Source organism: Gastrolobium bilobum, unplaced genomic scaffold (assembly GCF_033153095.1).
Source record: "Gastrolobium bilobum isolate Gb01-03AN ecotype WA unplaced genomic scaffold, APGP_CSIRO_Gbil_v1 utg14319, whole genome shotgun sequence".
Classification (NCBI taxonomy): Eukaryota; Viridiplantae; Streptophyta; class Magnoliopsida; order Fabales; family Fabaceae; genus Gastrolobium; species Gastrolobium bilobum.
Window position 1 is genome coordinate 1 of NW_026898237.1, and position 72,089 is coordinate 72,089.

At 32.8% G+C, this 72,089-nt stretch overlaps 2 protein-coding genes and 1 long non-coding RNA gene across 3 annotated transcripts; 1 reads left to right on the plus strand and 2 right to left on the minus strand.

Moving 5' to 3' along the window:
* Positions 1-9,273: 9,273 nt before the first annotated feature.
* On the minus strand, positions 9,274-18,908 carry LOC133314174 (branched-chain amino acid aminotransferase 2, chloroplastic-like). Its single transcript, XM_061515618.1, has 10 exons — positions 18,578-18,908; positions 18,415-18,503; positions 18,134-18,308; positions 17,651-17,827; positions 17,436-17,567; positions 16,799-16,897; positions 16,195-16,311; positions 15,145-15,240; positions 10,337-10,449; positions 9,274-10,072 (listed from the first exon to the last, which is right to left on the minus strand). The coding sequence occupies exons 1-10, from the start codon at positions 18,686-18,688 to the stop codon at positions 9,958-9,960; spliced, it is 1,224 nt and encodes a 407-aa protein (XP_061371602.1). The 5' UTR covers positions 18,689-18,908; the 3' UTR covers positions 9,274-9,957.
* Positions 18,909-21,119: 2,211 nt separating this feature from the next.
* On the minus strand, positions 21,120-22,540 carry LOC133314175 (uncharacterized). Its single transcript, XR_009751904.1, has 4 exons — positions 22,329-22,540; positions 22,141-22,219; positions 21,688-21,765; positions 21,120-21,552 (listed from the first exon to the last, which is right to left on the minus strand). It is a non-coding gene; the product is annotated as an uncharacterized LOC133314175 (long non-coding RNA).
* A 36,469-nt stretch (positions 22,541-59,009) lies between these two features.
* On the plus strand, positions 59,010-60,620 carry LOC133314172 (homeobox-leucine zipper protein HAT22-like). The gene is made up of 3 exons (XM_061515617.1): positions 59,010-59,783; positions 59,874-59,953; positions 60,089-60,620. The coding sequence occupies exons 1-3, from the start codon at positions 59,256-59,258 to the stop codon at positions 60,375-60,377; spliced, it is 897 nt and encodes a 298-aa protein (XP_061371601.1). The 5' UTR covers positions 59,010-59,255; the 3' UTR covers positions 60,378-60,620.
* Positions 60,621-72,089: the final 11,469 nt, after the last annotated feature.

Genomic DNA, 72,089 nt, shown 5'->3' on the forward strand with positions numbered 1-72,089 from the left:
ACTGGAGCAAATGTTTCTTCATAATCAATGCCATAGGTTTGAGAGTAACCTTTGGCAACTAATCAAGCTTTGTATCTCTCAAGAGTTCCATCAGAATTATATTTCAGGGCATAAACCCATCTGCACCCTACTGCTTTCTTTCCAGTAGGTATATCAATAATCTCCCATGTTTTATTTTTCTCCAATGCATTCATCTCCTCTTGCATGGATTGAGCCCAATTCCCATCTTTCAAGGCTTCATGTACTGATTTTGGGATTGCAATAGAGTCTAGTGCTGAAACAAAGATTTTGTGCTGCACAGACAGATTAGCAGAGGAAACAAAATGGGAGATAGGGTATTGAGTACAAGAGGGACAGGAGGGACAAGATTTCTTGGGACAAGCTCTTTTTCCTTTTCTAAGAGCAATGGGTAAATCATCAGAATCAGTAGTAATGGGTAAGTCATCAGAAGTATTAACATCATCAGAATCAGTAGTAATGGGTAAGTCATCAGAAGAGTCATCAGAAGTATTAACATCATGATCAGAAATATGAGATTCAGGACTTACCAGTAGTTCAGACGATTGAGGTTGCTGCTGAGACAATGTGGGTTGTTTCCTTCTTTCAGGTGTCATAACCTTCCGTATCTCTGGTGTACTTGATGTATCAATCACAGGAGAATCAGTCACAGGAGGATTACTCACAAGAGGATCAGACACAGGAGGAACAGACACAAGAGGAGGATACACTGACACAGGTGAAAGAGTAGACACCGAAGTTTCAAAGAAGGAAGGTGATGAGTCTTCTGGTGAATTATTCTCCCCCTGAAGATGAGGACCTTGGAAAAAGGACTTAGATTCCTGAAATGTAACATCCATAGAAACAAAAAATTTCCGACTTCCAGGGTGATAGCACTTATAGCCCTTCTTATCAGAAGCATATCCAAGGAAGACACATTTAAGAGCCCTAGGATCCAACTTACTGCGATGTTGTTTATGAATATGAACAAAGACAACACACCCAAACACTCGAGGAGGAAGACTTTGCAAAGTTGGAACAGAAGGAAAAAAAGAAGTCATGGAGTGAATAGGACTTACATGATCGAGAACCCGAGTGGGTAGACGATTGATCAAGAACGCTGCAGTAAGAATGGCATCTCCCCAATAGCATTTGGGTACATGTGTTTGAAACAGTAAGGCACAAGCAACTTCAAGAAGGTGACGATTTTTCCTTTCAGCAACCCCATTTTGTTGAGGGGTGTCTACACAAGTAAGTTCATGAATCATACCTTGATTTTGTATAAATTGGGAAAAAGAGTGATTGACATATTCAGTACCATTATCTGTCCTTAGTCTTTTGATTTTTTTACAAAATTGAGTCTCAATCATTTTATAAAATTGAAAGAACAGTTGTGGTACCTCAGACTTTTCACGCATTAAGTAAACCCAAGTTACACGAGTGCAATCATCAATAAAAGAAACAAACCATTTATTTCCAGAAGAATGATGGACCTTAGAAGAACCCCAAACATCAGAATGAATAAGATCAAAAGGTTCAACACTCTTAGTAATACTAGAAGGAAAAGACACACGATGATGCTCAGCAAATTCACAAACATCACAATGAAAAGACTCAACAGACTTAGACAAAAACAATGACGGAAATAAAGATTTGAGTAAACTAAATGGAGGATGACCCAAACGCTTATGATGCAGCCAAATTAAAGAATCAGCAGTTGATTGACCATGAGACATGAAGGTGTGATCTGTTACTTTATTTGTGGGAGATTGTGACACCAGATAGTACAGCCCACCTTGCTCTTTAGCACTACCAATCGTCTTCCCAGTGGCGAGATCCTAAAAAACACAATGGGTAGGGAAGAAGGTTACAGTACAATTCAAATCTTTTGTAATTTTGTGAATAGAAAGAAGATTCGTGGAGAGTTTAGGAACATGAAGAACATCCTTAAGATGTAAGGACTGTTGTAAGTTTATGTCACCAGAACCCGCAACTGATGTATGTGAGCCATCAGCTATGGATATTGTATGAGTTCCAATGGTAGGATGATAAGAAATAAAGGAGTCAGCACAACAAGCCATATGATCAGTAGCACCAGAATCAACAACCCAAGAATGTTTAAAATCATTACATGAAGAAATGAAAGAATGAGTTTTGGAGCTCATACCAGTCATAGCCAAAGCACTAGTATCAGATGGCTTACTCAGATAATCAAGAATGGTTCGGAGTCGTTCCAACTCATCTGGACGAAATGCAGATTGGGTCTCATTAGGTGCAGGGGTTATTTCAGAAGAAGTAAAATGCGCTTGACCACGCATCCTTGCCATCTTTTCTAAGACAGTTTGCTTTCCATAAAGGCGAAAGCATAAATTCTTGATATGACCTATTCTTTTACAATAAGAACACCATCGGTCATCTCTCTTAGGTCTAGAAGAGGTACCATCATAAAATTTTAAAAAAGAACTCCTTTTAGAAGAGACCATACTGCACATAAAATGGTTAAAGAAAAGCTCCAAGAAGCCAAAAAATCACAAATAAATACCAAACGATGTCCGATCAAAGAGAGGAGCACAGATCCAGAAAGAGGATGAGGAGAAGATCAGAAAACTTTTTGGCCGGAGCTGGAAAAAATGTCCCACGCTAGCGGCCTTGTGTTGTTTTGGGAAGATCCGGTCGTCAAACGATTATAACACGTCCGTAAGCTGATAGATCAGAGAAAAATGATTTGAAAACTGGTCCTCTTGGTCCAAAAGGTCCACCGGAAAAAAATTTCGGTGGCTCTAATGGCGGAAAGAGGCTAAGAAAGAAGGTTTCTGTTTTAACGGAGGTAATTGCGGAAGCAGAGCCCTCTGGATCGAGAGCTCTGATACCAACTTGAAAGAAAAGGGTATTTGAAATATTATTGAATTGTATTTGAATCTGTACATAGGGGTCTCTATTTATAGAGACTTCTTGACCTAATTTTGACCTAATGGGCTTGGCCCAATATACAAGTAACGGACTAAATAAATACAAATAAATAACTACATAAGTACTAATAAATGACTACATAATTACTAATAAATGACTACATAATTACTATTTACAACAGATTACATGTCAGATCTTCCTCTCTATCACCTATTTCGATAAAGGCAGCCTCAATGATAGGAGCATGATGGCTTATGGAGTTTAACTCTAATATAAATAGGCTAGAGAGAGAGGACCTAGTTAATAACTCAGAAAAGAGTATGGGTCCACACATCATGAAAAACCAGAGTCACACTAAAGTCTACACTGCTGCCCAACTAGGCCCAATAACAACATATGCCAGAAAACCAATTCAATATGATCACATTGGACTAGTTACAATAATAATATTGGAATATTCATTAACCCGATTAATTTTAAAATACAAAATTAATTAATTAATATTACCCGCATATAAATAAAAATTCTAAAATATATAAAAAATAAAATTATTTCCTATAATATAAGAAATACTAATCCCATAATTATCACTGTACAAGTAAATAGTGTGCAAAGAATCAACGTGTAAGTAATGTTACTTGTAACTTGAACGGTATAGAGACAGGCCCTCGCGCGTGCGCTTGTATAATTAACATAAGAAAATAAGGATATAGAAGTTGTTTTTTCTTTGTTAATTTGTTCCATGGATCATAGCATAATCATATATTGGCTAATTACAATTGTATGGACACGTACTCACAGTCATTAATTATACGTCATTTTCCTATACTGTAGATGACTTTTGGCTTGTTAATTAATATTGTGAAATGCATTTGTCATGCTACATGACAAATGAAGAGTTGTTATGTTAAGAAAAAGACAAAATAAATTCATTGAATCATGTGTCCTCTCACTTTTTTAATATTATATGATTTGTCTTTTTCTTAACATAACAATTATTCATCATGTAACATGATAAATATATTTCTCATTAATATTATACGCACGTCGTCGAATCCTTCAGGGAGGTGTTTGTTGTGTTTAATTATGTGACCAGATCATGATAGTGAATACTTACAAAACGTAAGTAGACCGTACGTGTCGCTCTTAATTTTTACTATTCAACTAGCACGTTAACTCGGGAGACAACCTTTTCAACAATAAGACCAAGCGTGAAGCTGAAAAATCCAATTAAATGTATGGAAGGGCTAAGCTGACCAAGTTTTGAAGGTAAGTCACAGTGAAGAGAGAGACCCAGTGAAGGATTGCGACGACAAGCGGAGAAGGTTCTATTGATGAACATTTCTAGTGAATTAATATGCTTGTAAAGCTTTGAGGCTAATTGACCAATTTGATACACTTTTTAAGGAATTATTAAAATTATTTACCAAAATGGTATAATTAATTAATTTTAATCATGCCGACCCCACAAACACGACACATGTCATCACCGCGTGTCACAATTTGAGACGCCGTATAGTAAAATTTATCACACTATATCCCATGGAAAATAATTTAAATTATATTATTTATATATATATATATGTATATATATATATATATTAAAATAATATATATTTAAATGTATCATTTTGATCAATCAGCCAAAGCTTTGAATACCCGGTCGAACTTAGTATGCAACTTGAAAAAGCAATTCAAAAAGACCATTTATTATGTTAACCAAAATACAAATGGTTATTCTTGACGTCTGACATTGTATTGTTTGTACAGATAAATTCTGATAGGAATAAACGGTGTTTGGTATAAGTTTTTTTAGAATAACATCTATCCTTTTAAAAGATATAAATTTATATCCTTTTAGATCCTAACCGTTGATTTTTGTCCATCAACGGTTATAATTTATTGGATTAAAATTATTAATTAATTAATAATAAATTTGGTCTATTAAGTTTGGCCTAATAGATTATAACTGTTGATGGACGGAAATCAACAGTTAAGATCTAAAAGAATATAAACTTATATCCTTTAAAAGAATAGATGTTTTTCCCAAGTTTTTTTTTGTTGAAATGCAGATAAAATGGGGTGGAATTTTTTTTTATCATATTTGGTACAAATAAAAGTAAAAAAATCTTAGGATACTTTTTTCCTACCATTCCCGTTTTTAATGACACATGGGAAAAAATAATCTTATCCCACCCATAATATTATTTTTTTCCACCAATTAGGAAATGCATTTTCACATTTTGGCACAAAAATACCTTTATACAACATATCAGTATATGTGTAAATGAGTAATTTTATTATTTCGGTTCAGATTCCTATCAATATATATTTTTTTTTTTGGATTACATCCGGTATCCCCACAGCCGATAGCCATGAGACTAATCCTTCGTCCCGGGTCAGCGGACAAAGCGGTAAAGAGCTGACCACAGAATGCTTTCCATTCATAAGAGTTGGGGTTCGAACCCCCAACCAATTGTTTAAGGGACGACGTGCTGAATCATTACGTCCACCCACGTGATTCTTATCAATATTTTACAATCAACCAAACATAGCATAAAGTAGAATTAATCCAACCTTCCTGCAAAAAAAAATTGGAAAAAAATTGGCCTATGGAACATCTTTTTGTAATTTATCGGAGAAAAAAAAAATTCACGATATTCTCACAAATCTTTTTTTTCAATAATAAAAATTTTTCTCTCTACCAAACCTCTCGGAGTAGCAAAGTGAAGTTTTAGGAGTAAGTCGCAAAATACGCATGTTATATTGTTATGTGTATTTGCCTCCATTTTCAAGTAAAATTGAGAACATTAAATGCTTTTTATGAAATGACATGCACGAGCAATCGAAGAGATTAAGTTTTGCTTTCGCTTCAGATTTCAGGAACATGTTAAATCCTAAAATTTCTAATTAGAACTCGGTGATTTTTCACGCCAATCGTTGATTATGGATTTGGGTCAAGTCATGTAAGCATGACAACAGCTGATTGCAGCAATCCGATAGTATTGTGTGTGGGAAGTGCCTTTGCTTCAATTGACTGCTGAGACACTTTCCAATAAGAAAAGCACTGAATCTCTTCTGTCCTATCAAGATCCACTTCTTTTCCCCAAGAAAAAAGTTGTCAAGAGTCAGCGACGCGGTTTCTTTTACATGGTTGCTTTTGTGAGTTAGAAAAGTTTAAAAATGAAAAAGGAGGAGCAGAGGTCAAAAAGACAGGGGCATATGAGACAAGGCATCAGATATCAGATTTTGGAGTAAAATGAAAAAAGCATGCTTTGTGAGTTGATGAAAAGTTTTAATGAAAATCTATCCACATTGTCAGTGTCATACCCTGCCGGAGATACCGCTGTAGAACATATAGATGGGAAAAAGGAAAATGATTATTGTTCTTCAATGTTTGGCTTATTTGAATTAAAGAATATTTGAGCTTCAACATAAGCTCGACTGGAATAGGTGCAGAGAATGACTCTTCAATTCAAGAAGGAAGACGGTTCGCTTCAATACGGATTAGAGGAGTTTAAGGAGTCACATAGTACTGTGTGGGAAAATTCAAAAGAATGGAATACAATCGCATTAAAACAAGAGTAAAGCCCTTCGTCCTTGGGGTCTCCATTTTTGTCCCTCGTAACAAAAAAGTCAATTTTTTTTTTTCAGTTTTTTTAAAATATAATCTTTCGTAAATTCAATAAAGATCCAATTTAATTTTAAAAAAAAAATTAATATGAATATTTTTTTATAAAAGACGAAACTGTATTTTTTTATTAGAGACTCAAAAAAACTTTACTCTTAAAAGAATTGTAGTTTTCTAACGGGTTTAAAAAACGAATTATTTTATGTATAACCGGTTTAAGAATTAAATCATTTTATCCGATTTGCTTTGAGAACCAAAAAGAGCTTAACCGATTTTTTTTCTTAATGATTAATATTTGATCACAACAGGTTTAACTGGGCCGATCATGTGATCTTCCTTCTGCACAGCCTGGAACCGTGTCTTGGATCTGAGCATCTTGCAGTTGGGCCGCTTTATTTCATGGGTCTTCTATGGAACGAGATAGGGGGTGTACCTGCAAGACACTCTACGCTCAAGTCAGTTATGGTTCAAACAGGTTTTATTATGCAGGAGAAGATATGTACCATTGTGTTAATAGATATGTATTTATAGTACAGTGATGAGCAGCTTGGAGATGTCTTAATGCTGAAGTATACTTGAAGATGAAGTATCTTGAAGTTGTTTGCTATCATGCTGCCTTTAATGTTGAGAAGCTTTGCTAAGGTAGGCTTTAATATTGTGGTACTTGATGGCTGTCATGAGCTTGGGGATGAAGATGAGATAACAGCCTTTTGGACTAAAGCTTTGCTTCATTGTGAAGGCTTTGGATTTGAGCCTTGTATTTTGGGCCTTGTATTTGTATAATATTTATGCAGATCAATATTTTTATTTATTTTTTAGTTTAAAACAGATTTCAAATCAAAACTAATTCTAATTTAATTTAAAAAGAATTCGTAAAAAGATCAAATCAGTTCAGTTCGCTAAACCGAACCACTAAAATCGATTCGACTTCTGAACCAAATCACTATAATCGGTTCGGCATAAAAAGATTGAATCAAACTGTGGCTGGCCTTAGTTGGGCAAGCTCAAAGCATCATGATTGATTGATGGTAGAGCAAATGGGTTGGTGTGAGCTAAGGGCTTGGTTCCTACTTATACGAAGGTTGTAATATCTCTTCAATGTGCTGATCCCCTGATGAGAAAAGTGTGGTGCCAGAATTTAGATTTGGTAAAATGGGTTGAATTTGATGTGTCAACTCGTCAAAACAAGATCGGTTGAGTTATATATTTCAATCCACCGACATAAATAATCTTTTCATATATGGGATGAGTTAAAACGAATTAGAGACGGGACGTGGCGAGTCAACTCACATATAATTTAAAATATATATATACTTACCAAAATATATATATACATATATATATATAGGGGAATGTTATATTTATAAACTTTTTGTTTACAAACTACACTATGTCTGACCGGTCATATTTCAATTAAGAGTGTGTGACCGGTCAGACTTAGTGTAATTTGTAAAAAAAGTTTGTAAACGGATCCTTCCCTATATATATATATATATTAAATGTAAATTATGGCTTGATTGGTCTATGTAAATAGATATTATGAGACAAAATCTTTTCTTTTTGGGAATAACATCTGTCATTTTAAAGGATATAAATTTATATCATTTTAGATCCTAACCGTTGATTTCCGTCCATCAACGGTTATAATTTATTGGATCAAAATTATTAATTAATTAATAATAATTTTGGCCCATTAAGTTTGACCCAATACATTATAACCGTTGATGGACAGTAATCAACGGTTAAGATCTAAAAGGATATAAGCTTATATCATTTAAAATGATAGATGTTTTTCCCTTTCTTTTAATGCCACAATGCTATTATTTTATGGTAAAGGTAATTTTTATTCACTTTTGATTAGGTAGAAAAAAAATAAAAGAAACTTAAGTTTGTTTTTAGATTTAAATGCTAGTATTTATACAAATCAAACTAATACTTATGAAATTCTAATTTCAGGACGCGATGAAGTGTTCATTTATAAATATTCACATATTTGATATCACTATTTTATTATATAATAACACTTAATCATTAATTAATCTTAAGATATGATTTGTATAGTTATGTAAAATAAAATTATTAGCTTAAATTATTTTTGTCTTTATTGCTTGATTTTTTTTAACTTCAGAAATATTTGGATGTTAGAGATTGGAAATAAAAGATTAACATTAATATGTTTATTTCTTTTTTATAATATTTTAATTTTTAGACGGGTTGCCGAGATAAGATGATTTGGTATTTTCAACCCACACATCAACAGCGAATCAACTTGCCCTACCCCATTATTTGTGAGTTAAAGGGGAAGCAGGATGAGTCGAAATGGATTGACCCATTTTGCCATGGAAGGAATTAACTAGGATGGCGTATTCCTCTGGAGAGGATATAGTGTGGGAACAAGAAAGGAGAAGAGAATATTAGGCAATAGAAACATTTATCCTATATTAAGATATAGAAATGGGCCTTATTGTCTGACAAATGCTATCCAGAACATAAACTGAGTGAGATCAAATATTTCATTTTTATGTCTTTCACTATTTGAACAAGTTTTAAAGTTATGCAAATAGTTTCATACTTCTAACAGCTGCATAATATAACTATAAATTCATGAAAATTATGTTAGTAAGCAATATATCCCACCAGGCCACCATGAACCCTGCTTTAAACTCTTACACCTTTTTGAATGATAGTCATGTAAAGCTCTCATAACACCGGGGCTAAACAAGAGGAGAATAAACAGGGATCCTTCCGGAAAATTTTGTCATCTCTATTACAAGAAGCTTTGAATTTCCCTACACCTTTCAATTGAAAGGCCTAATAGAGCTCTTGTAAATAGGTTTGTAATCAATAGGGTGGAATTTGAATATAAGAGGCCTAATAGGTTTGTCACTCCAAATTGCATACATGGTTGGTTTATTTAGTCAACAAATAGAAGAGACCAATATATGATGGTCTCGATTCTAACAAGATATATGCCGGTACCACTAACCAACGGTCTTAATTTCGTCGACAACGTTACGGTTATAACGAAAGGGAAAATGAACCTTTTCCACGCATGAGAGCCATTTTTCAGATTAGTGTCCTGAAGAGGGAAGGCATTAAAGGTGAACCAGTTAAAACTCCAGCACACACCCCAATTGAGCATGTTTGGGGCCTCAATATATTCTGCTGCATCTACGCCCACTTTTCAACCAAAATAAAAGCTACTAATCCACTGATAACGACTTCTCCAGCTGGCAAGAAAATAAACAAATGTACAAGTGTTTTTTATGTTCTTGCTACAGTCATTCAATAGCCCACGAGAGTAACTATCTTACAGCAGCTCATCAAATGTGAAAGCAAAATTTTAAAAACAACTTCCAGAGCTCGGAGATTCAATGAGTTTTCCACAAAAGATGCACTGCAAGCTATTCTTCATGTGCTTATCTCAGCTCAACAGTCCAATCCATCTCATCCTCTGTAAGACCCATCTGTAATCTCGTAAGGACAGTATAAAGTTGCTGTGAAACCACTCCAATACCGTCTCCATATGATACCCTACAAAAAATTTTAAAAACTGTCAATCAATAATTCAAGATAGCTTTGCAGCCAATCATTGGAATGAAAAGAGAGCCAGGAAAAATTCAGTTGGCTGGATACCTTGTTTAAAGCAAGGTGGAGGGAAAAGGGCATGAATGATAAACATCTGGCAATTTTTGTTTTCTCATTGCCAAAATATTATTAGTCTTGCTTTGCTCTCTCAGTTAACCTATTTATTAATGTACCAAATGCAAATTGTCTTCTGTAATTACTACAACGCACCTCTTGCCGAGATAAGTAACACTGCCAACAGGTGATACAACCACAGCTGTTCCCGTGCAGAAGACTTCATCAGCGTCTAGCAATTCATCCACTGACACTAATCGCTCCTCAACCTTGCACATATAAGATGAAAATTGAAAAATGAAGAATAAATTTGAGCACATTGGGCTAATGCCAATAGTTACAAGAAGCAAAGTGCAATGTAGTCTAAATGTAAAAATGTAAACCTCTAAGCTGTTTATCCTTTTCTGAGAGAATTCATACCAAGATTGTCGTTATCCAAGAATGGAATTGAAGGAATGATTGGCAAGAATCATTGATTAAGAAACAATAGAGAAAGACATAAAGGTGGTCAATACCTAAACAAAAGGCATTCTAGAATCACTCCAGAAATGTAAAGATTTGAGAAGTCTGAGAAGGTATTTTACATGACAAAATTATTCATCTCATAAATGAATTTGCAAAGTTTTGAATTATTTACAGAGATCATGCCAATCAAATCAATATTCTCATCACGGGACTGAGCAGGAAAAAAGCAAGATGAAATGAAGATTGGGATTCATCATTATAAATTTCATTTTAGTTAAGTGTTCCTCATTGCCTCATTGGCAGCTTCCTAAGGTGCAAGTCTGGTATCAGAGGCCAGTGTAGAACTTCAGACCAAGTCTAAATCAACAAGCTGATCTAGATTTGCCAACCACACCTGCCATTTATTACTATTGTCTATTAAGCACATACCCGTCGTTGTACTTTTTCAAATTTAATATGACAAGCATAGTGATGGAACCTATTCTCAATTCAACAGAAAAAAAAAACGACTTGCACAACTCCAAAAGAGATTTCACAGAAAAACAATTATCAGCATTTCATTCATGGACATCAATGGCTACACTAAAAACATAAGACTAACATAAAATGACCGTACAAAGGACAACAGGTTCCCTCTCCTCTGTTGCACCCACCTACTGAGAAACCTTGCCTCAATGGCCTCCCAATTCCCAAAATAACAGAATACATGCATAACCCCCCCACTCCACAAATCCCCCCACCCCTTTCTTTTTATCCCATCCAAGAATATTCTAAAAGAACCCCCCCCAACTAACTAACTCACTCACTCACATTTAGGCCCATCAATACTCCCCCTCCAAAACTCACCTTTTCCTCAAGGTGAAGAAAGAGGATAGGTGAGAGACATTCCACCTGGGGCCCATTGCTTAAAGCATAGTGACCCCGTTATGCTTGAAACTGAAAAATCGCCATTGGATCCCATTGCACTGTTGAGATATATAATCTCACATTGATTGTATGTGCAATTAATGTGGAGTTTATAAGACCTTGGGCACTCACACCCTTTGAGCTAGCTTTTGGAGTGGTGTATCCCAAGGTTCTTTACATGGTATCAGAGCTTGAGCTCTCACCGCCTCCCACTTTCAAGTGGAATTAAAAATTAAAAACAAAAGCACAAGTAAACCAAAAATTGGGCCTGTGCAATTCCACGCTTCTAGCCTAAAGGGCTCTTGCGTGAGGGGGCGTGTTGAGATATATAGTCCCACATTGGTTGTATGTGCAATTAATGTGCAGTTTATAAGACCTTGGGCACTCACACCCTTTGAGCTAGCTTTTGGAGTGGTGTATCCCAAGGTTCTTTACATGCACCATTGAAAACTGTTGTTCCTGTTAGCGCTCTGTTTGTTGTGGCATTTTTGGCCGAAAAACAGAGGGTAATTTCAGCTTCATGAACATTTACATGGTTTAGTCGTGGAAGGAAGTTCCACACAAAATGTCTCTCAGATTCCTTGTTCTTTTGATTTGGGTTCATGCAGCTGGCCTTTCCTTTGGCCCAATATTATTTTCAGAACCCATTTCTTAGATTTAACCATGGTAACCTGTGTCAATGGGTTGGGTAGAGCCCATTTTATTTCCTTCCAGCCACCCTTTCTTTTGGGCCTGGCCCATAATGTTAAAATTGAAACCCATCTGACAGAATTCCAATTCTGCCCTTCCTCTCTTTCCATCTCCTTCAACCCACTCAATTCCCCTAAAATGAGTGGTGTTGTCCTCCGATTCGATTCCTCCATGATCCAACAGCCACTTCTGTTGCAACTTCACAAGAATCAAACTGCTGTCCGTCACTTGTGGGCTTGCTGCCATCAATTGCAGTGGAGGTGGAGACACTTGCGAATCTTGTGAAGCGTGCCTCACCCAGTCTTCTGTGATCAGAACCTCCTCCTTTACGCCCTTCCTACGCTGATGATCTGTTTCTTCTGCACCTTCTTCTCCTTCTTCTATTTCTTCTTCTTCAACCTCTTTTTCATCTTCTTTTTCTGCAACCGCTGCATCTTCTTCTTCTTTGCTGATTTCTTTTTCTTCATTTCCTCCTTCCTCTTCTCCTTTATCTTCTGCGTGTTCTTCTATTTTCTTTTCTTTTTTTCTTTTTTCCTCTTTTGTTTTCTTTGGATGCTTCCATTTCTGCCTCTTGATTCTTCTTGGACTGAAACCCACCATCACCATCATGTTGTTTTATGACTTCCACAATTAGAGCATCTTGCTTCTCTTCCCATGCATCTATGATTTTTACCAATTTCTGCAGCAACTCCTTCACCTCTGATGTGCTGGCCTTCTCCCAAGCCCTAAGATTCACTCTCATGGTTGTCATTATCATAGTTTTAAATAGCGGGTAGTGGCCGACCCCAAAAACGCTGTAGCGGGTAGCGGTAAAGCCACTAGTGTGAAGTTCATATAAATACTTACAATAAATTATACAACATATCTAAATTCTATAAGATAAGGAATCACCCAAAATAGGAGGAAATGAGGAATGGAAAGTATAATACTACACATTCAAAACAAGGATTCAAGGAACATAAAGGAAGCAAAATACTATTTTATTGAAAGTAACTAAATAACATTCTAGGAACATAAAGCATCCAAGTAGAGTCAAATACAAATTTTCAATGGCTCTTTCAAAGTCAAGAAGGAAAAGAACTAATCAGAAAACAACAGGGGCTGCTCTGCTTATGACAATTGAAATAGCGGGGCTGCTTCAGATATACAAAACCAAAAAGATAACATTCCCTCCTTTTCTTCTGTGAAAAAAAAAACACTGGCTTTTTGTATAATAAACTAGGAGAGGAGAAAAGTATCTTAGTAGAGAGTGCAACCAAGCAAATTTGCCAGGACAGCCAAACTGTGTGGGACTATGAGGAAGCTAAAGACTGAGAATGAGAATGAATCAAGGCCGTCCATACAGAATCATGAATCAAGCTAAAGAAAACGCATCATAAGATTGGAGAGAGACGACTAAACAACAGAGCTGATACCTGAAGAGCTTCATATTTGCAGAGAAACGAGAAGGAGAAGATGAAACCACCGTCGCAGAGGAGTTTCCCTAACAGCACATAATTCACCAGGTTGTGGTTTTGGGCTCCAAACGACAATAGCGTTTAGTAAATAGAAAATTAAATCAAGAAGAAAAATCAACGCATTTATATTAAAAAAAAAATTTTGTACATGCATTTATATTAATTTAAACTGGAAAATATCTTTGCTGCATAATTTATTAAATTTAGTAAAAAGTAATATAATTAATTTTTTCATTTTATTCTCCTGGTTATTGACACTTACATTCTAACATTTTTAATAAAAGAATATCTACTCCTTATATAAAAAAATATACTCTTTAAACTGATACTCTATCATGTGATTACATGTGATTATAATTTAAATAGGTGAACTATGTGAAAATTTTATATCTTTTCTACACTTTTTTTAAAAAAAATTGTATTTATTTCATATATCCTTATTTAAATTATATATTTAGACATTTTCAATATCCATAAAACATATAAAAAATTTAAATTACGTAAAAATAATTATTGAAATGGAGGGTAAGGCTATGTCAGTAATAAAAATTGTGAAAATATATGGTCAATGACAAAGAAAAAGAAGAAGTTAAACTAGCAATAAGAATGGATCAAGGCCGTCCATATAGAATCATGATTGTCCAGTGGTCCCACCATAGCAGGGTAGCCAATGTGCATGTGACAGCTGCAAGGAGTAATAACTGATTTTTATTTTTAAAACGCTGGCTTTTTAGATAAAATATCTATTTTACCCCTCACTTATCATGGCTTTTTCCCATTATACACTTAAATGAGACTCAAGTTTTCAAAACCCTGCCACCCGCTTTCCACATTTCGTTTTCTTTTCTAGATGTTTGTAACTCATCTTCCTTTCCTTGTAGCAGCGCGATAGTGCCGCAAGAGCTGCCATCCGCCACCGCCGCAACCGGCCGCTACAGGAAATCGTCGCGTTGCAGTGCGGAAGTAGCAGCTGGGTGCCGCAACACGCAACTGAAGCGCAATAGCGCACTAAAGCGGCACTGTTTTAATCATAGGTCATTACTTCAGAAATTTGGACCAGAAAGCACCTCCGGATCGAAGATGCTCTAATACCAAAATGATGGAACCTATTCTCAATTCAACAGAAGAAAACGACTTACACAACTCCAAAAGAGATTTCACAGAAAAAAAATTATCAGCCCTGTTGCACCCACCTACTGAGACCCCTTGCCTCAATGGCCTCCCAATTCCCAAAATAATAGAATACATGCATACCCCCACTCCACAAACCCCCCCTATTTTTTATCCCATCCTCGAAGAATATTCTAGAAGAATCCCCCCAACTAACTAACTAACTAACTCACATTTAGGCACATCACATAGCTTAATAATAAATAAAATATCACAAATGTTAGATATCAAACAGATGATATTCAACAATCATTTCCGTGACTAAAAATCTAGTACCTGGAACCCTTGGCTTCGAGCAACGTCAATTATACTTTTTCGAGTAATGCCAGGTAGGATAGTCCCTTTAATAGCTGGAGTTGAAATAATGTTACCCTGAAAGAAAATGGAAATTATGGCAGCATAACGCAGTAAGCTCTAATGAAATAGTGTTCTAGAGCAATATAAATAAACTTGAACATGGGGGGAAAAGGAAGTCAAGAATATAAACACAATAGCACCAATAAAAGTTACATCAGAATACAGGCTAAACAGACAAGATTGAAAAACTTCATAATCATCAAGATAAGAATTACATGAGATTAACAAATCTATTCAGATTAGTAGAAAAGAGCCAAAGATCAAAGCTACCAGGCCGGTGGTGAGTTATTTTTGCAGGATTCTATGGACAGTTTACACAAAATAATCCTCTTGGCATCATGGCCAATATGATAGATACAACTCAGATACAATTCGTTTGCAAGTCTCATTTCAGAAAAGTGATAAGCAAAAAAGGCACATCTAGAGGAGAGGATTTAAGCTGTTGAAAGCTTGCAATCTGATGAGGCACCAGCTAGTTGAAGTGAGCACCAAGGACAAAAAGGCTTATGAAGCACCGACTCCGACACGGCGTTTTCGATACGTTCCAAATACGTTCTCGATACTACCATTAATTCGTCGATACGATACAATACGTTTCCGATACGTTTGCGATACGCGTATCCGATACGTTGGAAAAAAAATTCGGAGTATCGGTGCTTCATACCATTACTGACTGATTTTGCAAGGATAGCTAAAAGAGTACCACAAATTAGGGGATAGGGCTCATTCAGGAAATTGATAGAAAAATTGCAGGAACACTAAAATGCATGGTGATTCTGATTACTACGTTATTGATTTTATAATCCCAGCAGTTATATGTTGAGGTAAATTGCTTATTGTATTGTGAGCAAAAAGAAAAGGTGGCAAATAATACCATGCATGTAAATATAACAGCCATCCATTTTAACAATGACCAAGAAACAATATAAACATAATCTTAAATTCAAACTAATTCCTTGAGTATAATACCTTGACAACAAAAATGTTGCAGGAAGAAACCTCCTCCAAATATCTTTTGTTTACACAGTCAAGGTATAAAACATCAGAGTAGCCTTTGGCTTTTGCTACAGACTGTGCCTTCAGAACCTATGAAGAATAATTGCACACATGCACAAAGAGAAAGAAAGTTGGGAATTTTTTTAAAAAGAAAAAAAGAAAAAAGAAAAGAAAGACAAGAAAAGACAAGACGGTAAAGTATGCCACTAGCAAGAAATGAGAATTAAGATAAAGAAACCAAACAGATGACTTAAGCCAACCCTGTGAAATGGTTATTATAAAAGTCAGTTCTATCAATAAAAAATAGTTGTGAGAGGAAGAAAAGTGAAGGAAGCACAAGAAAATCCTCAGTTTTCACCTATCAACCCATTTAGGAAGTACAAGAAAGAAATTTATTTGTATGTAGTTACAATTACAAGTATAAAATGCTTAATAGAAATTTAAAAAAAATGAGAAAAATCCTCAGTTTGAAATCGCTGATGATTTAAATTTAAGGCAAGCCAAGAGAAGAACATCTGCAATCAAATGACAGTGGACAAATAAACAAGAAAATAGAAGGGCATGCAGTCTGGCTTACTGCAGCATAGTTTCCAATGGTCTTCACACCTCCAGTGCCACCAGGAGTTGCACGATGCAATTCATTCTCAACAATCAAATTGATCGGGGCCAAACCTTCCTGTGGTGATATTGATACTCCATAAATTTTTGAAGGGACATAATTATGTAAAAAATTGCAACTATAATATATATAGAAAGAGATGAGTGTGATTTGTTATGTTGGAAATAATAAAAATTATTATGATACTATCATATCAATAATAGTAAGTGGGAGAAGTACAAAATAAATCATGCAACACAAGACAACTTCATTCAGGCCTTGCTAATAATTCCTACAAAGAAGAAAAAGAAGGTAACATTCTGGACCTCTACAATACTCCAACAAGTTTTCATATTTTCAAACTACAAATTCAACCCATTCAGTCACATAAACAAAAACCACATAAAAAATAAATTTATATTAATGTTGCATCCCAAATCTCATTATATCCAGCAAGTCCCTAACTCTAAGCTATTTTCGAGTAAATCTTTCGAAGTTCTCCAGCTTATGGGATTTGGATCATAATTTGTTATTTACATCTTAAAGAAGATATGAAAAGCACATATAAACAAAAGTATAGATTTCATATTTCAATGTAGCAATAAAGGTACCTTACCTTGAAGTAGTTTCCAACCGGTGAAACATATATTAGGAAGGTGTACTCTGGAGCAGGTGCAAGACCAAGTACAGCTCCACTTCCCATTAGCAAAGGTCTAATATACAAGGAACCTTTACCTGAAGGAGGAACCTGAAACCAAATTTCACCTAATCAATCTGATGAGTACTACAAACTATAAAATGTTTATGGCAATGATAGTGTTTCTATAGTACCCAACGTTTGTTTGCTAATACAGTATCTTTTACGGCTTCCACAAACTGCTCTACAGTAGGTGATGGCATGCACATCCTCTCCGCGCCCATCTTCATCCGCAAAGCATTTTCTTCAGGACGGAAGAGGAGAATATTCCCATCTTGTTTACGGTAGGCTTTCAAACCCTCAAATAATCCCTACAGTTGCGAACCAGAGAAATACATTCTTTAACAAATAAATATACCATGCAAATTCAATTCAAAAGTAAAAGATACTAATTAGATTTCAATTGTAGACCAACCATAACAATGAATACATTAAAGAACAAGTAAAAGATAGACAGGATTAGGACTCTTCAAATTGTTAGAGCCGACCCAGATTTAAAAGAAAAGATCTAAGACACTTTAATACATACTATCAGCCAAAGTATGATATACTCAGTAACTTAACATCTTAAAGGATGAAATATGCTTTAATGCAAACATGTAATCGACTAATCTAACCTGGCCGTAGTTTAAAATTCCAGCGGAGGGGTTCAATTCAATGTTCCCAAAACGCTTTAGTTCACCTTTAGAGAAAGTACCACCTTGAGGGCATTTCATGATATACATATAATCAGTAGGTTGAATGCCAAATCCAAGGTTGTCCCAATCTATGTCAGCTAATTCAATCGTTTCACTGCACCATTCGATGCCATTACAATCAAACAACGGGAGCAAGAATAAGACGATTAAAACTAAAAATAAAAAATAAAAATAACAAAAAGAATGAAAGAAAGAAGGACCTATAGGAATTAGAGAGAGTGGCAGAAGGCCTGAGAGGAGAAGCGGCTTCCAGAACATTCTGGGAGGTGAGAGGAAACTGCTTCTGGAGCTACAAATTGAAAATCGAAAAAATGTAAGGAGTTTGCGAGAGAAGAGGGAGAAGGAGAGGGAAATGGAAATTACCTTGAGAGAAAGAGAAGGCCTCGACGGGTGAGAGAGAAGAGGGGAAGAGTGGCGGGAAGGGTAGATCGGGTAACTTAGTCGAATGCTTGCAAGAACGGCGCTGCTCTCCATTTTCTAATAACAACAAGGTCTGCAGTTTCGGCGAGCTATGTAATTATGAATCTGAGAATCTCTCTTCTTGTCCGAACACAGATTAATAACTTTGGCTTATATACATACAATGAAACAGATAAAACAGCAAAGATGCAATAATAGGGTTGTTCTTCGTGTTGACTAGTATTTGTGATGGCGGCCATTTTTTAATGCTTTGCATCTCCTTCTTATCAACTCATCGAAGCCCAAAGTTTTATCATTTCTGATAATTTATTTTAGGGGATTAATATTTTTCTTGAATGAGATAATTTTATCTTGAGAAAATTTTATTTTCTTTCATTATAATTTTGTGATTTATTATTTGACTTCCGTGGTTTTAAATTTATCACTTAGATTTACTGTGCTGAAATAATTTATCATTTAATCTCCTATGATTTCAAATTCTAACTTAGACCCTCGTGGTTACAAAAAATTTCACTTAAACCCTTTTTGGTTTAAAAAATAAATATTTTAAAAACATATTTAAAATAAATTTTCTCTTTTTTTATTTTATATCCTTATGTAATGCAATTAGGGTTTGAATAATATTTTAAGTTATTTATTCTGAAATTAATTTATAAATTATCCTAATTTTTTATTTTAAAAATATTATCTAAGATGAAATTAAAAAAATATTATTTATGATAAAATAAATATGTATTATCAAAATAAGATATTTACTTTATTTAAATAGATAAAATAAACATATTTGATTTGAATTTATTTTCTTGATAAAAATAAGTGAATTTTTTGTCAATTTTGTTTTATTTTTTAAACCTTAAACACATTGGGTGAGGATATACAATAAAAAAGAGGGAAAATTTATTTTCGTCTTATTTATTTCTTAAAATTTTTATTTTTGTAACAAGGGGTCTAAGTGAAAATATTTTAAACCACAAGGAGTTTAAGCAAAATTTGAAAATCACTGGGAGTTAAATGATAAATTATTTAAGTACAATGGATTTAAGTGATAAGTTTAAAATCACGGAGGGTCAAATGATAAATCACAAAATCACAATGGGTGAAAAAGAAACTTTTTCCTTTTTATCTTATATGTATATCTAAAAATATGTAAAAAATAAAATTATTTTTTAATGAAAAATATTAATCTCTTTACTTTATATGAGAAAAAGAAGGAAATATTATTATGATGTTATATGAAATAATTTATATCATTTAATATACCAAAAAATGGGTACAATCCATTTGTTTCTTTTATTTTCCTTAGCAGGTATAATCTACATTTTTATAGGTTTGTGAGATAACTTGTCTTCTAAAATATAAGAAATAATGCCAAAAAAAAATTTATACGCAAAAGCAGACAAAATCAGCTCAAAGTTAAAATAATAAAACAAAATATACTATAAAAAATTATAAGTCGTTGGTTGAAATATGCGAGCCCGTTTAACATGCTCCGAGAGCTTCTATGCCCATTCTAAAAATAGAAAAGAAAATGAATTGAAATGAAATTTAGAAAGAAAAAAAATATAAATAAAAGAAATTTTTTCTTTTTTAGTAAAGGAACATGAGATAATGTTGTGGTCCATGAGCACATTAGAAAAATCCGAAATATGCACCATTCTGTCTGTACTTGATTGGGTCGGGCTAAACTAGTCTAAAACCTAGCTCAAAGTAGAACGCATTTTGAGTCTCCTCAGTCCTCACTCCACTCTCTTTTCTATTGTGAACTACGCTTATGCTCGCGATGCCTTGATTTTATTCAATTGAAAAATTGAGCATTCAAAGAGTGGAACTGTATGCTTTGCAACTTCAAAACAGTCAATTTCCTGTACTTATATAAACACATTATTGTAAATGTCGAAACCACGAAAATTTCTTAAGTACAGCGGAGGTACCATTTGGGTATATTTTTTTTTAAAGTGAAAAATTTTCTTCGCATTAAATTCAACTTTTAATTTATATTTTTATTTAAGTCTCAAAACTTTTTCATTTTTAGGCAGAACGTACTTATATCACCCAAAATTTGTTCCAAAACCACAATAACATTCTTTGTAAAATGTACTTGACATCAGTTTTGATGCCTTCTCATTTTAAGAGAGCTCCGACCTGGGTACTTAATGAAGCATATCAGAATGGCTATGAGGACATCCCAATAAAATGATGAACCACGGCATTAACTTACAATAACCACCCAGACATTATCAAGATCTTCATTCTTCAGATAATTGTAGTACTGACCACAATCATATACAACAACACAACACAATTCTACCTTTAGAAACTCAAATCTGGAGGGTAATGTGCTTTAGTTTCACCTCCTTTAACTTACCTTTTAGTTTCACCTCCTTCAAATGTCAAAACCATACTAGAAAAACTCACTAACCAAAACCAATATCCTCACATTTAGGGGTAATGTGCTTTAGTTTCACCTCCTTTACCTTTTAGGCTATTCCTTTCCTTTATTTTCTAATATAGTTTTTTTTTTTTTTATAAACTTCTAATATAGATTTTACTATCTACTCTTTTTTCTTTTCCCTGTTTCTTTGGGGGAGCCCAAAACTCTTTGGGAAGGATATTTTTATCAATGGGCAAGCGATAAAACACAATAAGTAAACCGACACTTCGTATATAGGTCTTTTACACTTATATGATTCTCAATTAATCTAATTCTAACCTATCTGAAACTTAAGTCACCACTACTCACCTACACTAGATTATTTCCAACATCAACAGTCTACAACCTAATTGCAAGTTGCAACTGTATCCATATAATTATGTGCATATAGCAGACATCCCCAAGTTATCATCATCTCTCCATGGATGTCCTATACTCCAAGCCACCGCTCAATAAAGCGAGTCCCTCTCCAAACTCCACTGATGTCCTGCATTCAAAGAGAGGAACGAATTCAATCAACATGATATTTTTCAAAATGCATCACTATCTGTAAAGAAAGTGAAACACAACACAGTCAAGACTCGAGGAATGTACATCTAGAAACGCTTTAGCATTGACTCACCCTATACACCTCTGATACATGCATGTTTTAACAGCGTTAATTATCATTACGAAACTGCATATCCATCCCCTATAGTCCCTGTTCACGGTCAAACAACACATGCATGAATCGGAGCGGAACTTGCGCGAAAAAAAAAGCAGTATAAATTGGAAAGACAGCCTGAAACAGACAAAAGTTTCCAGGCCTAGATGGCAGCTCGACTGCTTGGTTAACCATTGTTTCATCAGTTAAAATCAGCACTACATAATTAGATTGTTACTCAGTTTCAAACAATATCAGGCACATATAATGTAATTTATAGATAAAACACAAAGGAATATATACATATTTGGACCTAAAATATGTCAAACAGCACATACAAGAGTGTCAACCACAAGAGTTGAAAGTCCAAATTCTAATGCCAAAATTTGTAGAATAGACTGCAGACTAAAGTCAAAGCAGGATAAATCAGACCTTTAGACACTCGCCATCGATTTTCATTGTTCAACTCTTCGACAACATGAAAAAACCAAAAGTTCTTCCCCCTCTCGATCTATCCAAGGGATTTGAAAACAATTTACAATCAACGAATGTAAGATATGTGTACAAAATAATATATCCACACAGAAAAGGAAAATAGAAGCAAACTGAGTGTAACTCACTAAAAGTGCTGCGAAACTTGTCCCCTGATTCCTCTGCATATTCCTGCCGATTTCGCCAAAACACTGGATCCACAAGGTAAAATATCCATCTCTATAATTTGAGAGTTTGATTGATCAAAGTAGTTCCCATAAGGTCACACTGATCCACTCCAATTGTAGGATTACGCAGATGATCTATTGGTTCTGGATAAGGGACAATGATAGCATCAACCTTCTCATAAGTCATACATGTATGACCTTATCTACAATTAATTTATGAGTAAATATAATATAAAATTATTATTATGACTTTTATCTAATAATTTAAACTTTTGGATTGAATTAGTTTTTTTATATGGTATCAAAGTCTCCATATCTAAGTGGTTACACCACCTCTAATCTATTAATAAATAATTAAATATTATGGAGATAGAACTTGTGTCTTATCCACCTTTCAAATCTAATGAGTTCTTAAATGAGAAAGCGAGTTCTTAAAATATAATATAAAACTATTAATATAATTTTCGGTTAAATAGACTCTTCAGTAGTAACTTCAGTGTTCCCTTGTGTTTGATTTGATAATATTAACAACAGCTGGACGTTTAGATTCATATTATTGGGCTGGAATCGCACTGAAAATAAAAATCAATAGATAACTACCGCAATTCTACATATAACAATCTATGTTATCATAAAAGAAAAAAAAAATATATATATATATATGGAAAAGTGTTTATCATTTTAAATGACATAAAGGTATGTCATTTTAAGAGAGAGATGGACACAAAATAATTTAATTTTTTTAAATTTAAATTAAAAAAACCACTCACTTTCTCATTCATGATTTCCATTTCTTGTGTTTATCTCTCTCCTAAAATGACATAACTTATGTCATTTAAAATGACAAACACCAAACCCTATATATATATATATATATATATATATATATATATATATATATATATATATGGTAAAATCATTTCTGCAGCCGCTTTACGTACAACAATGATAGGTGTATGGTTATGATTCCCCACATTTAAGGATTTCATCCTTTGTATGATTATGATTCCCCGCATTTAATGTTTTCAAGTATGTATATGACAAGTATTTGATTGCTGCATGTACAACAGCTGCAGAAATGTAAACCCCTATATATATAATAAGGGTTATACTTACAAACATTATTTTTTTTACAAACTACATTATGAACTAGGGATAATACGGTGTATGCTGGATTGTACTACTCTAGTACATAGTGTAATTTATAAGAATTCGTAATATAAATTTTCCATATATAAGAATTCGTAATATAACTTTTTCACATATATATATATATATATATATATATATATATATATGAGGTAGGATATTCTTATTAACAAATGTTCCTGCCACCAATCTACTACCATTTTTCAGCCGTTGGATCTCACTTTTTAGCTGACAATCTCTGAAAAGTTTTCAAAGAGAGAAAAAAAATAGTTTTTAATATACTTCGGGGAATACATAATTGTATTCGAGTGGTAGTAGATTGATAGTAAAAATGTTTGGTAGTAAGAATATCCTATATATATATATATATAGGTTTTATTAATCTTATATTAAAAAAGATAAGTTATCTCATGTCATAGAGACAAATTTGTGGGCTCCACCACCTGAAAAAATAAAAAATGAAAAAAATGGCACAGTTAGGATGTATAGGAGGAAAAACTTATCTCGTGTGGCATGTGAATAACTTTTTTCATATATATATATATATATATATATATATGGTAAAATTATTTCTGCAGCCGCTTTACGTACAGTAACGATAGGTGTATGATTATGATTCCCCACTTTTAATGCTTTCATCTTTTGTATGGTTATGATCAAGCAAGCACGGACAAGCAAATTTTGAAAAATTTGTGTGTCGGACACGTGTCCGTGTTACGTACAGTAACGACAGGTGTATGATTATGATTCCCCACTTTTAATGCTTTCATATTTTGTATGGTTATGATCAAGCAAGCATGGACACGCACAGACACGTTCCGACACGCGGTCAACATTTGGGGACACGCGGTCAACTCTCCAACACGTTCCGACACGCAATCAACTTTTTCCGACACGCAGTCAACGCTCCGACACGCTCAGACACTTTTTTTTAATCTTAATTTTATTTTATTAACTAAATATAAAAAAAATTATAAAATAATTTTTTTCTATGATGAAATTTGACATAAAAAATTAACAAAGTACGAAAAATTATTTATATTTATATTTATGTTATGAAATTTAAATATTTGATTGGTTATATGACTTATTATGGACTCTTATATGTATTAAATATAAGTTATATTATATATATTAAAATTTTTATTTAATATCAAAATGTGTCTCAGCGTGTCGAAATATGACATTTTTTAGAATTAACGTATCAGCGTATCGTGTCTTGTGTCCCGTGTCGGTGTCCGTGCATAATAAGTTATTACTCCTCGCATTTAATACTTTCACGTATATATATGGCAAATATTTGATTGCTACATGCACAGCAGATGCAGAAATATAAACCCCTATATATATATAGGGTTTCGATTTTCTCGTGCGGTAGGAGAAAATTTTCTCATGCTGTAGACACATCTTATGTGGGGCCCACATTTATTAAAAAAATAAAAAAGTGAAAGAAAATATTGCATGAAAATCGAAGAGTCACTAGTAGGAGAAAACAACTCTCCTACGACATGAGAAAATATTTTCCCATATATATCGTATTCTCAATTTGTGGTCGAGTTTCTTATTATGTATTGTATCTAGAAGTGGATCACAAACTCCATTAGCCAAGTTCCAACTGCCTCTTCTCCATCTATTCACTCGGTGTCCATTGGAAAGCAAGGGAACAATTTTTCCACTCACATCTTTCGTAATTATAGATTCAAAATTATTTATTCCGTTAACATCTTTAGCTGGAGATGGTACTTCAAGTATTACTTTGGTTCTCCAAAAGAAAATCTCATTTGTTGTCTCTTGCTAACATTACCAAGTGGTTTGTCATTTCCCAAGTGATTTTTCCCATTGCTAAAATTAAAAGTATCACAAACCACAGCCTTATCCTCATTATCCATGAGTGGCTTCTCAGGATAATGCCTAAAAATTAGGTCAGCACATCATTTGAGCCATGGGAATCGAGCCGGGCTTTGATGTTATTAGCATCTATTTCTGTAGGGCTCATAGCATATTTTACTAAAAAAAGAGACACCTAATAGAATTTTCAAATTCAGGGAAGATATATCAATTTTATTTTTTTTTACCTTTTTTATTGGTATTATTATTATTTTTTGTTCTTATTCTACTGGTACCGGTGTCCCTGGATGTTTCTCCAAGATAGCATGAGCTGAATTGGTTAATAAATTTGAATAAACTCCAGGAGGCACAAGCGAAACTGTGAGAATTCAAAATAATTTTTTTTTTTCATGACATTGCATTGAATATTATTTAGAGAGTATAACTGCTCGTTTGTGTGATTTTCTTTTTGAGAATTTTTAGATAATGCTTTTGTTATGTATATTTTCCTAAACATGTAATATTTTGTATGTGTGAATTCATTTGGGCCAAAACTGTATTCTTTTTGTTTTTTGACTGATACTATCATTTGGAAAATTACTCTCATTGAATATATGTTTGTCGGCCAAATGGCTTTAGTATATTATTTGTCCCTGTGGCCCAATTGTTTTTTCACATATTGGTTTTTTAGCTAAAGTGCAACACTGCAAGTGAAACACAACATTTTTTGCTTTCATGTGATGGTTGTTAGTTAATGACTTGTATACATGCTGACGCCGTGGCACTTGTTTTTTACTGACTTTGCTTTATTCTCAAATGCTCATCTATTTTCTTTCTTCTATGCGTGAGTTTTCTGTGAAAGAAAAATCTAGGGTTTCCTTTGTGAGGCAAATCTGATAGGGAAAAATTGAGAATCTCATCTCGGTTGTGTTGAGAAAAATGTTCCTTAGTCCTTGGTACATCATTTAATCGGTTCAGATTTTTGTGGTTCAATCAACAACGAAGGAGACTTGAATCTTGGTGACATCTTTCTTCGGTAAACAAGAGTTCGTGAAGGAGCTGAGCTAGGAGCACTGGACGGAGGTGCTGGCTTGTGAAGACGGTGAAGTCTTTCCTGTTTCTTTTTTCTGTTGTTGATTAATATTTGAATTTCTTGATGTATCTGGTCTGTTGTTGAAGATCAATGTTGTATCTTTGTATTTCTATTTTTTTTTCCTCTATGTTATTAGCTTGCATTTGTTGTAGTTGTAATTTGTTATTAACTGCAACTGCTGAACATATTTGTATCTGTTTGCTATCTGAATAATAGTGCATGCTAGAGGGTGTTTGACCCTCATAGGCTAACTTGGATGTAGGAAATTCTTTCACAAAAAATTTCTGACCCAAGTATAAATTTTTGGTGTGTTGTTCTTTATGTTTTCCCCTTCTGCAAGTCTGTTTTCTGGGTTGATTTTTTGTAGCTCTATATCAAGAATTGTAACAGCTTTGATGTGGAAATTAGGATTAGATTCTAGTTTGAAACCATATCATGTGAGGTTTGAGCCTAAACAGTTAAACTTTTTTTAGAGAGGCCTCATTGTAGTGGTACTATAGAACTTGATCTGTCTCTCTGTGATGCATGCATGAATTGAAATGATAAAGGCATTTTTGTTTTTGTTAACCACTTGGCCAATTAGCCACCTTAAAATAATTTTTTTTCCATTGCTAGCCCTTTTGATCCTTAGACTAATTTTGTTCAATTTCCCATAAATTACTTAGTTGATATTCTTATTGACTCACCTTTGACTGAGATCAAAATACTGATCATGGAAAATTCAAGATGAAGTTCTCCATTAAAAGTTAAGTGATAAAAAGGAAAAGTGTATCTCATAGGAAAAAGAAATTTGTCTAAGAAGAGGATGTGCAAAGGAAAAGAAAGAAAATGTGAAAGAAAATTTATGCTCTAAATTATTAGCAAGAAGAAAAAGAAAAATGGTGAAATTTGAATGAATAATCTTGAACTGAAAAGAAGAAAAGTAGTTGAAAATATTGTCTGAGTTATGAACAAACCTTGAAGTAATATCTGTGTTTCAATCTCAGCAATAACTCAACTACGTCCCAAATATTCCTACCCTAAACTAGGCCAAGTTACAATCCTGCAAAGATCTTTTGATCAGTTATGCATCTTATCTATGTTTCTAATCTTTAGGAACTTGAGAATAAGATCAAGTCTATGGTAGTGCTATTAAATTGATGGATTGAGTGATTATACCCAAATACTTGAGTGATGAGTGTTTTGTTTATCTTAGTGAGGGGTATTCAAGTTAGATTCTAATTTCCCTTTTGAAACTGAAAAGTTTTGTTTGAAATTCTCAACATTGAAAATCAATGATGCTTAGCATAGTACTCTCCTGAGCTTCTGCTCTAAATTATTTGTTTAATGCAATGTTATGCTTGAATTTTATATGTCTCTTCTCACAAGGTTATGTTCCTGCTTCATAATGTTTATTTTAATTTATTACTAAGGATAACAATGTCTAAATCTAGGAATTATTTGATGAGTTTCCAATTTATTATGTATTAAGGGTTAATATGAGCATGATTTTAATTTAAAAGTAATTAAAAGTTATGAGAATTTTAATTAAAGTGTTATTTTATTCTCAGTAATATTCTAACAAAAATTCTTAAATTTTGTAGTAATTTTCAGCTCAATACAGAGATAAATTAGAGAACTCAAGTGGATTTACTTTGGATTTCTGAATCATATAATTCACTGAAGATCTTATTGAATCTTCACTTGAATATTTTTAAGGAAAGCTTTCCTTTAAATATAAAAGGGAAGATTTTAATGATTTGACTAAAGATATGATTGGGTATTCTAGTGAAGATTCCATTGAAGATATTATGTAAAATTAAAAGATATGGTTTCATCACTATAAAAGGCAACTCTTGTAAACACAAAGGCGACTAGCACATTCAAAGAGAGAAGGAGGCAAGAGCGAGAGATGTAGATTTTCAGAGAGAGAAGCTTGAAGGAGATTGAGCAACATTGATTCTTCTTCTTCTTCTTCTTCTTCTTCATGACTTCTTCTATTTTGTTTTGTTTTTTTATTGTGTTTCAGCCAGCTATGTCTAGCTAGTTTTATTTTGTAGTTAGAGTCATGGATCTGATGTGAACCCTTTTGATATTTGAATGGTTTTTATAATTCTTTTATTTCAATTAGTTTTATTTTACCTTGAATAAAATTTCTATATCCTTATTAGAATTGATCACTCTTATAGGGCTTTGAGGGTTAGAGCTCACAATAGACATATTGGGATTTTAATTCAAGCTGGGGTAAAATAACAATTTGTGCATGATCTAGACATAGGCTTGTATGAATTGCAGACTTCTTAATTCATTGAACTTAATGCTTATTTCAAGAGGGATTACTAAGATATTAGAATTTTAATTGGGTTAAAGAGTTAAATACACTAAGACATTAAGGTTTAACCAATTAATTTAAAGAAGGTAAATTATCTGAACAATTGAAATAATTGATTATAGGAATTAATTTAGATTAAAAAATGGGATCAAATATGAAGTGTGCCCTAGCTACAGTTCCTTATTATAATTTCTTAATTGTTCTTCAATCATTCTTGAATGTTCTTGATTTCTTTTAAAATTACTTTCAATTCTTTTTATTTTAATTCAAAATTTATTCTAAACCAAATCGAATTGTCCAAATTAAAGGGAATAGTTATAATAGTAGTTGGTGCTTTAATCCTTGTGGGACGATACTCTTTCTCACTACTCTATTACTTGAAACGATCGGTATATTTGCCGTAATCGCAACAAGTACTATTATAACTATTCCTTTTAATTTGGACAATTCGATTTGAATGTTGAGAATAATTTTTGAATTAAAATAAAAATAAGAGAACAAAAAGTAATTGCAATAAAAAACAAGAACATGAAAGAATGCAAATAAAAAGTATGATTGAAGAAACTATGATAAAGAACTGTAGTTATGGCACACTTCACCTTTGATCCCCCTTATTAATCTAAATTAATTCTTATAATCAATTATTTCAATTGTTGAGACAATTCATCTTCTTTAAATTAATTGGTTAAACCCTAATATCCTAGTGTATTTAATTTAACCCAATTAGAATTCTAATATATTAGTATTTCCTCTTGAATTAAGCATTAAGTTCAATGAATTAAGAAGTCTGCAATTCATACAAGCCTATGTCTAGATCATGCACAAATTGTTATTTTACCCCGGTCTGAATTAAAACCCCAATATGTCTATTGTGAGCTATAACCCTCAAAGCCCTATAAGAGTGATCAATTCTAATAAGGATATAGAAATTTCATTCAAGGTAAAATAAAACTAATTGAAATAAAAGAATTATAAAAACAATTCAAATATCAAAAGGGTTCACATCAGATCAATGACCCTAACTACAAAATAAAACTAGCCAGACATAGCTGGCTTAAACACAATAAAGAAATAAAAGAAAATAGAAGAAGTCATGAAGAAGAAGAAGAATCAATGTTGCTCAATCTCCTTCAAGCTTCTCTCTTTGATAATCTCCATCTCTTGCTCTTGCCTCCTTCTCTCTCTGAATGTGCTAGCCTCCTTTGTGTTTACAATAGTTTCCTTTTTATAGTGATGAAACCATATCTTTTAGTTTCTCATAATATCTTCAATGGAATCTTCACTAGAATTCTCAATTATAACTTTAGTCAAATCCTTAAAATCTTCCCTTTTATATTTAAAGGAAATTTTTTCTTAAAAATATTCAAGTGAAGATTCAATAAGATCTTCAATGAATTGTATGATTCAGAAATCCAAAGCAAAACCACTTGAGCTCTCCAATTTATCTATGTATTGAGCTGAAAATTACTGCAAAATATAAAAAAAATTGTTAGAGTATTACTAAGAATAAAATAACACTTTAATTATAATATTCATAATTTTTAATTACTTTTAAATCAATATCATACACATAGTAACCCTTAATACATAATAAATTGAAGACTCATCAATTTCCTCAGTGCAATTTAAATGATCACCATGTGTAAGAATCAGCTGCTTCAAAATTTTCTTAGTAGAGATTTTCTTTTGGTTAGACTCCATATCAGATTTAAGCATTTCAGTAATAGCAATATCATCAGAGGCAATATTCAAAATCCTTTAGTTTTTTCATTTTTTCAGTCAGAGCATCAGCATGCATCAGTTTCCTCTGCTTTTAGAGCTTATCCCTTTGAACATTGAGTTCCTCAATTCTATTATTTAGCTCAGCCAATTCCTTATTCTCTGTTCACTATCCAAGCTTATCTGTTTTCCCTGAGCTTGAAGTCTTCTCATCTCAAAGTCTTCTCAGCTTGTCATGCTCATTCTTAATGAAAGTCCAAATTGCCTTCCTTTCCTGTGCTATTATTCTGCTTCTTTCCACAACTCTTTTTTTTTTTTTTTATCTAGATGCTCCTACTGAGGTTCAAACTTTGATTTCTCAGCTTTCAACTTATCTGCCTCCGCCATAATATCCAACTTCTGAGATCTTACAAGGTCAGTTTATTCCTCTTGTGTCTCCTTTGCATGGTCAACTTGCCTTAGATTATTTTTCAATGATACCAAATACTTCTGCAGATCTAGCTTTGTTTTGTCAATCTCTTCTTTCTCCTTTTGCAAAAAGGCTTTATTTAACTCAATTCATTTCCAGCAGCTCTCAAAATTCGATCTTTTTATCCAAGAGCACCCAACTTATCCACCAAACCATTCTCCTCTGCACGCAGTGCCCTTCACAGAATTTCCAACTATCCTCCCTTTCCACAAGTAAGTCCTGTCATTGTTTAAGATCAACCTACTTCAATTCCCAAGCCCGTCTCTTCATCTCATTTTCAATTTCAACCAAACTGAGATGAATCTGTAGCTCAGCTTCAAAATAAGACTTTCTTACTCTAAATGCAGCTTCCTGACCAGTGGTAACTTTGTGAATTTCATCCTTCATTTTCCATCAAACAAAATTAAAAGAATAATAATATAGAGAAAAAGTTCACAAATGAAATGATCAATAGACAACAGGGTGAGAGAGAGAGAGAGCATTCAGATTCTCTACTAGCAAGTTTCACATGAAAACCAAGCAACTCTTGCTCTTTCTTGTTCAGCTTAGTTCCTGTTTTAATGAGTGCATGTATTCACAAAACATAAATCCACATGAGGAAGACAAAAATAGAAAAATACTTAATACTAGTTCCATCTTGACCAAACTGAGACTTTTCAAATGTGGACCTCCTCTTTGTAACATCCCCGTCTCGAGCCGGTTCAATTAACATACACATGATATAAACAGAAAAAGCGAAAGACTTAACTTACGAAAATACGAGCTAACTTTTTCTTTTTAATTCTCATTCGACGTAAACGAAAATCGGACAGAGTTTCCTCTATAAATCGGACAACTGGGGATTTTCCAATCCCCCTCAGAAGCATTTCCTGATAAATAGTTTATACAACACATCAATCCAGAAGTACCAGTCATGCAAATATAATCAGATACCCATCCATGGGCGCATGCATAACTTGGCTCAGTGCCGCTAATCTAACAGTATGCAATCCAATACATAAACATAACTGAATACTACATCATCATATAACGTACCTGAATACTCAAATGTACATGCCTCAAACTGACAGACATGTACAAAACATATACATGCCACATACAAAATATAGGATCTAACATCATGATCCACAAAATACGGAAATACTAAATGAAGGTACTATACTCCAAAATAAAAGTAGTCTACAGCTACTCAAAATTCAATTTGTCCCAATCCTTAGCCACGTGTCGCGTCCCTGACTAGAGAAGTCTCACCGGGGATCTGGGCACCTGAAAATATGGCCCCAACGAGGGGTGAGATTACAAATCTCAATAAGCTCCAGGTTTATAGAGAATTCTCCATACACCTGGCTCACTCCTGCATGAAAGTCAGATACAGAGTATACAAATACAACATATAACAGATATCATAACAGAAAAGAACATATATCCATATCATATCAGAAATGTGCGCCGTCATTCCCAAGGGAGGACCCCAAGCGGAAATCAACGCACGTGTTCCCGAGGGAGGACCCCAAAGCGGAACCAGACATTTCAGAGGCGTACACCATCAGTCCTGAGGGAGGACCCCAAAGCAGACATCTGGGTACTATACAATCAATGGCCAGAGATTGTTACAGAAATCATATTACAGAATCATATCAGAGCAAAACGTATTATAGCATCAAATAACTCTATATGAATGCATCTATACAAAGCATCATAATAGTCATACAGTCCAACCACAGTTCTCTAACCATGGTGGAGCACTCAAGCAGGAAAAGACTCTTTAAACATAGAGCTTACCTCTTGAAGCTTTATCAATCTGCTTACTTGTGGCACAAGTTACTTTTATATCTTTAAGAGATTTCGATCCTTTTCAATCCCTAGGCACACCTACAGAAGAATCCACAACAAAATCAATAAAATGATACTATGCCATGATTCTTACCTAAGGCATACATTTTATCGTTTATTTTTGTTTCTTTATATTTTGCCATCCTATGCCAATTTACAAGTCATATACTAATTCTTTTCAAACTTACATATAGAACCCCAAAGCTAGTTAACATAAAACCACCAATTCTTAGTGGGAATTTCTCACTTTACACATACTTATCATGTCCTCAACACATCGTACAAATCATAATTCCAAGTCCAATACAATTCCAACCCATTTACTTCTTTAAGGGTTGAAAATGACACATGTAGGTGTGTTCATGACTTTTCTCAAGCTATCTTTTGTTAGTGACCATTCCCTTCGTCACTATATCGGATACCCATCATCATTTCTTATTTAAATATCACTAGATACCTCATTTATACCTATTTCATGATGAGGGCAGATTTGCACTCATAAGTGTTTATCATCTTTTCATGCTTTTATTTCCTTTATTTCTCCCTATGCATAACTCCAATTAAGTAAATAATCATTAACCAACCTCAAGACACATAAACACACATTCAAACATATTAAAGCATGATGTTCCTTGTTCTTTTTCCTTTGGCCCAAATACTTATATATATAGGAATCATGTCTTTTTTTCTCTTTAACTTTCACCACTTTTTCCACTCCTAATTCACACCACTTATCAATGATTACATACAAGGTATTATTTTCACTTGGGCATTTCATCAAACACTTGGTCTACTCATTTTATTTTACATAGGCTGAATTATGTATTAGAGTGAGCCATCCATTTTTCTTAATTTTTAACATTCATTTTCAATAATTTTTCAACTACTACCAACAACAAGGCTCAATGAACAACTTCTACAACAAAAATACTTATTCAAATATCCTTTACAAATCTCCATGAAACTATGAAACTTCAAGAAAAAAAGAAACTAAATAATATCTTGAAATTTAATCAACCAAATTCAAGTTTCACACCTTGAATGAGCTTTCCAAGACATAGAGACCATTTCCCATCATTCAAACCTTGAAAACCTCCACTTTTGTCGCTGTGAACAGTAACAGGGCGCATGGAGGGGAGGAGAAATCAGCCACAAGGCAGCCCCATTTGATGGTCTAAAACTAAGGTTAGGTTGCTCACTTCCTAAGCTTTCTTTTTTGTGTAGAGAGATTAACCTAAAAGTGGCTAACAATGGAGCTCCATGCTTGCCCTTTCCTCCCTTGAAGCGTCGGCCAAGTACAGAGAAGAAGAGAAGAAAGTCACGTGGAAGAGAGAGAGGAAAAGAGGTAACCATATATCTTAAGTGAGAATGTGTTTTAAATTTGTTCTATTGGGCTTTTTAACTTACAAATACTATTGATTTGTATTTTAACTCACTTTGACCCAACTAATGTAATTTAATAATATTAACTTGGATCCTAAATGACTTTTTGGCATAAATTGAATTTTCTCATTTTGGAGCTTTACCGGTAATTTAACAGTAGTATAATTTATCGGTAAAAATCACTATTCACACATTTTCTCAAAATTTGCTAGATTATACAAAATTTCATTCTGAATTCATATTTGACGTCAGAATTGTCAAATTATGTCCCTAAAATCATTTTACTAATTTAAGCTCTACCGGTTAATTCACAAGACTGCAATTTCTCCGGCAGAACGCATTGTTCATAACCTAGTCATGATTACAGTCAAAATACTCGAAATCACTCACTGAATCTAATTATGGCATTTAAATCCTTAAATTAACACTACGAGAAAATGCATTTTTTCGACAGAAAAATTCCGTCGAAAATGATAAAAATTCCGTCGAAAATGACATTTTCGACGGAAAAGAAGCCGTCGAATAATGCGTTCTGTGGAAAAATTGCATCGAAAATGATTGAAAATGATTGAAATTTTTAACATTCACATTTTCGACTAGAAAATGATTGAAATTCCATCGAAAAATATTGTATCAATTTTTGACGAAAAATAATTTCTGTGGAAAATTTTCCACGAAAAATGAATGTAATTCCGTCGAAAAATCTTTTAATATTTTTCGACGGAAAATAAATTCTGTCGAAATTTTTCGACGGAAAATGAAAGAAATTTCGTCGAAAAATCTTTTAATAATTTTCGACGGAAAATAAATTCTGTCGAAATTTTTCGACGGAAATTGAATGAAATTCCGTCGAAAAATGTTTTAATGATTTTCGACGGAAAATAAATTCTGTCGAAAATTTTCGACGGAAAATGAATGAAATTCCGTCGAAAAATCTCTTAATAATTTTCGACGAAAACAAATTCCGTCGAAAATTTTCAACAAAAAATTCTTAAAATTCCGTTGAATATTTTTTTCTCTACAAAATTAATATCAATTTATGTTTCACACCTGATAAACAAAAATAATTAAAGTAACATATCACAATTATATAATTTTAATATAATTATGTGTACAAAAATCCCTGTCATATACTAATCAAAACAGACGTATATATATATAAATGTCCAAGACATATACTAATCAATAAGGACATACATATACAAAAGTCCCTATCATATACTAATCAAAAGAGTATCTAAAAATGTCCAAGACATATGCTAATCAAAAGGGACATACATATACAAAAGTCCCCTGTCATATACAAATCAAAAGAGTCCTATATATATAAATGCCCAAGACATATACTAATCAATAGGGACATACATATACAAAAGTCCCTATCATATACTAATCAAAAGAGTACTATATCTAAAAATGTCCAAGACATATGCTAATCAAAAGGGACATACATATACAAAAGTCCCATGTCATATACAAATCAAAAGAGTCCTATATGTATAAATGTCCAAGACATATACTAATCAAACAGGGACATACATATACAAAAGTCCCTGTCATATACTAATCAAAATAGTCTATGGACAATAGTCCCGGTCATATACATCCAACAAAGATACAAAAGTCATGCTGGTGGATGACCTGCATGATCGTGGTCATCACCTAGGTCCTGAGACGGGGGCTGAGTCTCATCGTCATCCTCAGTATCTAATAATTCCACAGGAACCCTTCGCAAAAGCGTCTCCATGGTGTCCATTCGCCTCTGCATCATAAGCATTACACTATCCTGTTTGTCAACCTTTTTCTGCTGCTGTGTAGCCTTCTCCTCTTGCTGTGCAACTGTACCCTGCAATTGTAGAATCAATGTGTGCATCCTGTCATTCTCCTGCTGCGACACTCCAAATGGTAGCCTATTGGAGAGTCGAGATTGCTTATATACTCCTCCTCGTGTACCTAAACCGTATACTTGTCCTTTACTGTTAACCCCACCAGCTGCCTGCAAGATTAAATCATTATCTGAGGCAACATTGCTAGCATCCACTCCTGGAGTGACTTGACTGTCTCTCTCTTCCCTAAGTCTTGTAAAGTCATCCTAAAAATTACATAGAAAGTATTGATGTGTTAAAGTCGTGTACACTAAAACTAATCAGCTTTCTAAAGTAAACATTTGGTGTAAAAATAAATATTACTCACAGCTTTTGCCTTTGCCTTGTCATTGCACCACCTGTCACGATCATCTTTAGATGTGTGTGTATGCTTGAATACAGCCCAATCCACGGCGGACAGATCCATGACCCCATCTGCCAACTGTGTGATATCAATTCATAAAACAATAAGAACATAATACAGTGAGTATAAAAAAAGGCTTACCATTTATTTAATCTACATGCATATGCAATTATTAGTATTCTTACCAACCGCCTTGCATGCTCAGTAAATGGAAGTGAACCTCCAGAATGTGAAGGTCCATCAAATTTGGACCTGTTCCTCTTATTTGCTTCAGACATTTTCTTCCATTTTTCATTAGACCAGTGAACCTTCAAACCATCAAGAACATCTTGTCTCATCCAAGACATATTGCCCTTTCCTTTTCTTATCAAATTCAAGTGATTTTTTATTATGTCAGTGGCTTTGATCTTGTATGCTTTATCAAAAAGATATTGGTCATCCGACAAGCATTTATATTTTTCCTACAAGGATGAAACACGACAAGAAAGACAAGTTAGTAAAAATATCAACATTAACTTGAAAACCTTGAATCATACATAAATATTAATATGGTAATATGGTCAGATTTAAAGGGAAACCATTACCATCAATGTGTTCAACCAGTTCTCTTTGACATTGGTTGGAACTGCCTTATATGTAGGGTATGGACCGTCATAGTTGCGCTTGATTATTGTCCACATTTTGTGCACTACATCACATGGTTCAAAGCTGAAATACATTGTAATGTGATTATATTGACCAATGCATCTAAATTATTATCAACATTTACATGAAAATGTATTGAAAAATTAACATAACAACCATTAACAATTTTTGTATACTTACTTGCTGCCATCGATGGTCAGTCGTACCCATATACGATTGTCCACAGGATCTTTCTCCCCCCACCATGGAACAAGATCCTGGATGACAGGCGGCGGTGGACCATAATATGGAGCCGCCGGTGGGGACAAAGCGTGGTCCTTTTTAACAAAAACAAGAAAAAAAATAGCATAAATATGACAATAATCATGTTTGAACACAAATTTATTGGAATTCAAAATGTAGAATATATTTACCAAAAAAATATGTAGAATATATGCATATAATTTAAGATAACCTCATTTTCCTCTTCAGTTGAAGGTACAAACGATTCCGGTGTCTATTCGACTGCCGATGGTGGTGATTGTACAACTGGTGATGTTGTTTGCAGACGTGAAGACAATGATGTGTGGTCCTGCCCTCGACCTCTAATGGCCCCTCGTCCATATGTACGTAGAGAGGAACTATCCTTACCTCTACCCCTACCATGTGTAGGGTCAAATGCCTTCATCTGCATAAGAAACATACTTGATTAATATTTCAGTTTACCATTACAATCTCCATAACAATTGATCATCCGTGAACATGTATAAATATTCTGCATCAATGAACTTGAATGGCATCCAATGTTACAAAATATGTCATCAAAATTAACAATACATCCAAAGATAAGTATACGATATGTCAAATATTACAACAATGACAACTACAACTGACATATTACAAGAAATATGAACACAAACAAATAATCATGATCCTACACATCAAATGATTGTTTATAATTGGCATTTCATTCTGAATCTTCATTCAAAACTATGTCTTCTTCTTCAGTTTCCTCAGTCTCATAATCGTCATGTTCCGATTCAGATGATGACAAGAATTGTGGTTCCTCAATGTCCGTTTCATCACTATCAATGCGATATGCGGGGATTGTCACTAATTCAGCCATAGTGTCAACAAGGATGTCATGGATGTCATGTACAGCAATGTGTACAGGAACCTCCCCAAGGATGTCACGGACCCCCGCCCGCTCACCGGGGAGCAGGATCCCCGCCCGCTCATCGGGGAGCGGGACCCCCGCGGGCGGCCGTTGGCCGCATCATCTAGTGAAGACGTCATCTGAATGCAAAGTATATATCACACACTCATTGTGATTTAAAAAAAGGGAAAATTTTATTTTCACCCATTGTGGTTTTGTGTTTTATCATTTCGACTTCTGTGGTTTTAAACTTATCACTTAGACCCATTGTGCTTAAAAATTTTATCATTTAACCCCTCGTGATATCAATTTATCACTTAGACACCTTGTGGTTAAAAAGTTTGTCTCTTAGACCACTTGTGGTTACAAAAATAAAAATTGTTAAAAAATTGTTTAAAATAAATGCTATCTCTTTTTTATTTTATATCTTCACCTAATGCATTTAGGGTTTAAAAAATAAAAATAAATTTTTAAAAAATTCACCTATTTTTATCAAGAAAATAAATTCAAATCAAATATTATATTATTTTATTTATTTTTTACTCGATATCATTAAAAAATTATATAAAGAAAGTAAATATCTTATTTTGATAATACATATTTAATTTATCTTAAATAATATTTTATAATTTCAAATATATTTAAAAAAATTTAGATAATTTATAAATTAATTACAGAATAAATAACTTGAAATATTTTTTAAATCGTAAATGCATTACATGAGGATTATAAAAAAAAAGAATATTTATTTTAAATATTTATTTTTTAAATCACAAGGTGTCTAAGTGAGATTTTTTATAACCACAAGGCCTTTAAGTGAAAATTTGAAACCATGGGGGGTTAAATGGCAAAATATGCAAGCACAATGAGTGTATTGATAAATTTAAAATCACAAGATGAAAAATGATAAATCACAAAACCACAATGGGTGAAAATGAAGTTTTCCCTAAAAAAAATATCATTTAACCCTAAAGTCTTAGTTACCTTGTGATAACGAAATATATCAGTTTCACCGTTGTTGTCTTAATAATTAAAATTTATATTCCACAATCTTGCAAGTAATTTATTTAGGAATTAATTTATAACTCTATCTTAATTTTTTTACATTATTTAAATATATTTAAAAAATAGAATAAAATTTGTTTAACATAAATTAAATGGGGACGGTTATACTTACTACCAAGTAAGTTTACCACCCTTACAACCAATCTCCTAAGCTATAAATTAGAATTAAATTTAACGGCCCATAATTATTCCTTATAATCCTAATCGTAAGTAACCATAATTATTTCCAGTGCAGTTTCTGACGATTATCAAGATTCAATCAACAGAAAGCACAAGAACTGATTGATAATCACACATTTGCTTTGCGATAAAAATTAAGAGTGTATTTCAAAAGGACCTAGTAATCAACGCATGATCAGGCATTGTTTCTGTTCGTTGTTATTAGCATATTTACAGACATAAAATTTAACAAATGGCACACTGACTTCGTTGTTATAATCATGATAATAATACAAGCACCTCCAGCACGAATATCAAAGAACCCTAGAGTAAAAAAATTAGCACCAATATATATTGTGCTCGTCGTTCCTGAGCTTCTTCCTAATTTTAATTTTTATATGTACGAACAAGATGGACTTGCTAGGCACGAGCTTGAAAGAATTTAGAGAAAGAGAGAGAGGTGTGTGCAGATCCTAAACCTAGAGATAGAGAGGGGATGAGAGAGTAAGATTTAGGATTATAACAGAATGTTATGAACCGTTGGATTTAATTTTAATCGGACGGTTAGGAGATTGGTTGTAAAGGTGGTAAACTTATCTGGTGATAAGTATAACTGCCCCCAAATTAAATATGTATTATCTCCTAAAAATATCACGTAGATCCCCCGTGATTTTAAATTTATCACTTAGACCCACTGTGGTTACACATTTTTTCACTTAAACCACTAATGGTTTAAAAATTAATCAAGTACAAAAGATTTTTAAAAATAATTTTCTCTCTTTTTTCTTTTCTTTTCTTTACCTTACATTCACATGATATATTGCAACTCATACATATTTTCTTACTTGTTCATAACATACTTCTTTCTTTTCTTTCATTCTGTAATACATCCATGATCAATGACCATAATCAAAGATCACATAAGGCAATTAGGATATGACCACAAATGTCATTCCAGATGGATGTGTCAAGGACAAAGTTCAGTTTGTTTTCTAGTATAAATGGGGATATAATCCCACTCTCATAACGTCCAATTTCACATATAAGGCCCAAGAAGGAATTTATTCATTTTTCTTTTTATTCATATAATATTTAGATCCATATAAGTGCTTAGTAGCACAAACAATCACTCCTAAAACATAGTTCCTATGTAAATGGCTAAGAGCCATATAAAGGAAACAATGCCAATTTAATGTCTAGCAGTGTTTTAGTCTTCCAAATTCAAGCTTATCTTCAACAGAATAATAATTCGGTCGAAAAATTCATAAAATTAATTTCTTTTTGATTTATTGTTTTGAAATTGTTTTCGACGGAAATACTTTTCCGTGGAAAATCTTCGACGAAATCAGTTTTTCGTCGAAGATTTCATAAAATTAATTTCTTTTTTGTTTTATTTTTTTAAATTGTTTTCGACGGAATTCCTTTTTCGTGGAAAATCTTCGACGGAAGAGAGATTCTGCCGAAAAATTCATAAAATTAATTTATTTTTGATTTATTGTTTTGAAATTGTTTTCGACTGAAATACTTTTCCGTGGAAAATCTTCAATGGAATCAGGTTTTCGTCGAAGATTTCATAAAATTAATTTCTTTTTTCATTTATTTTTTTGAAATTATTTTCGACGGAATTCCATTTCCGTGGAAAATCTTCGACGAAATTAGTTTTCCGTCGAAGATTTCATAAAATTAATTTATTTTTTGTTTTATTTTTTTGAAATTGTTTTCGACGGAATTCCTTTTCCGTGAAAAATCTTCGACGGAATAGAGATTCCGTCGAAAAATTCATAAAATTAATTTCTTTTTTATTTATTGTTTTGAAATTGTTTTCGACGGAAATGTTTTTCCGTGGAAAATCTTCGACGGAATAGAGATTTCATCGAAAAATTCATAAAATTAATTTCTTTTTGATTTATTGTTTTAAAATTGTTTTCGATGGAAATACTTTTCCGTGGAAAATCTTCGACGGAATCAGTTTTCCGTCGAAGATTTTATAATATTAATTTCTTTTTTAATTTATTTTTTTGAAATTGTTTTCGACGGAATTCCATTTCCGTGGAAAATCTTCGACGGGGTCAGTTTTTCGTCGAAGATTTCATAAAATTAATTTCTTTTTTGTTTTATTATTTTGGTAAAATTGTTTTCGACGGAATTTCTCTTCCGTGGAAAATCTTCGACGGAATAGAGATTCTGTCGAAAAATTCATAAAATTAATCTCTTTTTGATTTATTGTTTTGAAATTGTTTTCGACGAATATACTTTTCCGTGGAAAATCTTCAACGGAATCAGTTTTCCGTCGAAGATTTCATAAAATTAATTTCTTTTTAAATTTATTTTTTTGAAATTGTTTTCGACGAAATTACATTTCCGTGGAAAATCTTCGACGGAATCAGTTTTCCGTCGAAGATTTCATAAAATTAGTTTGTTTTTTCATTTATTTTTTTGAAATTGTTTTCGAAGGAATTTCATTTCCGTGGAAAATCTTCGACGGGATCAGTTTTCCGTCGAAGATTTCATAAAATTAATTTCTTTTTTGTTTTATTATTTTGGTAAAATTATTTTCGACTAAATTCCTTTTCCGTGGAAAATCTTCGACGGAATAGAGATTTTGTCGAAAAATTCATAAACTTAATTTCTTTTTGATTTATTGTTTTGAAATTATTTTTCACGGAAATACTTTTCCGTGGAAAATCTTCGACGGAATCAGTTTTTCGTCGAAGATTCCATAAAATTAATTTCTTTTTTCATTTATTTTTTTGAAATTGTTTTCGACGGAATTTCATTTCCGTGGAAAATCTTCGACGGAATTAGAATTCCGTCGAAAAATTCAGAAAAATTAATTTCTTTTCGATTTATTTTGTTGAAATTATTTTCGACGGAATTATTTTTCCGTGAAAAATCTATAACGGAATCAGATTTCCGTGGAAAATCTTCGACGGAATCAGATTTCCGTCGAATATTTTTTACGGGGAATAATTTTCGTCAAAAATTATCGACGGAATACATTTTCCGTTGAAATTTCCGTCTTTAATTTGGACGGAATATTTTCCGTCAAAAATCTTGACTTTTCTAGTAGTGTAAATCTCTAATTAAGATTTACTATTTAGGGCCATTATACTCTTCTTGTTAGGCATGTTAATTATAATTATACAAACACATACTCTGACTTGAAAGATATGATTTGCCGTCAGAGTTCATCTTCGCGTGCTTCAACATCCGGAAGCTTCCTGTCTACAACACTATTATATCAGTTAACCTCTGCTTGAAAGGATTCCGCAGCACGCACCTTGGCCTCAGCCTCAGCAGATTTTTGCTATGCTTCATCTATCAGTTAGTGTGCTTCAGAAAATTTTCCCTCATTCAGTATGCATCTCATGCAAGGCCTTCTCAAGCTACAGAAATCAATAAAAATACTCATGTTAGAGTAAATAGATGAACATTTAGGAAGCTAAAGCCAACTTATACGAAATAAAAACTGTATTCAACAAGCTTGTACTTGCTATGCATGTTTTTTTGACTCCTACTTCCTTCTTTAAACTTTCTTCCCGTTTCCTTGCATCAATTAATGCACAGATATATTCATGGCTGAATCATGCAGCGTATGCATAAACTCAGATTAGTCAACCAAAGCCTTAACTCGCTTATACTTGGAAGACAATTTCTTTCCCCCGAAGATGAGAAGGCCTAGTAACTGTTTTAGGAATAACCACAAGCAAGTTATCATAGAATTAGGCTATATGGATCCACAGGTTCGAATCAATACTTAAAACAATGAATAAAGTTCTATCCGATCATAACATTACCAGACATTAATCTACTAGCTAATAGGAACAAGGCATGTAATATATCCGTACATTAAGCCCTTAACTAACAAATAGGATCGGGATCACAGCCACGTGAATTATGCACCCTCGGGAAAAGAAGATACTACATTAGAACCAACAAGATACTATATATCATTATTGACCTTCTATATCTTATAGGAGGAAATATCAATAATTAAAAAAAAATGATATCGATCAATCCATCATCTTAGTAAATATTTTAGTTGAAAAAAAATTAAGATGATAGAAAGTAAGGAACCTGAACTTCAAGCTCAGTCTTATTATAAAGCATCATTTTAACCCAAAATTTGAGATATTAAAGTTTGAGATGATTTATATTATTCTCTAACAGTTATCTTTTATGTCCAAGTCCAACGGAATCTTCATCGAAGACAACACGTTTAAGGCACTTCCAGATCTCTTCGTCACAGAGAAGGCTTCTCAGAACCCTAGAAGCAGGTGACGTGGAATCAAGAGTGCTCGATCGAGGAGTCGCCATCCCCGGCTCCGCCGATCACCGCCACCGAACTCTATTACTCGCTAACTGTTCTGCTTCTTTCAAATGGTGTTCTACTCGCTTATCTAGAGTTTTGTTAAGAAGAACTACTTTCGCACTTCACCTCTCCAGCAAAAGCATGAACACGTTGAAACGGATTTACTAACATAAAGCTCAGTGCTTGCCACACTCCTGGGTCCTTCTGAGTGCATGCTAATTAATCAAAGCTTTGTTAATTTAATTTAAGATTTTGTTTACGAGAACTCATCCACTTACCACCAAAAATGGTTACTACTCTTACAATCAATTTTCGTCAATCTAACGGTTATAATTTATTAAAAATTAATAATATTATTGTGTCATATTTATTAATTAATTATTAAATCACAATAAATTATAACAGTTAGATTGACGGAAATCAACGATGATTAAATTAATTGTAAAAGTGGTAAACTTTTTTGTGGTAAGTGGATTCTGTCCCTTTGTTTATTACTTTAAAGAATAAAAATATTTTTTTTCTTATTTTTATAAATTACTCAATAATTTCTTGATTTCTAAAATATCAAATATTTAATTATTTATATTTTATTTTAAATTTCTTAAAATATATTTCTTAAAACATATGTTAGCAAAAAAAACTTAATTTAATATTTTAAACTTCAAACTCTGTGAACAAATCTCTTCGATGACTAGAATAAATAAATAAAATTAAAAAATTACTGAGTTATTATATGCAACTTGAATAATACCCTAACACATTAAAGTGCATGTTTGAACCCTTTTATTTTGAGCTTCTCTTCTTTTTATAAATAGAAGATACGCTAAACAGATTTTGAAAAAAACCTCTTATAAATAAAAAGTTCTTTTTCTTTATAATGAAGAAAAAAGCTAAAAGCTCCTAAGAGGGGCTTTTTTTAAGCTTTTATCTTCTTATTTTTGAATTATGTGTTTTTTTAGATGAAGAGCCATGCAGATAAAAAAAATTCTTGAAATGTGTGCTTTTAACTAACTTTTAAACTAAAATTTTATGTAATTACCAAACATCTTTTATAGCAATCAGACTCAAAATATCATTAATTTTGATTCTAGAAGAATCCGACAAATTGAGTGGATCGCAGCTGCGAATCTTTGAGAGAACAGCGAACCTTATATATGCACTATACCTGCCATTGTAAGTGTTCTAATAAATAATAATCGACTTATGCTTGGCGAATATATTGAAACATATACTCTAGCAAGTTAATTAAAATTCAACCTTCTTATTCAGAATCTACACATTTTCTGTCTCTCGTTTACGATATCCCGAATAATCATAGTCAACTCGTTTTAACGTTTGTATTAGCTTCGGAATCAGGAATATTAGGACACCAGGGATGCTTATGCCATTTGACATACGAAATTGCTGGCTTCCCGAAGTATCCAAATATAATTAAAATCGATGATAGCATGCATGTGGCCACTTGAGGATTCCAGCTACCTTTGTTCTATTGGAATTGGAATTTGTATGTCATTTTGTACAATTTGCATGTCATTTTTACAATTTGCATCCCATTAGGGGCACATATAACCGACCATGGATCATCTTATACATCATATTCAGGGTTCCATATGCTCTTCAAATCCTAATCTTCCTCCATTTACTGTCGTTCTTAGAATGTATTACGTTATGCCCAATATGAAAAGTATATATAATTTTCCACACTAATTAAGGGGGGAACAATTAGATGTTTTGGTTCTATCTGCTTAACTTGGATATGCAAATATACGTCTGGTGAAGCAATAACAATAATAATAATAAAAGCGGTGTTTCTTTGAATTAATCCCAAAGTTCAAGCTTTATAATTGAAATATAAACATTTAAGGAAAAAAAATTAATTTAATACTTTTTAATAAAATAATTACACATTTATTACAGTTTTTGAAAAAATTACGGATCTACTGCACAATGTCACGTCCAAAATGGGCGTAACATGTGACGCCCATTTTGGGCGTGACACATGCGGCCCTGACGCCCCCCTTGGGCATGAATGGGCCAAAAAATTCTATATAATTCCCAACCCCTCTATGAACTCTTCATATCTCTTGTCTACCATCATTCTTACACTTTACATACACAATTGTTATCTTTAATTTAGTATTTTTATTTTATTTCTTATTCCATTTAAAAATGACTTCACATTCTGATTTTGTTCGTGTTGTGTTATATTACAATGATAGGAAGGTAGAAGGTCGATGATGTGTCATATTTGAAGGTGAAAAAAGGCTGACACGTATCAAACGCAACGCAACCATTGACGAACTGCATCAGAGAATTCGTCAGAAGTTAAGTCTTCAAAGTAACCAATGTATAACTCAGATCACCACAAGGTTATGGCAATCTGAACAATAGATTAGTTTGCAAGTGGTTGACGATGAAGACGTGGATATGATAATGGAATAATTTTTCAACCAGTCAAGGAAAGATTTTCTGGAGTTGTATTTGGAATTTACCGGATCGGATGATGTTCTATTACCTGTGAGATCAGTTGCTTTAAATTCTCCCCGTTTTCCATTAATGTCTTCCGCTCATGCTTCTCCAGTTGCTAACATTTCTGAGGGAGATGAAAATGATCCGGCTTGGGAAATGCATGACGACGACGACGATGAAAATATCGCAATGGAAGAACGTCTTCTGGCGGAGGATGCTAGTGCTTCAGAAGGAGATGAAGGTAGTGATATGGGCGCGTCTCAAATCCCAGTATACCATGAACCAGTGGTGCTCAACTCCCGCAACTACATGACGTTGCATCCGCAGATCTACGAAATCATCATATATAGAGGTAATTTATACAATTTTTATATACCTGAATTAGGATGTTTGTGTTAACATGTTTTAATTACCATATGCAGGGGACGATGCTGTTATCCTTTTTTGGGAAGGAATTCCACATTACTCGTAATTAATTACATATTAATAATATTGTATGCAAAAAAAATGACTAATATTAATACATAGTACACTAATTTATTTGAAATGAAATAATAATTAAACTTCGGACACTAATTAAATCGCAATGTCATTATACTAAACCCTAAGTCACTAATAATTTCATAATTACATAATAATAATAACACTTATGTCACTAACAAGTTTTTAAAACACTACAACATTCATAACATGGTACACAAATTACGTAGTCACTATCACTATTTTCTAAATCACTAATATACACTAAACCCCAATGCATAATTAAATTATAATAATAATAGCTACGTAACAAAAAAATCATACTAAGTCATTACAACATTCATAGCATAGTACAAAATTTTTAAGTCACTATCATTATTTTCTACGTCTCTAATATACGATAAATCCTAACATATTCGTAACGTAGCACTGTAATTTAAACGTATACATAGCAGGTATTAGGAACTTACCTAAGTTGGCAGAGCTTCGCTACGAAAAATTTCACGGACGGTTGAGAACACAACTTGGTTAGAGAGAGGTTAGGGTGAGAATGAAATGGACACAACTTGGTTAGAGAGAGGTTAGGGTGAGAATGAAATGGTAAAAATGAAAAAATGGAAATTTTATAGGGTGGGTGGATGACGTTCTTTTTAGGCGTCACATGTCATGCCTGGTTTGGGTGTGACCCACCAGGACGTGACACCCTCTTTGGGCATGACATGTGTGACGTCCAAAAGAAATATCATATTGTACAATAATTAAAAAAATTATAATAAATATGTAATTATTTTATTAAAAAATATTAAATTAATTTTTTTTCCAAACATTTAAACCCCTCCAATACACGGGATCGAGTTATCTGTCGTTACCTGCATAACGGAATTCAATTAAAAAACTGAGATTTTTTGCCTAGTCAGTCACTTGGAGAAAAGGGATGCCACACACTGACTCAGAAACTTTTTATTCCACATATCTTTAAGCTTTTAATATTTATAAAGTGAGTGTAGATAAATTATTATTATTTTTTTTTAAATAACATTATTTTGAATTGAAAAATTAAAAAATCATAATAAAAAAGACTATTGTAATCTTAAAATAAATTATAATTATAAAAATATTTTAATTTCTGCCTCAAAATAATATTATTTTGAGTTCAATATAAATAAGTTATCAACATTTACAGTATAAAAAACTAACTAATTCCGTATTATTAATAAAATGACTTTTCAAATCTACTCGCTTACATTAGATATTAAAACTTAAATACAACCACCATAATTAGGATTGACCTGATTCCCGATTTGCAGTCTCTATGGCCCGTTATCCCGGACTTTTCGTGGTGATGTTATTTCAGTAGTAATCATTAATATGATTTGAATTTATCGTTTATTAGGAACAATGAGAGAAACTGGGAAGAGATAAAACACGAAGAAAGAAACGAGCAGGTTATATTTATAAATTTTTTTGTTTACAAACTACACTATGTAGGATCGGTCCTACATTAATCACACAGTGTACGACCGGTCCTACATTAGTGTAATTACAAAAAAAAATTTGTAAACGGATCCTGTCTCAAAAAGAAAATAGACGGAAAAAAAAAGTTTTATGTCCTCTTTTGTACGGATTGGGAAAAAATATAGGGAAAATGAAATAAAATAAAACTTATTTATCGTATGTTTTGTTGTATGAAAAAACGAGAAGAAATAAAATATTATTACTCGATCTACCAAAAAAAAAACATATTATTACTCGTGGCAAAAAATTTCATGCTACCAACTACAGTAGAGGTGCTGCACAAATTATACTAATCATTTAATACAATTATAATCAACCAGGGCTTTATATACCAATCTTGTTATTTTAATAACTGATATTGTTAAAATATTTTTAATTGAGTTGCAGTCCTTAATTAGTAAATGAAATAAAGTTTAGGTAGTTAATAAATTTTAAAGCTATTAGTTAATAAGTCACTAGGATTGATTTAGTAATGAAGGGTTTGGGTAGTTTGTATTATATGTTCAATTCTCATCATTGTATCCAAAAACAAAAACAAAAACAAAAAAAAAAACTACTAGTTAATTAGTTATGATAATTAAATTAAGTTCCTCTTGCAATACTTTTCTCACCTCCACACCTATTTCCAACTAATGTAAAGAAAGTTATACTAATTAAAAAGAAAGAAAGAAAGTTCTACTTCCCAAGTCTTCGCTAGACCGTGTGCTCTCAATTGCCGTCGTCGATATGGCATAGACTTAGGGTCATCTGCTCCATCATCTATCTCTGACTTGGTAAGGCAATCAGAAAATAGTATCTAAAACAAAGTCCCATGGTTCCACAAGAACCGTGCATGATTGACCCCTTTTAAATCGAGCCACAATATATAAATAAACTTTTCCTTCATGTAATTGATATACAAAAATAAAATAATTCACATGACAATCAAGATTTTTTTTTTGGTTATTTAAGCGTCTTCCACAACCACCTCTCTCCAAAAAAGAAAATAAAAAAAATTCTCGAACTTTCCTCCCACCATAATTTCAGTACAGTGTTTAATAGAATTCAGTTGGAAAATAATTGAATGCCATGGCCATTGGACCTACTCCCAGATGATGAAGATTAATATTATCTCAAGTATATCATCCTCTGACCCACTTTTGTTGAACAACGCACGGAGCAAACGGAGTCATTAATATCATGGGGAACCCACCCGGGATGGATTTATATTAACCAAAAATATATAAATAATTCCCCTCCCCCTCCCAAAAAAAAAAAAAACTTTGATCCTTTTATAATTTTTGAAATTGTTATGAACAAGGTAAATAGTTCCAACTTCCTCTCCCCTACATGACATGTATTAAGTATCTCACTTCATCATTCTTTTTCAGTTTTTCTTCACTACACATAACCACCCACTAAGCATTGCATCACACCACTAATTAAATCACATGCAAAACCACCCATACACAATCTCCCTATAATTTATCAATATATAACCCCCTATAGCAAAGAAGGGGATAAATTATTCAGCATTCATAAAACTTGACACCACGATTACAACCTTCACACTTATATCGGACTATTGGCTAGCGGTAATGAACTTCTAAATTACCAATCATCTCTACTTTTGCTCCATAAAAACAATAACTACTAGATATTTGTGTTCACCTCCGAACAGAAATAAAACGGTAGATTAGTTTGGGCAAAAATAAAAAGAAGAAAAAAATTACTGTCTCAATATGAAAACTAGTTTGTGTTCATCTCTACTTTTGCTCCATAATTAAATTGGTTTAGCTTGATGAAAACTAAAGTGAAGTATATTTTGGTATATCTTTCTTGTTTATGTTGCTTACAATTTCTATGCATCAATATGAAAAAACATAAACTTTACTTAAATTTCTCGTTTTCGTTTGTCCTAGCGATGAGATGTTTGTTGAAATAAATAAATATTATAGTACAAGTATTGTGTCAAGGAGTTTGTTTATCTTTGACCAGAGTTTTGAGTTCAAGCATTGAGAATAGAAAAAATAATCATCTTTTATAATGGGCCTGACAATTCTCTAATTGAATTATTCGGATAACCAATAAACTGGTGGATACATAGAAAAAAAAAGGTATTGTGTCAATAATTTATGTTGTTTTCATAGCTTAGTTTAATGTTATATCTGAATCAATAATCTAAATACTTTTAGTGAAATTATTATATGTTGTCCATTATTGTTACATGAAGCGATCTAAGTATATTATACTATTATATTAGTTAATTATATAAAGTGATAAACAACTATATTTACCATGACTTTAATTTGCATAGTTTAATGGATAATCATTTTTATAATAATACAAAGCGACTATATTTGAATTGAACAAATTTTATAAATATTAAAATGCATTTTATGATCATGAAGCATGCATGTGCCTATGGCTATGATGTTCATACTCATCCACAAACTTTGCTATCTCATCCACTGACAAGAATCCATTTATATGCCCAGGGAAATATTTATCTTCTTTGCATCTGAGTAAGCGCCTCATATTATATGCACCGTTTGCGCCCAATGGGGCCCAGTTGCCTTAACTTTGTGACACAATATAACCGGCAAAGCATTCCAACTGTTTTCGCCCCTCTATCTAGTATCTACAACCAAGTCAATCTCTTTAATTTTTGGGCTACCTTTTTCACGATGATATATCCAGCTCTCGCTGCGAAATATTTAATATGCTCAGCATCATTTAATGATTTGATTTTTTTTTTTTACTTCTGTTATTTTTTTTTTTTTTTTAATTTTATCCTTTTATTTACACTAAAGGACCATCTAAAAAATGGTGGTCCCGGAGTACAATAAATTCTCTCCTCAAAGTGTCCCTCCGTGGCCCCACCTTTCCTTAATTCTCATTTCTTGGAATAAATTTTTTGTGCTACTGTTGCACCAAGATTCAGTACATCTCATCAATGAGAGCATTATACATTATAGGAGAGAAAAAAAAATTGTCAGAAAAAATAAAACTTTAACTGACATGTAATATTTTTATTGGTGAGATATACTAAATCTTTGGTGCTACAGTAGTACCAAAGATTTGTTCCATTTCTTAAATCTTAACACTCGGTGTGTTCCGTGGGCAGTCACCATAGTGGAGGTGTGACATGGATCTCTCTGCTTTCACTACTTTTAAACGCAAGCATGATGGTTATATATATGTGTGTGAAACTCCACCAAGTCAGTCTTAGAAAAAGAGAGTTGGAGTGGGGCAAGCTAAAGCCTTTTTATGCTTTAATTTATCGATAGTCCTTGCGTTTCTTCGATGCTTTCCCTCCTTTACCACCGCAAATATCAAACAAACTGTATACTTATTATGTCTTCTCTGCTAGGAATAAAACATTCTTCAGTTTTCTTTTTCCTCACGCATAGAAATTTAATTCTTCTTTGTGTACAGAAGAATGTTTTCAAAACTCAAATATTTATCTTTTTTTAAGAACAATTCTCTTACCATTATGTCCAATCATTTACGAGGATAAGTTGATTTCTTTTTTATTTAATGCATACTTTTCAGTTATATAAATAATTATATTTATAATATAATAAAAATATTACCCATTTAATAGCATACAAACCAAACAAAAAAAAAGAATGTAGGTTAGGAACAACTAATTTTCTCCTTTTGTTGTCCTTTCCACGAATATTCTCAATTCTACTTGCAAAGGCATCATCAGAGGAACTTTTATCAACTAGTTTTTGAGATAATGGCCATTTTTGTATGCACTTTTTAACTTGAATAATATTCTATATCCACCTTTTAAGGAGCAGGAACACCTTAGTCACGTCCAAAGACAGCTAGCGCTGCTTTGCTTCGCCTTCAAGCTCCAACTATATCCGGTACTTTAAATGGGCGTTTGTAAATATTATAATCGGTTCATCACTTTGCGACTAGTCTGATTCGGGACGAGTTTATGATGAAGGCTTTAAACTCCTTCCAAAAGTGGTGCTGGAGAGGATCGAACACATGCTCTTACTCTCACCTGCTCAGCTCCCATGCTCCAACTAAGCTTCTACTATTTGGTAATTAAAATACATATATAAAAGGCTTTAAACGCGCATTTGAATACATACATATATGGATTTACGACATTTATGTATATGCGGAACTATAAAATTAAGCTAGAGAAATTGTCTGTCATAAGTATGCTAGTACGTACATGTTTGTTTATAATAATTTATTAAGCTAGAGAAATATTATAATATATTTAATGGTTCAATAAAATAATTGGTCAATATTTAATGGTTATAATTAATTCTCTAGAAAATTCTCTTAAAATAAATTAATTCGAAAAAATAATTAATAAAATTTATAATTAAATTGTTCAATATTTAATGGTTCAATATATTGAAATTGAATCATATTAAATTATAATATAATTAAATGTAAATAATATTTGTTTATATGCTTATAATTACATATACTTATAATTAAGTAAATAAAAAGTTACTGAAAATTTAATTGTTTATATAGTCATAGTTTTATAGTAGAATTTTATCTTTATGAAAATTTAACAAGTAATTATAAATAATATAATATGAAGGTTTTAACCAATAACAGGTTCCCAGTTTAGTGGTTGGACAAATCTGAGTTCAATCCTCAAACTTGAACATCTTAATAAAGGTGATTCAGCTCTTATAAATTCTAAATTGGCAACCAGTCAAATTTCGGCATGATTCATACGATTTGACTGAATCATTGATTGGAACATCGATTTTGAGACATCTAACTATAGAGACTTTATTTGAAAATAAATGATCGATTCTCCATTTAACTAACCCGGATTATTGTTGCCTACTCGACAAGTAAAATCGGTCATACATAATGAAGTATAAATATACGAGGACATTCTTACGAGAATTAAATTTCAAGCACTAGTTCACTATTAACGTTTAAGTTGGATAATTGATCACAATAATTTTATGAAAAATAAACTAGATAACTAAACAAAAATGCAAAATACAAGTAACATGATGATCAAGAAACACAATTAGGGTTTCGATTTTCCTCAATCTTACATTTATGTTATTAATTAAAATCCTTAATTAAATGCCATTTTTATATCGCGAGTTAATTTCCCTAAGTTAATTAAGATTAAATCTCTTGACATCCTAATTTTTATTATCTTGAAAGAACCATAGTTCTCCGATTATTCTTTAAGAAAACAAGCATTGCATAATTCATACATCTATTCCTAGAATCATAAGAATTACGACGAATTTATCATGCATGATTCCTGTATCAACATTCCTATTGTCATACAATCACCCTAGATCAATCTACAAGATCAAACTCATAGAAGGTATGAAGAAAAGATAAACCCAAACGATATAAAAACAAAGATTAACATTGAAAATCATTCAAAACATAAAGATTCAATTGAGTTTCATCTAGCCCTACTTACAAAGAAATCTAGCCTATCATATTGGAATCAATAAAACAAGAAAGCTTCTCCAGACTCCATTGGTGTGATGGCGTGGTGAATCTTCAAGGTTTCCAGCATAATCTCGACTTCGACTCATCTTCGACCTCTAAAAGCATGAAAGACACGTTTCTATGATCAAAGCTATACTTCAGCCGTCAAGTGTTGTGAGTTTTCTCTCAAAATTCCCTTAAAAAGGTGTAGGAATATGTGCCCTAAGTCAAAACAAGGTAATGAGCCTAAGTTAGGTCATAAACGGGTGCTAAAGCACTCTTGAGCATGCTGAAATTATAACGTTGAACCCTGATAGGCACGTTAAAGCGCACTCTCGTGAAAACAAAATATGAATGATAGCACATGTTAGCGCGATGGGGAGCGCTGTTATGTGCTCTTCTCTACATTTTTCATCCTTTTATTGCATCTAGTGCTTTTTTGTGTGTTGGGGCTCGTTAAAGCACCCTCATCTTGAGCTGGAATTGCTTCTAAGACGCGCTTGTTGACTCTTTTGATCCTATTTGCCATGCTTCATATCCTTTAAGTCTTTTCTTACCTCAATTTATTTCAATTTACCTACAAAACAATTAAGGATAATTTCAATGATTCAATTTTCATGTTTTTTAGCAAATTAACCTTAAGTTCTCATGTTTTTTAACTAAATAATTTTGTGAATTCAGCCCTTAAAACATGATATATTATGTGTTTATCAATTAGCTGGTCTGTTGTTTTGAACTATGATGTTAATTGCTCATCGTCATTAATTTATTTTTCTTTATAATTAATTAATATCGAACTTGTAGGTTAAGAGTCCATTATAAATCAAAGTAAATGCTGACCATTTGGGCACTTGCCAACTAATTTTTTTAAATCAAATATCATATGCAATAAAAGAAATTTCAAAATATCAATATTTAGTAAATCTTACTTAATTTTTTCCTGAAAAATAAGAAAAACGTTTTGATTAATTATTATGTGCCAGTTTACATGTACGTAATCAAAATTATTGTTGTCACATTGAAATTCAAACTACCTGATTAACCAATTATTACTGAGGTGGGTGGAAAAGTAAGAGGAGTCAAAAAATAGTGCTACAACCCAAGAGTTATTCGTGGAAGAAAATAGTGAGTTCAGACGCAGGTTGGTTTTAAAATAATAATAACAATAACGCTACAAATAATTAATCTTTTAATTACTTCTTATGAATACTTATTCCATACGGTTCTTTCACTTTAATAAATGTGTACCAAATATTTTTCGGGCTATGATGTCTGGCAACTGCCACGACTGAGTGGACCCTGCAGTGTGGTGCAGACACTGAGTAAGCCATTGTTTCCTTGAATAGGACATTTGGTACGCATGCTGAGCTGAGTCATAATATTTAAAAAGGAAAATAAAATCTCCTTTTGAAAAGAAAAAAAGAGAGTCGAACACAAGAAAGCAGTTATAAAAATTGACTCGACCCGCCCAGTTCAAACTGGGTTCAATCAGTATTAGATGGGCAGTAATTAAAATAAATCAATCAATCAATTTTATGGAATTATAGTATAATATTTTTCACTAAATCAATTCTAATTATTAACTAAAATATTTCTAATTTTATATTTTATTACATATATTTAATTAATGAGGTTAAATTAATGATCTAGTGATTAAGTCGACGACCTATTAACCTAGTACTAGTACCCGACCTGAGTGGATAACCGATGTAAAATTGATAACATTGCAAGAAAGTAACATGGTCGGCTGGCCTTAAAGGCAGGAGGAAACGGACATCACGAAAACCTTATCTGAAATTCTCATATCTGATACCTCTACCACTCCCAACTTCTACGCTCCATAATCATCTACCTCCTACGGAATCAAATGCCCATCATACCAAATCATTGGTGGACCCATATGTCACACATACCGTCATCCTTCTTCGTGCTCCCCACTCTTTTCTCGCCACCTGTTTTATATTTTTTTTTACACTTTTAGTTATCTATTTCACATATTATTTAAAGAAAAATATGTATTATTTTAAAAGATATAAAATTTGTATTATTCTAAGTAAAAAAAAAAAATAGATCATGAAAGAGAAAATGAACAAAAAAATAAAAGCATGGTTTTCACCTTTTTATTAAAATAAAATAACACAAGTTGTACTATTTAAATTGAAAAAATATTTTTTTCCATCATTTAAAGTGATAAGGGTGGTGATGACATGAGAACCACCACTAGTTTGTTGGATTTTATGTCACTTTGTTGTGTGGATGTGATGTGGAATCAGATTGCTTAAATTAGTGATTTGATTAATGCCAACACCGCGGATACGTCGGTCATTAGTCTGTCACACGAACATTGTGATTATTTTGTCTTGTAAAAGAAATAATTAAATCCAAAAATTTAGGATAGATTATAATAATAACTTTATATTTTTTTAATAAGTCCTTTTACACAAAAGTTTACTAGGTTTGAAGAGTAAAAAATACATAAGTTCACTTACTTATGATTAAGAAAATTTACAAGATTTAATTATTTATTAATTAATTAAGGGTCAGTGAAGAATGAATCTGTGATATCGAGATTCTAATATCATGTAAAGAATAATTCGACTTAAAAATTTAAGCTATTGAGTGAAGTTACATTCAATAAAGCACACGCAATTTTTTTTGAAAAATGTGTATCAGACACCTACACGCTTAGACACGTTCCGACACGCGGTCAATATTTTGCGACACGTGGTCAACGCTCCAACACGTTTCAATACGCTTTTTCGACACGTGATCAACTTTTTCTGACACGCAGTCAACGCTTCGACATTTTTTTAGGTCTAAATTTTATTTTATTAAATGAAAAAATAATTTATAAATTAATATTTTTCTGTTATAGAATTTGACATGAAAAATTAACAAGGTACAAAAAATTAGTTTTTTATATTATGTTATCTAATTTGAATATTTGATTGGTTACATGACTTATTATGACCTGTTATATAAATTATATTATATATATTAAAAATAGTATTTAATATCAAAACGTGTTCTAATGTGTCGAAATATGATATTTTTTTGAATTAATGTATCGGTGTATCATATCGTGTCCCATATCAATAGCAGTGCAACCTAGGTTACTTTAATAATTTTATATTTCTCTTTTAAAGTCGAATTTAATTGAGAGAATAATACCTGCTGTATACTATATAATATATCCTATCGCATGTTCACGTTCATGCATAAAACCATTTCCCTTTTTCTTAGGATTTTAATTTCTTTCACTGTTTCAAAGTCAAATTCTATCTACTTGAGTTGGGTCCCAAATCGAAACAAAAGCAACGGCCAACGGTTACCCATCAACTTCTTTTTTTTTTTTTTGGTATCGAGTCACTTGCTGACAAAAGCTCTGCATAATCCTGTTTCTAAAATATTTGGTGCGTGACACCTTATGGTCTTACTCGTTCAAATATTAACAAATTGTGATTTATGGCCTTTCTAATATCTTAATCAATGCAGCTTATTTTTTAAGCAAATCAATTAAATCAACCTGGTACTGTAGACTATAGAGGCTTCCCTGAAAAAAATAATTTTGTTTGTTTAGAATGAATAAAAATATTTCATGGCGTCATAAATACTCACTCGTGACGTAATAATTAAGTTTTTCCTCAAATATCACCGACACGCGCCTAAAAGCCCCTGAGATACAATTTCTTACTCCCACACACGCACAGATGACTATTTTTTGTAGTTTGAAAAAAGGTCATGTTTCTTGTATATTTTATGTATTTTTTTTTTAAAAAAGGTGTTTCGGTCTTCTTTTTGACCTTGTTGTGATCGAAGAGGAGATTGGAATTAGATTCAGGTACATAAAAGGAGAACAACTTGCATTCTTAATTTCAAAATAATCATTTGCCCCCGCCCACCTTTTGTGTGTCCAGATTACGCATCCCATTAAAGTTAAACGAAATATGCGTGGGCTTATTCTCATCGAATATACTGCTCAATTAATTTATTATTTATCAAATCCATGTTGGTTGAAGAAAAGGACCATTTCTAATTTTAAATTCAATTCCAATTCAACCTGAAACAGCTTAAAGACGATCTTTTTCCTTGGAATATTTTTCCGTAAAATTCGAGTGAGAACGAGTTTATTATTATAAGCAATGTGTACGTACGTGATCCACGTATTAAATTAAATTTATTTCATATTAATTAAAGAGAGATGCTAGCTAAAAAAACTGTATGAAATAATTTGTTCAATGACACGAAGGCAAGAAATGCATCAATATATAGGAGCTGGTGTTAACGCGTTGTTTTCCTGGTGATTAATTATTTTAGGTTTGATCATCAATTATGGGTGACCTAACTTCTGCTCAGCATAGCCGACAATGCATTATTGGAAGTGCTTTTAGTACTAATACAGAGAAGTAGGTCCCAAACACTCTACATCAACTTTCTAGTTAAGCAAAGATCCGGATTCTTGTTGATGAATCATATTCTGGCACCATTATAACTCTTTGAAACTCCAATTGTGTCTTGTACCTACTTTTCTTTTACCTTCTTTTCTATTGGAAACAAACAAATAGTGCACATCCCTTTTAATCTTCCACATTCATAATAAGCCAGAGAAAAACCGTCCAACCATCCCTCACATTCCTCATTTCATTAAAAAGTATGCAATATTGGTAGCAAAGTGACATGATAGCCATCTCTAATTAGTTCAACCCGGCATGGAGTGGGAGACAGTTCATGTGGGTCTATTATAGTTATAGAACTTTGTCATGCACATATATGTTCCCACCTATTTCCAGTCATGCTCTTAATTTTTTGCTTTTGTTATATTTATTTTCGGAAATAACTTATGATGTAGTCTTTAGATGAGTGCCATTTGCCTATGCATAAACAAATCAAGACAGAGGGGGGAGGGTAATTTAGGAAACAAATTAAGACAAGAAAACGCGAGGAAAATAAATAAATAAAGGCTGCTGTGTTACGAATAAAGCAGGACTAAAGGAGGCCAATAATTGGTACAATGTAAAGTGAAGCTACTACATAAGCAAGGAAGCATATATAGGTAAAGAATGCGTGGTAATAATAATGGACTATACACATAGTAGGAGATAAATTATCTTATATTATATTGTGAAATAAATAAAATGGAGTTTATCAATTTAAAAAAAAAATACATTTTTTTATATGAATATAATATGAAAAATAAATCTTATATAACATGAGAATATAATTTCTAAATAATAATATATATAGCCATATATGGGTACATCTGTGGGTGGCTAGCTAAGGCAACCCGCTTGATGTGTTTTGCAATGCCATGTGTGAACAGTAGAATTTCAGGTATTGAAGAGCGAAAGAGGGGATTTTCCTAGTTTGTCTGTTATTATAATTATAATGGAGGAAACAGTATTGGGGCTGGAATGGTCAACCTGTGTAAGAGATATACAAGGGTCTATAATTATTTCCAATATCAAGATTCGTTTCTCTACTCATTCCTCCCTTTGATTAGTATTCATAATCATAGCCACCCACCCACCCACCAAACGACCCCACAAAAGTTTTATTCATTCTCTGCCCCCTGTGTTCTTCTAGTGAGACCCTTTTAATCCCATGACCCTTTTAAACCATACCATCTAATTTTCCAACTCAAGCAGATACGTACGTCTCTCCCATGTCTTTATCCTCTCAAATGGGTCTTGATCAGGATGCCAGTAACTCAGGCCTTCACCTTGTCCTCGGATTATCTTTGACTGCTACTACAAAGGAAACCACCATTTCACCTCCACCCATCAAGCCTGATGATCATCATCTTTGTCTTAAGCCAACGCCAATGAAGTCCTATTCCTCAAATGAACCGTCTTTAACATTGGGTCTCTCCGGTGAGTGTTACCAGCAGCAGGTGGCCAAGCAAGTGCCCAAAAATAATCATGGGAACAAAGTTTATTATGAGGACCCTCTTGACTTGTCTAGACAGACTTCACCTCACAGCGTTGTTTCATCTTTCTCCAGTGGGAGAGTGGTCAAGAGGGAGAGAGATCTTAGCTGTGAAGAGGTAGAGGTAGAAGCAGAAGAGAGGGTTTCTTCAAGAGTCAGTGACGAAGATGAAGACGTCATGAATGCAAGAAAGAAACTCAGGCTTACCAAAGAACAATCTGCACTGCTAGAAGAGAGCTTCAAACAACACAGCACTCTCAATCCTGTAATTATAATCAATTTCTCTCCTCTCTCTGAAAATACACACGAATTTTAAACAACTACTAATATTATTGTCTTGTTTCTTGATTTACAGAAACAGAAGCAAGCTTTAGCCAGGGAGTTAAATCTACGGCCTCGACAAGTTGAAGTTTGGTTCCAAAATCGGAGAGCCAGGTACGTAATCTTTTGATAAAATTAATATTCTTTCCTTATTGAATTTGTAGTTCTTGAATACGGGTTTGACAGATTCAAATAAACGTACGTTGATGCTAGATGATTAAGATTTTTTTGGTTTGTGTACTGTTACAGAACAAAGCTGAAGCAGACGGAGGTGGACTGCGAGTTCTTGAAGAAATGTTGTGAAACTTTGACAGATGAGAATAGACGGTTAAAGAAGGAGCTGCAAGAACTGAAGGCACTGAAACTAGCTCAGCCCTTGTATATGCCTATGCCTGCGGCTACCCTCACCATGTGTCCCTCTTGCGAGAGGCTTGGTGGAGTGAGTGACAGCGGTTCCAATAAGAGTCCCTTCTCCATGACCATGGCTCCCAAGCCTCACTTCTACAATCCATTCGCCAATCCTTCCGCAGCATGTTGATCATGGTTAGGTTTTCACTTTTCACGGTGAAGAGGTTAAAAAGAAAAAGAAAAAACCAAGAGTATTCCCCCACAACCATTGTATTTTTTTGGTTGAGGGATACCTCTAGCTAGGTAAAGTTGTAATTAACTAATACTATAGAAAATAGTAACTGCTGAATACATTACTTTTTGCTTTTCCTTCCTTTATTGTATGTTTATAAGTCATTATAGAAGAATCGATCTATGAAGGAATTATTATTATTATTTTTGTTCATTTTTTTTTTATCGTCATGGTAAGTGTATATATCTATGGATACACTTTTGTTAATGTTGTGAACAGAAATTCATCCCCCTTTCATCGAACAAGAAAAAGGTGCCTGGCGGATTTTTTTTTTTGGAGGGTTGTTCAGGTGTGCATTTCTTCTTCATGTTCGTGTAAGAAGTTTTTAGACTTCAGTACGTCACTATTATTAAAAGACCGATTAAAATATCTTTTTACATGGAGTTAAATAAATTTATGATAAATTTACTTCTTATATCTTTCTTAAACAAATTGGAATTAATAAAGTAAATTGCGAAATATATTTATATATACCTTCCCTTTCTATATATGCATACATAGATGAACTGGTACATAGGTCATCTAGAGTCTAGACGCGTATACTGCGAGTAATATAACGAGAAATCAAAGTTGAATTCTCGTAAAATAATTGATAATTTTTCAAAACTTCTTTCAATGTGCTGGGCTCAATAATACAAATATAGTGTATCATTGTTCAAGGAAAGCAGAATATAAACAGTCTTTTTTCTACCAGGAAATATGTATATTTAGAATTCAGTCAAGTAAATTGTCTCGAGTATAACCTACTAAAAAATACCAGATAGGGAAAAGTAACAAAAGAATATCCTCCAAAAAAAAAACACTTAAACAATGACAGTTGAAAAATGGTATTCGTTAATATTTATTTCATATTTTATATTAATTATTAAATTATATTTAAAGTTTTATTAAATAGATTACATTATTCAAATTCTGTGTGTGTATATAACAATATAACATGTAAAATTATGAAAGTTGATTATATAATACATGAGTTGGATGGGATGGGAGGTTATGATTAAGTTAGGGAATGGTCCAAGGTGTGGATAGGGAAGTTGGCTCACGTGTTTCTGTCTGCAAATCAGTTGCTTAAAGAGGGATTGAATGAGAGAGAGAGAGAGAGAGGATTGTCTAGAAAGAAAGAAATGGATGGTTCACTTTGAAAAAACAAGGTTAAAAGAGAGATTTGATTATATGTGGATATGGTGCCGTCTCGTGTGATGCTGTGCCTTTAAGGGGACTGGTGGGTCACGCCCCCACGTGATGGCCCAATGGGAACGGGTCTCTCTCTCGAAATCTAAACATGGTATTTTAATCAAGATAAAAACTATTTTCATGTTACATCACATAAATTTTTTCTCTTAATACTCTTTGATAATTGTGTTTTTTTTTTTTTTTTTAACTTTTTCAGATTGTGAAGTTCACAAATTTATCTTTATGATATAAGATAATTTATCTTATTTAATATGAGATTAATAAAAAAATTTTACTTAATATCTTCTCCACCCTCCTTTTTGGTTAGTTTGCCACATGCCTGGACCCAAAAGCCCTCCCTGCCCCTCATACTCCGCCTCACACGTCATCTCAGGTTCCCTCATACCCACTATCAACGGTGCAGATCTCTTGCGCCCATTCCTAATTGCCCATACACCGTATACGTTCTCCCCACGCTATCATGATTGGAATGGACCCTAGAGGATTCAATGCTGAACAAGACGTTCCTAACATCTATGTTAGTATATACAGCAAATAATAATAATAATAAAAATAATAACCATATATTCTTGTTGGAGATTTTATAATCATTTATTCAGATAGATTTCATTTGGGAAGATATAATAATTATTGAATTCCGCACATCACTCGTAATGCTGTGGACCAATAAATATCATGAGAGGGACTTTCCGAGAAACTTTCCCGGAAACTGCTAATCTGCCTCCTCATCGTCACTTTCATCATCAGTTTTAACCCATCGCCATCATCATCGCATGAGGCCCCTCTTCAACGCTCTCATTGAACTCCAAGTCCATACATATCATTATTCTGTGCTCATCGAGGAATTTCGAGTATGAAAGCTATGTAAAAATATAGAAATTTCAAGTCTAGTACTTTTTCTATATTTAATTAGTTCAACCTCCTTGTCCTTGGACATATCTGATCATCAGTACTATAGGTCTTTTCTCGTGGCCAAATCCTAGCGTGATGAAGGGGCCATTTTTATTTTTTAAAAAAAGGAAATGAAAACGCAACATGCATATATAGGACATCAAAAACCAAGTATTTTGGAACTCGAAAAAAGCTACAAAAAGGGAATATAGTTCATGCGTGCAGAATCAAAGCAGCTTTGCGAAAAGTCTTTGATGTTTAAGTTCACCTCTTTAGACGGGATGGTTTTATGTTTTGATTTTGTATCCATACTACGTGTGCGCAGACGTAATGGCCTTTATAAGTCCCAAACTAACCTGTGTGTCCTCAGTTCGCTACTTTGTCGACCCCGTAAACGGAATTTCATCATTCAACAATTATTTGATGGATTAAAACTGTCCATTAATTATTAATTGTTATAAAATTAATAGATTTAAATATTTTCATGTTTTTATACTTGTGTTATAAATAAGTAAATAAAGCAACTGTTATATAATTTATTATTATTTGTATATAATTTATCAAATTTAGTCTTGGCATTATTCTCTCTTATAACATAAAAGAATATACATTATAAAATTCAAAATTACATTTAATTTATATTATTACTTTGTCAATGATGACAATAACTGTGCCTCTGGCCTCATGATGATCATCTTCCGTTTTTATATATTAAATGTCGTTTAAAAACATTAAAATCAATCGCCAGTTTAATTAAGAGGCTGTAAAATAGTGCCTGGAAATTACATAAATTCAATTATTAGTCATAGCCTCATAGGTACGGAGTTTTCTTGAATTCACCCACCACAAACTATTACTTTATACAATTGAGTCAATTGACGCAAGTTAAAACTCAACCACACGAGTTATTTCAAAATAACTGTAATAAATGGGGAAATAAATCTTTTTATGAGAAAAAAAAATCATATCGTCGTAGAAAGATCACAATCATATAAAGTTGAATTAATAGTTATAATTTTGTAATTATATATTTCAATATTTTTTTTCTTTATTTCATTGATTCATCTTTATGTGATTGTGATTTTCTATGATCATATCATTTTTTTTTAAATATGAAAAGATTCAGATCCAATAAATGGATATTACTAATAACTATTGTAATTGACATCTAAATATTCACATACTTGATATCAATATTTTGTTAGATAATAATATTAAAATTATTAATTAATCTCAAGTTATAATTTATTATAAAAATATTGGTATAAATTATTCTTTTGTCTATAGTTTATTTCTTGGTGCTTATTTTAAACTTGAGAAATATTTAGATATTAGAAATAAAATGATAATATTAATATGTTTGCTTATTTTTTCTAATATTTTTTTTTTTTGTGGGTTGACCCTGTCAACCGTCTCAAAATGGGATGTTTTAAGTGCTAAATGACTTAAAGTGATAAATGAGAAGCACCGATTTAGTGAAAATATCCCTGAAGTTATCTTTCAGCCAATTTTTCGTATAAAAAATGATGGATTTGGATCTTGTGTTCTGTATAGAAATTGTAGATATTTCTTTCATCTTTCTCAACGAGACCAAGATCACATCAATCGGACGAGTATAACACAAGTTATGTTCAAAATACGATACAATGTGCTAGCTATCAACTAGAGCGTGTTTTAAGTGCTCTAAAGGTGTTTTAACGCACTATCTACGTAACAAATGCCATTTTTAGCGCACTATAAAGCTCATTTATGACCCAACTAGAAAATGTTAAAATTGCGACGGTATTTTGCGATGAAAAATAAACCATTGCAAATTGCGACAGAAATTTCTACGAAACATCAATCATCGCAATTTGAGACGAAAATTGCGATGGAAATATGTCAAAAATTTGGTCACCAAAAAATTGGACGCAAATTCTATCACATTTTTGTCGCAAATTGCGACGGAAATCAATTCAGTCGCAAAGATGAAAAACTTGCGACGGGTGTTTATGACGAAAATTTTTACGACCGATAAACCAGTCGCAAACCTTGGAAGCAAACTTTGCAACGGCTATAAGAATTGATCTGTTGCAATTTGCGACGGTATTATTAGATTTGATTTGTGACGGATTTTGCCATGATATTCCACTTGTATTTTGCAACGGAATAACATTCCACGCAAATATTGAAATATAATTTTTCTTAATGAATAATCTTATATATGTATCTTCTATAAATAACATAAAGGCAACTGCCAATAAAAAATGTTGCGCAATTTTGCGATGAAAAATATATCTGTCTGAAATTGTGACGAAAATTTTCCATCGCAATTTGAAATATAAAATTAGCAGACTTTTAAAATTACGAAAATCAAAAATATTGCGCAAATTTGCAACCGAAAATATATCCGTCCTAGACTTTTAAAATTTCAAAATTCAAAAATATTGCGCAAATTTGCGATCGAAAAAATATCTGTCCCAAATTGCAACGGAGTTCTTCGTCGTAATTTGAAAAATAAAATTAGTGGGCTTTTAAAATTCTGAAATTCAAAAATATTGTGTAAATTTGCGACTGAAAATATATCCGTCTCAAATTGCGACAGAATTTTGCGCCGCAATTTGAAAAATAAAATTAACGGACTTTTAAAATTTTGAAATTCAAAAATGTTGCGCAAATTTGCGACCAAAAATATATCCGTCCCAAATTGTGACAAAGTTTTTCGTCGCAATTTGAAAAATAAAACTAGCAGGCTTTTAAATTTTGAAATTCAAAAATATTGCAAAATTGTACGACGGGACAGATATCCGTACCAAATTGCGACGAAAAATTTATGTCTCAAAAACGCTGTTAAGTACAAAAATTAAATGCGTAGATTTCATTTCTCTCATTTCTCTTTCTTCTCCATTCTCATTCAGTTTTTTCTCCATTTAGTGAAAAACATCATTCATCATGTCACTTTCATCTCTATTTCACTCTACCATTTTCATCTTTCCTTCCATAGCTTCCTTTCCATGGCTTCCTTTCCATGGCTCCCTTCCATCTCCATTTCCTATCTTTTGGGTTTAATTCTCTCTGTTTTTAGGTTCTCCAAAATGACTTCGATTTGTTGAATCCACCGACCGAGCTCGAGAAAAAGAAGGACAAACTCAAGTGTCTTGTTCAATTCTCAAACTCATTCTTCATGGTAGCCATTGTTATCACTTATCTTTGTTTGTGTTAGAATATTTTTTATGATATAATCTTTGATATTTTGTTTTTCCTCAAATTTGTTGTAGGATGTAAAATGTCAAGGTTGATTGCTTCAATATGTCAGTCTCATGCGAATCCCTATGTATTTCTTTGAGCAAAAATTTAGTTTTTGAATTTCTGTGTGGTTCATTAATATTGAAAATTTATATACGTAGAACCATTGTCTTCACTCACTCCCAAATGGTTGTGGTTTGTGGGAATTGACAGACGATTTTGTGGCTTCTAACTGGTGGAAGAGCTAGACTAATGGAGCTTGTTTGATGCAGTTACTAGAGTCTTTTGTGGTCTTTATTAAAATTTAAATATGGAAAATAAATGAATTTAATTTTTATTTATTTATTCATAATTTTGTGACGGAAATTTTTGGACATTCTATCGCAAGTGCAACAGTTGACTGCGATGGTATTTACTATTTCATTGCAAATTGCGACGGTATTTTTATAGATCGTTGCATATTTTTGATGCATTTTTGCGACGATATGTTAATATTTTTCCGTTGCAAATTTGAGATAAAAATTTGCTACGAATTTTTTGTCGTGATTTGCGGCGGTATCAGTCTATATTCAGCTTAATCTTTTGCAACGAAAAATGTTGTTTTGCGACGAAAAAATCCATCGCATTTTGCAACGAAAAATAATCAGACAAAATGCTGTCGCAAATTTTGTTTGCGACGAGGGTTTAGACAATAGGGTAAATAAATAATTTTGTTAGAAATTTTAAATTTAATTTAATTTGTAAAATATAATAATTGTATTAATTTTAAAAATAAGGTAAAATTGTAAAAATATCTCATTAACCCTCTATTTTTCTGCCTTATCATTTTTCTAACTCCCAAACAAGGGAAGGGAATACCCTTCAATTTCCTTCCCCTCCCTCCCCCTTGGATCCCTTTCTTTCCCTTCCAAACTCCAACCAAAGCCTTAGACAATCGTGTATGTTATAATTTAATTAGAATGTAGTTGTTTACATTTGAATTTCTCATTTCATTGTAATTACCTTGATACAAAATGGTGGTCGAATGGAATGAGAAATCATATCAAAGTTCTATAAATTTATCTTTCTCTCATCTTTATCTCCATCTCTTCTTTTCTGTTAAAGGCTGATGAATTTCAAAATCAAACTGTTTAGTTAAGTACTACTTGGTTCATCACGTGAGAGAATTTATTCTTTAGGATTGGATTATCCATGTTTGAGACACCTATAGAAAATAGAACACTGTAACTTTTTGGCTAGCAACCCATGTTTCTATTCATGGTTGGGATCTCTAGATTTTCCACCACCACCCACATTCAGTTATATATACCTAGACATAATGAGAAGACGTGTTGAAACCTCCGTTGATGGAGATCAGCAAGCGGCTCCGCTGTGTGCTCCAGCGAACAAGAGGGGTAATGTATTTGCAGATATTTTGGTAATAAGTCAAAAAAATATGAAATATCAAGGTTAAATGTATACCAGCGAACACCGATGGACCTACATTATTGTAAGTGATCACATGTGTAGACACAAATTTTTGAATTTTTTTTTACTTTCACATATGCCCATCAGGTGGATTAAAGTCGCGGTGTGCTTTTTTGCATTGAAACGAAACTAGTGGAGTTATTAGGAGGAGGAAAAGGTGGTTGAAACCGGAGAGTGAAAAGAAATAGAATAGTGCAGCCCGTCGTCGATAAATGGAACCATTGTTCAGGGTGGAATATGGTAGTCAAACGCCGTAAAAGACTAGCAATCTGTGAGAGTTTGTGTGCATCAGCTTCAAATTTATTTTTATTTTATTTTTAAGTCTCAAGTTTTCTACGAAACTATTAATTTTTATCTTATTTACTTAAAAATATAATATTCATCTAAATTTATATTATACTTTTTTGGGGTGGAAAAAAAACCATAGAAGTATTTCATATATTTAAATAAGAAAATTATGTGCATACGTAGAGATTAATGAAATGTATAAGTTTTCTTTTCTTTTCTTGTTTAGATTCTTTTATTTTTTAATACATTTAAAATTTTCTTTAAAAAATTAATATTTAAAAAAGCCTTTAATGTTTCGCTCCTAAAACGACGTCGTTTTGGGTTGAAAAATTAAAAAATTATAATGAAAAAGACTATTGTAACCCTTAAATAATTTATAATTACAAAATACCTTGATTTCCTCATCAAAACGATATCGTTTTTGGCTCAACGTATATAAGGACATGTTTGGTATGATGTATAAGGCCTGATAGTATAAGCTTATACAACAGGATCCCTTTATACATCAAAATGATGTATAACTTAATCAGGCCTAGGAGGTTAGGATTAGGCCTGATAAGGGGTTGATATATGAATCAATGCAATTATCAAGAATTAATATATTTTAATATTAATATATTAATATATTAAAATAAAAAATAAATTTTCAATACATAAATTTTTAAAATATTGGAGATTTTAATTTTTGTAAAAATTAATATAATATTTGGACACACTGATCAACATATTTATATAAAAATTAATATCATCTTATATATTTGGAAGAATTATATAAATTCATTATTAAAATATATTTTTGTCAAAAATATTTATTTTTATCCTATCTAGTATTATACAGTGTATTATCAAATATTGGATGATATTATCTTATACAATGTATTATCTTATACAATATCATGCCAAATACGGGATATTATTAAAATTTAATCAGATCTTATACAATCAGGCCTTATACTATTAGAGTTTATCATATACTATGTACTAAACATGGCTTAAGTTATCTACGTTGATAGTAGAAAAATCGAATCCTTTAAAATAATAATAAATAATTTAAAAATAAAATAAAACTTTAAAAATGATAATTATTTTATAACCAAATAGCAATTCAACAATGTAGCTTGGGCAATTAATTAATCTTACGTACATAATTGTGGTCCCCTCAGCTAAGAATTAAAAACAATGCGTGCCCACAAGTAGTAATCATATAACCTAAGAAAAAGGACACGAAGGACTCTTTCAACTTCAAGTCTCAATCTTAATAACTTGCGGAAATACAGCGTTAACGTGTCACGCCAAAACTAATATTACTGTATGAGTATTATTTCATTATAATGAATTTTATTTTCTAGCCAAGAAAACAATAATAAAGAATAATATTGATTCTCTGGTTTCTCCCCCCTCCCCCTTTTTTAAGCATGAGCATGATATGATACATAGTCCGAATTCCTGTTTTTTTAAGCAAACAATCATGTATCTTTCTCAGCTTATGATATGATGAGTTGGAATTTCTCATGTGCTAATTAACATGATCATGTCACAATCATAATCATACATGAGTGAGTTAATGGTGATAAGGAAGAAGAGAAAAAAAATATAAGAATAGGAAATTACACAATCATCACTATTGATTTAATTATTAATGATTAAGATCCTTTAACATAACATGATCATGTTAAATTAGAGGATGTATTTCCATGATTCTCATAAATAGAAAACGGTTGAAGATATAGATATATATATAATAGCACGATTATCAGTGTGATGCCTTGCCCTGTTTGTAAGTTGAATATTCAACCATCAGAAAGTAAAATTAAATTAGCAATTGAATCACCAATTCGTGGGCGTTACCATGTTTCACGGAGCCTAGCTCATCACTTTCACACCACAGACCACATGTCATGTTGGTGTTTTGTGGTGGGAACTGCCGGATTGGGGAAGCTAAATCGAAGAGAAGTCAAGACAACCCAAGCAATCACATGAGGTTGGCCCAAAGCTCCTAATTCTAATTTGGAAATATACTAATCGGACAGGACCACTCCCTTATCTCCATTGTAATTTATTTTCTTTACGTCAACTAACTCTCAATTGGAAATTGTTGTATTTGGCGAACAATCAAGGTTGGGCCCAATAGATTATTCCCTTTAGATATTGGAACCCCACTAGAATAAATTATGGTCCAACGCGAAGCCATTAATCTAAAACTTTGAAAATTACCCACACCCCAAGAAAAATTATTTCTTTCTTCCAGTGTTGTTAAAATCAGACAGGATCGGTTGTTCCGATCAGTGCAACTTGAAACGAGACAACCAATCAATTCCATTCAGCTAATAGATCAATGTTGCAAACGTATCGATACAAAATCGGAGAACCAGTTGTAAACTAGCTCAATCGTAACAGTTTTTGAGTTGAATTTATTTTTATATTATTTATACAAAAATATTTAAAATCTTCAATTACCGAGTATGTAACATCAGTCATCACATTCTATAATGGACTTAGTTACATCTAAGCATCAGCAAAGCGGGCAACCCGCCCAAAATCAACCTACCTGTCTCGCTTCGCTTATAAAAGTAGGTTGTAAAATATTAATACTTCTCATTTTATAGGAAGTTGCCGGGTCAATTTAGCTATATTTTAAATTTGATAAAAAAATATAAATAACTTGTGTTATCCAAAGAAGTAAATTGTATCAAATAAAGACCAAAAAGTTGTAAAAAGGTCAATTAGTAATGTCTTAATAAAAAAAATGACAGGTGAACCCTTCTCATAACAGATTTTAACCATTTTTGACCCGCATTTATGTGGGGTAGATTTAAACATGTTGATAGATTGAAAATCATAATCCAACCTGCCATATGTGATTAGACCTGTTTTGTCACTTATAATAACATTAACCACTAAGACACAACAATTTGATTGCTATGATTTTTTTTTTTTTTATATTTATTACGTATAGTTTTCATTTACCTAATACCTTAGCTGAATCAATGATCAATTAAAAATTAATAATACTATTTTCTTTTGGAGTGAATCACCTCATATATTATTTAATATGACCACCTGAGAGGGTCTTAATTATTTACAGATAAATCAATAGTGATGAGTGACAAGAAAGAAAAACTATTGAGATAAGGAATGACATAGTTAAAATCCTCTACATGAAAGAATTATGTTAAATAACATAGGAGAGAATTTACTCCCATTTTCTTTTGCAAATGACTGCGATGTAAGGTTTGTGTTCCTTGTCAGAATTCTGCCAACCAATAAGCCCAACATTGACGACCATGACCAGGTCCATCTATCTTTGGTTATATCCAGCATTGTTTAACCCTAAATATTGTTGGGCTTCCTCCTTCAATGCTAAGCCCAAGCCCATTTGAGGGGTTTCCTAAAAACCCTAACCCTAATTTCCACCTCCTCTATATATACTCATTAGTTGAGGGTGGAGGCTAGGTCAGATTTGAGAGAAAAATTATTTGATTGTTGGAGTAAAGCTTTATGCTTTGCATTTGAGAGATCTCTAGAGAGAGTTTGAGTGAAACATCTCTAGGGTAGTTTGATTATCACTATTGTTGGAGAGGTTGAGTTAACCACCACATTGGTGTATTTGATTATTTGTAACTATTATTTTCATAGTGGATTTCTGATCTGGACTAGGTCCCATGGGTTTTTACTTCTTCATTAAAGAAGGTTTTTCCACGTTAAATCTGGTTGTGTTCTTCTTCTCTCTCTCCTATTTTCGTTTTGATTTTCCGCTGCGCTGCCTGACCTGGTGAAGTTCAGGCCGAGGTATTGCCGAGATCCGAGATCAGGATCTTGTTGATTGACTTCTGTACAAAGGCTGCTTAGCCGATCTGAGGGAACCGAGTTTTCCCGGCAGTGGTATCAGAGCCTGAGTTCGACGGGTTCTGAGGGAGACGAAATGGAGACCGGTGGCATAACCAATGATGGAGACATGTTCAAGTTGACCGCAGATAATTTCACCTATTGGAGACCGATGATGGAAGATCATCTCTACTGCAAAGATTTGCATGAGCCCATTATCCTTGATGAGAGACCGACAGGTAAAACTGATAAGGAGTGGGAGATCCTGAGTCAGAAGGCAGTAGCCACGATCAGGAAATATATTGATAAAAGCCTCTTTGAGCACGTGTTCGAGTTCACAAACGCGTATGAGTTGTGGACGAAGCTAGAGTCCATGATTCAGAAAAAGACTCCCAGGAACAAAGCATACCTGGTTCGCCGACTTGTGAAGCTTGAATACAAGGACGGCATGAGCATGATTGAACACCTCAACACCTACAAAGGTATTGTGAATCAGCTGTCAAAAGCCAAGATGAAGATTGATGACGAGATGCAGGCTTTGCTGCTGTTGAGCTCGCTGCCAGAAAGCTGGGATACTCTGGTGGTGACTTTGAGTAATTCAGCTCCAGAAGGAAAGTTGAAGATGGATGTCGTGACAGACAGCCTCCTGAGCGAAGAAGTCAGGAGAAGAGAACGAGGTATTTCGAGCACGTCTGAGGCCAACGTTGCTGAAAACAAAGG

Coding starts and splice junctions, on each gene's coding strand:
- LOC133314174 (XM_061515618.1), bottom strand. CDS start 18,688: ATGGAGAGCAGCGCCGTTCTTGCAAGCATTCGACTAAGTTACCCGATC. Junction 17,828..18,133: donor GAATTTTAAACTACGGCCAG/GTTAGATTAGTC, acceptor TCGCAACTGTAG/GGATTATTTGAGGGTTTGAA. Junction 15,241..16,194: donor GCAACATTTTTGTTGTCAAG/GTATTATACTCA, acceptor ATTTTCTTTCAG/GGTAACATTATTTCAACTCC.
- LOC133314172 (XM_061515617.1), top strand. CDS start 59,256: ATGTCTTTATCCTCTCAAATGGGTCTTGATCAGGATGCCAGTAACTCA. Junction 59,784..59,873: donor AACACAGCACTCTCAATCCT/GTAATTATAATC, acceptor CTTGATTTACAG/AAACAGAAGCAAGCTTTAGC. Junction 59,954..60,088: donor TTCCAAAATCGGAGAGCCAG/GTACGTAATCTT, acceptor GTACTGTTACAG/AACAAAGCTGAAGCAGACGG.